Consider the following 72,089-nt stretch of genomic DNA (forward strand, 5'->3'; position numbering starts at 1 on the left):
TACATAACAATAAGTTCTATTGTATTTTTATTGTTTTTGACAATAACATTTATTGTTTGTAAAAAAGGTTTTATTGTATTGTAACAATAAGTTCTATTGCTTTTGTATGGTAAATTTTTATTCGGGATGCTAGGGTTGACACGGTTCTTCATGGGGGCCGTGTTCAGAGCCAGATCGGTGTAAGTCAGGAATGTTACATCTGAGCCTACTACTCACCAATCACCAGTTGGTGACGAGTTTTGAACGTATCCGGAGGCCTGCCAAGGTTTTACCGGGACGGGGGCAGCCGCACTATTAGCCCACTCGCCATTTCAAGAAGTTGTCACCCTTGTGTATGTAAGTATGTGTGTGTGTGTGTGTGTGTGTGTGTGTGTTTGTGTGTGTGTCTCTGTGTGTATGTGTGTGTGTGTGTGTGTGTGTGTGTGTGTGTGTGTGTGTGTGTGTGTGTGTGTGTGTGTATGTGTGTGTGTGTGTCTGTGTGTATGTGTGTGTCTCTCTGTGTGTGTGTGTGTGTGTGTGTGTGTGTGTGTGTGTGTGTATGTGTGTGTGTGTGTCTGTGTGTGTGTGTGTCGGTGTGTGTGTGTGTGTCTGTGTGTGTGTGTGTGTGTGTCTCTGTGTGTGTGTGTGTGTGTGTGTGTGTGTGTGTGTCTCTGTGTGTGTGTGTGTGTGTGTGTGTGTGTGTGTGTGTGTGTGTGTGTGTTTGTGTTTGTGTTTGTGTGTGTGCGTGTGTATGTGTACGTGTGTCTGTGTCTGTGCCTGTGTTTGTGTCTGTGTCTGTGCCTGTGTCTGTGCCTGTGTCTGTGTCTGTGTGTGTGTGTGTGTGTGTGTGTGTATGTATGTATGTGTGTGTATGTGTGTGTGTGAGTGTGTGAGTGTGTGAGTGTTTTTTTTTTTTTTTTTTTTTTATAGTAAGGTTTAGGAAAGCTTCAAGAAGCCTGGCCTGTAGTGAAGGTGGCACGGTGTGGTATCCACTAGTTGCCTAGTGCAGCTCCACTAAAACCCATTCCTTACTCTCTCCTCTGCCTGGATCCCCCCGGGACCACTGTGAAGCGACTACTTCGGGGGGTGGCTGTGCTCATGCACTTGTCGTACTCTCAGTGCTAGCTGGCGTTGCTAGATCGCTGCTCTTCTCTCCATTTACGCTGCAGCTCTGACATAATCTGTGTGACTGCCCTGCTGACGGCATTCCAAGAGTCCTCCTCTCGACACATTTCATCAACGACATTCTCCACGTTAAGGACGGGCATCTCCGTTCGCACTGCCTCGAACCTTGGACAGTCAAAGACCACATGCTCCGGCGTTTCATCGACGTTGCCACACTCCGGACAGAGGGGTGACGCTGCGTGTCCGAACCGATGCAGGTATTTCCTGAAGCAGCCGTGGCCCGACAGGAACTGCGTTAGGTGGAAATTGACTTCTCCGTGTTTTCTGTTCACCCAGGTCGAAAGAATCGGTATTAGTCTATGTGTCCATCTACCGTTCTCCGTCGTGTTCCACTCCTGTTGCCACTTAGCCAATGACTCCACTCTCACAACTTTCCGTACTCTTCCGGCTTCTCTCTGCCTGTAGCACTCACTGTCCTCCGCCAGGGTGATGCCGATAGGGATCATACCGGCGATAACGCATACTGCTTCCGACGAGATGGTTCTGTACGCACTCACGACTCGCATGGCCATGAGCCGGAACGTACTGCTCAGTTTCCTTTGGTTCTGCTTCGTTTCCAGCGCTGGAACCCAGGCTGGACCTCCATATCTCAGTATCGATGATGACACGCTGGCCAGAAGACGCCTCTTGCTACTGCTGGGACCAGCGTTGTTCGGCATGATTCTAGCTATCGCGTTGATGGCCTTCGAAGCCTTCTCACAGGCATATTCGACGTGACTGTTGAAGTTTAGACGGTCATCGATCATCACTCCCAGGTATTTTAACACACGCTTCGAGGTTATGGTGTGCTCCCCGACGGTGATTTCCGCCCGCTGTACCGCTTTACAGTTACTGACCAATAACACTTCCGTTTTGTGGTGGGCTATTTGCAGCTTCGCTCCTTTCATCCAGTTACCAATCATGTCGATTGCCTCGGTTGACAACACTTCCACCTCTTCCAGCGTCTCGCCTGTTACCGTCAAGACGACGTCGTCCGCAAAGCCAACGATCTCAACTCCTTTGGGCAGTTTCAGCGTTAGCACGCCGTTGTACATCCCGTTCCAGAGCGTTGGACCAAGGATGGAGCCTTGTGGAACTCCCGCTGTGATCCTAATCGATCTCTGTCCCATGTCTGTCTCGTAGACCAGAACCCGGTTCTGGAAATAACTCCTCAGGATCCTGCACAGGTAGTCAGGGACCCTCATTCTATGCAGTGCTTCGGCGATGGCCTCCCAGCTGGCGCTGTTGAACGCATTCTTGACGTCGATCGTTATGACGGCGCAATATCGATCTCCTCTCCGCTTCTGTTTGGACGCCTTTTCAGCTCTCTCGACCACTGTCCGAATTGCATCCACCGTCGATCTCCCTTTCCGGAATCCGAACTGCCTCTCCGACAATCCGTGCTCACTCTCCGTGTATTTCGTCAGCCTGTTTAGGATGATCCTCTCCAAGAGTTTTCCGAGTGTATCCAGCAGGCATATAGGCCTGTATGATGCTGGATCCCCCGGCGGTTTTCCTGGTTTCGGCAGCAACACTAGCTTCTGTATCTTCCACCTGTCAGGGAAGTGACCCTCGTTCAGGCATTTCTGCAGCACCATCCTGAACATGTCCGGGGATGACTGGATCGCCGCTTTCAACGCTACGTTGGGGATTCCATCCGGACCGGGAGCTTTCTTCACCTTCAATCCTTTCGCCACTATTACGAGCTCCTCGTTGGTGATTTCGACGTTATCTCCCTCTCTTTCTCCGTACGGTGTAGGTGGCCAGGTTGTTGGGTCGTGCTTCGGGAAAAGTCCTTCCACGATGACTTTCAGCTTCTCTGGGCACATTTCAGCGGGCATCGTTGGACCTCTGATCTTCGCCATCACGACTCGGTATGCGTCGCCCCAGGGGTTGGCATCAGCGTCTTGACACAGCTCCTTAAAACAGTTTGACTTGCTCTGCTTAATCACTCGTTTAAAAGCGGCCCTGGCCGCTCGAAACACTTCTCTTCGTTCCTCTCTGTCTGCTTCCGTTCTTGCTCTCTGAACACGTCTTCTGGCTCTGAGACAACTAGCGCGGAGAGTACTAAGTGCCTCGTTCCACCAGTAGACTGGACGCCGTCTGTTATTTGGCTCCAGTTTCCTCGGCATGGTCGTGTCACATGCTCTCACTAACGTTTCTGTCAGCTCGTCCGCATTTAGATCTACGGGACTCCCGTCCACACGAAGTGCCTCAACGAACAAATCCTTGTCGAAAGCTTTCGTCTTCCACTTTCGGTCACAAGTTCTCGTCCTCCGTACTGCCACAGTATTCCGTTGACCGATGCCATATCGTATCGCCTGATGGTCGCTATGGGTATATCCTTCGCACACTCTCCAATCCATGTTTGCCATCAGCGACGGACTGCAGAAAGTAACGTCGATAATGGATTCTCGGCCATCTCTGCGAAAAGTGCTGCTGGTGCCTTTATTGGCCAGCATAACTTCCAGTTTTGCCAGAGCTTCCAACAGACTGTGCCCTCTTGCATTGGAACACCTGCTTCCTCACTCCACTGCCCAAGCATTGAAGTCTCCTCCGATGACTACCGGTCGTCGTCCGACCAGCTCTTCGGTAAGTCCATCAAGCATCTCGTGGAACTTCTCCATCGTCCATCTGGGGGGTGCGTAACAACTACACATGAAGATTCCGTTGATTTTGGCGATCACGAAGCCTTCGTATGAGCTCGCAACCACTTCTTGAATGAGGTATCTGCCCATAACTTGTATAGCAGCCATCCCAGCTCTATCCGCAACCCAGTAACCGTTATCGGGAGGGACTCGATACGGTTCCGCAATGATTGCAACGTCTCACTTTGTTTCTGTTGTCGACTGCCACAACAGTTGCTGAGCAATGTCGCAATGATTGAGGTTTTTCTGGGTTACCTCCATTACTGTTGGCCTGCCATCGCCTTTTTGTGTGTGTGTGTGTGTGTGTCTGTATGTGTGTGTGTGTGTGTGTGTGTGTGTGTGTGTGTGTGTGTGTGTGTGTGTGTGTGTGTGTGTGTGTGTGTGTGTGTGTGTGTATGTGTGTGTGTGTGTGTGTGTGTGTGTGTGTGTGTGTGTGTGTGTGTGTGTGTTGTGTGTGTGTGTGTGTGTGTGTGTGTGTGTGTGTGTGTGTGTGTGTGAGAAAATCTCTACAAATTTCATTCAGAGAATTTTTATGTGGGTTCCATGGGACATATGCAAGTCTTTAGTATGCATTATGCATCATTATTGTTGTTCTTACAGAAAATGGTTAATCACATATGCATTGAGGGGCCATTCAATTCTTACCAAAGTCCATTTAGCCACCCCCCCCCCCCTTTCACACCATCAATGTGAGAATGTCTTTCCTTATATGACACTTACGAAAAGTTTGAAATTCCAGCTTCCCCCGCCCCCCCAAATGGGCTCGTATATATTGAATGGTTCCTAACTGAGGGGGGCGACTGTATCTTCGATGCAGAAACGATTTTGTTTTGCTGTGCTTAGCTGCACGTACGATGAGTAGATTTTAAGAAGATTGATGAAGATTTTGAAAATTTCCTGCAAAAAGATGGAAGTCGATGCGAGTAGATGGATTTAGATGCTTAAAATGGCAAGAAGATTTTTCGTAGATTTATTCGCTGGCGTGAGATTTTTCGAGCATCTATGATTGAGATTTAGATGTGTCGCCCCCCTCGTTCCTAACACATTAATCTTGCATTTTCAAACAGCATTTATAGACATTACATAAAAAAATTAGGCGAAAAAAAATTCCCGATTATGTCAGTGTCCCGTTTTTGTCAGCCCTAAAAAAAAGCCCTAAATGGAATAAATTTTGAGAGACTCTGATTAACTCGAGTTGCTGCACGGTTACACAGCAATCTGTTTTTGTGTGCATTCCACGATTGTCAAGCAAAGACGTGGACGGGGAAAACCTACGTTCAGCATTTAACAACATTAGATACCATATCGCCATCCACGAGATCCTGTGTATGCTTATCATTGGTTGACGATGATGATGAATGGATTTTCAAGTGAACATAGAGTTGTGACGTAATTTAACGTGCACATGGTTAGCATTAAGTTGTGAATATTTTCGTAGATTGCATACCCACCAACAAGACTCAGCATGTTTCAGTACCCCCAGTTTTCCTACACGTGGTGACAAAGACTACGGCTTTGTGATTCCTGGATTGAATATTACCCACGAATGAAAACCGAAGTTCTTTTTATGGTAGCACTTTTTATCTTCCTTTGTATCGCGTTTCACTCGCGACTTCCCTAATAAACATGTTATGATTATTTTGCTTATCAACGTGTTCATCCAAACCATTTGTGGAAGATTTTTACCATTTGGGTTATGTTTCATTTTTTTAATAATTACTTTATTTGTACAGGCTCAATTGAATAAACTTTACAGAGTCGAGTTATCATTTTCGTTATACATTATTACAGTCTTATATTTAAAGTTAAAGGAACTGGACCGAGTACTCGCGGTTGTCTCGAGGTTAGTGGAGATTTACAATTTTTTGGATGGGAAAAGGGAGAAAGTGGTTTGAAATGTGGCTTACGATGAAAATATTTAATTAATCTTAAAACATGAAATTATTTCTATTCATCTTGAAAACAAACATTTGAAGAAAAAAACCCACACGTACAAAATACAAATTAAATTTAATAAAACTTACAATCTAAGAGCGCACGGATAAAGCACTAAGCAGCTCCCGTATTTAAAAAAAAAAAAAAACGAGAAGTGCCTTACCGAACTGAGACTATCCGTACAAATAAAGTAGTGGTCTGGAAGAAGTGAAGCAATAGTTTCCAAAGTGTAGTGAAATGCTGCCAGTTCAGCCACATACACAGAACAAGGAGCTTCAAGTTTTCGAGAGGCGCTATGAAATTCATTAAATAAACCAAAACCAGCGGACTCCTCTATTAGAGATCCATCTGTGAAAAACGTTCTTGCAGAATCAACATGGCCAAACTTTGCAGAGTATAATGACGGAGCAATCATAGCACGATGATGCTCTGGAATTCCGCGGATTTTCTGCGTCATACTTAAATCAAAATTCACTGAATTGCCGAAATCGGAGAAGACTACACGATTGGGAATATTTCTTGAAGGGCTGACCTGTGTTAAATATAAATAGGTAGTACAAAATCATAAAACATGTTTGAGGCTCCAGAAGCTTCTCAAAGTTTTCGATCACCAGTGGGTTCATTACTTCGGAACGGGTGAGGATTCTCAGAGATAACTCTGAAAAACGGACGGATAGTGGCAACATGCCCGCCACCACTTCGAGACTCATAGTATGAGTCGAGTGCATGCATCCTAACGCGATACGAAGAAAACGATACTGGATCCGTTCCAGCTTGATGATGTGCGTTTTAGCTGCCGACTCGAAACAAAGTGGTTTATTTATGGTACTTGTTTATTAGGGTTTGGAGGGCAATAATCATTGAGGAGTTGCAGTTTTCCATGAAACGCAAGGACATATGTCAATCATAAACGACCATTCACTGAATTGCCGAAATCGGAGAAGACTACACGATTGGGAATATTTCTTGAAGGGCTGACCTGTGTTAAATATAAATAGGTAGTACAAAATCATAAAACATGTTTGAGGCTCCAGAAGCTTCTCAAAGTTTTCGATCACCAGTGGGTTCATTACTTCGGAACGGGTGAGGATTCTCAGAGATAACTCTGAAAAACGGACGGATAGTGGCAACATGCCCGCCACCACTTCGAGACTCATAGTATGAGTCGAGTGCATGCATCCTAACGCGATACGAAGAAAACGATACTGGATCCGTTCCAGCTTGATGATGTGCGTTTTAGCTGCCGACTCGAAACAAAGTGGTTTATTTATGGTACTTGTTTATTAGGGTTTGGAGGGCAATAATCATTGAGGAGTTGCAGTTTTCCATGAAACGCAAGGACATATGTCAATCATAAAACCTTTCCGCTGGGATGGTCGTTTCCTAGTCACATATAAAAATTTACTGCTCTATCAGAACTATTATTTAAAACCAGAATTCGCAACTCATTTTAACTTATTTATATAAGATGCTGAAATTAACAATTGAAAGAACAAACCTTTAACAATCCATCATAAAAGCACGCGATCATATCGAAAATATCTTTTTCTGGTTTGTCAATTTTATTGTCCCACCTTAGTAGAGACCACACATATAAGAATAATTTATACTGAAAAGAAATACACACAGATTAATGAGTATTTGATACAAGAGTACCAAAATACAATACAGATATGATTACTCTAACACTTTGACAAATAATGTATGTTTATACTGAGCAGAGCTTTCACGCTAACTTGAAAGTACTCATTAATTAGTAAAAAAGACCTATTTTGAAGAAAAGTGGCTTAACTCATTAATGATTAAACAATTTTACCCATTAATGAGTATCTGTTACCCATTAATGATTAACAATTACTCATTAATGGGTAACAGATACTCATTAATGGGTAAATAATTTACTCATTTAATGAGTTAAGTCAGTTTTCTTCAAAATGGGTCTTTTTCAACCATTAATGGGTACTTTCAAATTAGCGTGTTGAGCTGAGGAAATTCCCCACGGAAGGCTTCGAAAACTCTCGTCGAATAGTCTCTTGGCGAGGAGGCGAGTATAAGAGCGCTATCCCAGGACACAGTGGCCGTGATCTTTACCGGAAAGGACCTGAGAAATGCGTTGAGAGTGTACTGCGATCTGGAAAATGTTCCAATGTCAATCCGGATGAGGAAGGTGTACGGTATAAGGTATATCATATGGGTGGAAAGTTCGTAGAACAAATATTTTAAAATTCTTCACTTTTTAAGATATTTTCGAGCATGAATCTAAGTCAAACTTCAATGAAACCACTTTGAATCAGTGTTGGAAAAGTTCACGATATTTCACGAAGTTCACCAAGGGAAAAGTTCGCGAGTCATAGTGAGTTTTCGCGAACTTTTCCATCACTGCTTTGAATAGTCAACCTTTGGTCACTAAGTTGGTAGATAACACATTAAGCTTTGTTATGAAAGTGGTTACAGCAGTTTTCGTTGTTTCAGTCTCGAGATACAAATATTATAAGCCGTAAATTACCTTAAAAACTTAAAATTAACTTGAAGCACCTCTAAATCATTACCGATTTTGCTGAAAATTTGCACAAAAGTTCAAATTAACATGACAAACAGTAATCACCCGTTGCATTCCGTAATTGACCCGTTGCATTCCGTACATTTCTGTATATTGATTAAGCAGCGTCACGTATATATATATATATATAGGGGAATTTACGTATTCTCGTCAATCTAAGCAGCGTCCGCACTTCTATTAGCATTTTTTCAGCGTCACGCACATATATGACGTGTCTGTTTGTTTATATTCATCTGCTACTTGCTTCTCTATCCATTCCAATCGACAGAATTTTTCAAAACGGTTTGAAAGCTTTTTTTACAACGCTTCAAACTTCTCAGGTGAGTGTGACTATTGTCGGCAGTCTCTTTTTCTTCGGCAACCGTCCCATTAGAACTGCGTGTTAACCAGCTGTTCTATTATCGGCAACTCGAAATCAGCCCAATTTTGTAGTGCGTATGCTTCATTTGAAGAAAAATCGGGCATAATAGGATTTCTCGGTCGTACAAATATAATCAGATTGAAGCTGAAAGACTTAAGAATCGTTTGGATACATTCAGGGAAGGGTGTTGTTGGGAAAACATAGTTAAATTATCGTTTAAATTTTGGTTGCCGAAAACAGTCAATGTGTGCCGAAGCCGACATTTACCCTATATTAAACACCCATAACAGCAATTTATAAAATAACGAACATTTTGGATGGATGGATGGATGGATGGATCGAATGTTCCAATCGATTCGTTCTACATTTTCACATAAGAAGTTATATGTTTTATAAAAATCTAGCGGCAATGTAATTACCCTTAAATAACGTCTTTTGGCCAAAATGGGGCACAATGAGCTGATTTCAGAAGTCTACACTATACGAAACATGCTCTAATCGATTGTTTGAACTTTTTCACACAAACAATTATGATTTTATGTTTGAAATCTAGTGGCAGTTTGCAAGACTGTCATTAATAACCCTTAAATAACGAGATTTGCGGAAAACGGGCCAAATAGGCTATCCTTTTAGTGTTCACAGTATGAGATTAATTCTAATTGATTTTCTTGGCTCTTCCTACATATCATTCACTGCATTTTAAGCTGTAGATAACCGGCTGTCGGGTATAAAGCCAAATAACTTCTAATTTCACCAGAAATGAGGCATTTGCGGAAGTTTGCGAAAGACAGAACCAGCGGCATTCGATGCCTCGGATTTTTGCAGAGCATACACCTCGGTTGCTCGCTATTAAAGTATTTAAAAAAAATTCGGTTGCTCTGTGCAGTATTTTGCAACGTAACCTTTCTCACTGCATTTCCTGCACCGATCAGATCTGTCAGGGCCTTAACAGTTCCTCCCCCACCGACTGAAACCCATGCACTTGAAGCATCTCACCAGTTGCTTGGTAACCCGAGGAGTGGCTTTCAGTGGCGAGCACACTGACCACCAAACCTTAACCTTGCTCGCCTCCAACAGCTTGTCCGCTGTCGAAAGCCGTATCCCCACCGTTTGGATGCCGCCGTACACCTTCCTCATCCGGATTGACATTGGAACATTTTCCAGATCACAGTACACTCTCAACGCATTTCTCAGGTCCTTTCCGGTAAAGATCACGGCCACTGTGTCCTGGGATAGCGCTCTTATACTCGCCTCCTCACCAAGAGACTATTCGACGAGATTTTTTGAATAAATAAAATTAACTAACTGGGGCCTCCATACCTTTCACTGGGGGTTAGCCTCCATACCTTTCACGTCAAAGTCACGAGTTCAAATCTCACCCCCGGACAAGTCACGAATGACCTAAGAGCGTTGAAGTGACAATAATAAAAAAAAACTAACTAACAAACTCATCGTTAATTTTAATGTTTTTCTTCGACAGAATGGAGATCAACATTCTGTTGGGTGGGGGACCTTCCATCAGAATAGAGCTGAGCGAATCGAGTCAGTTCAACGAAAATTCTTTCGCTACGCATTTTGACGATTACCCTGGTGTGACCCTTTAAAAGCGAAAAATTTTCTGCCCCCCATGCATCTAATTAAAATCACAATTAGTAAGCAAGGGGGTGCTACCCAACATATCGGCACCGAGGTTATTTCAGAATTCAAATTAGTAAGACTAAATAAGGGTTAATTTAAATTCCGACAACAGGAATCCCCCGAACAACGGTGAGTGGCGCAGCCGACCCAAAACTATTTCTCGAGTGTCCTCCAACCGATTAAGATGATTTTTTTGTAAGTGACTAGTATGCTACTGGCACTAATGACAAAAAAAAAATATCGGCTCAATTGGTTGGATGACAGCAGATAAATAGCAGTGGGTGAACTGCACCACCCACCGCACATTGGAGGGATTCCTGTAAATACATCCACTCCATTGGCGAATAAAATCAGTTTTTTTAATTAGTATTTTTTACACTTTCCCCCCACTGCTCTGGTAGTTTTTAAGTGTTCAACAAAGGACAGAATAAACTTTACTAACCCTTAGAAAATTCTGCAAATACTTTATGGTAAAACAATAAGATTTATTTTCGGAACTATTTTTAAAAGTCTGCAATTATTGTTGCATTTATTTATTTTTTATTGTTTTTTAATATTTTTCCTATCTTATTTTGAGTTATACAAAACGATTTGTCAACAACTTATTCTCAGCTGGCGATAAAATCAACAATTTTTGAGTGAATATATTTTTGACCTTGACACTGCCGGATATCAGTATGTAACTTCGTCCTTTTATGCTCTCAAATTTAAAATTTCAAAGCACTTTAGGTTTTTAGGAATTGTTTCAAAACTGTTGAAATTTTGGATTATATATATTTATGACTTGTACTATACATATGCCGTTTAGAATAAAATGCGCTCTAGTCAAAACGGTTTACTTATCTATAGAAGATTCATGTTGCCACGGTTCGAAAGTTCATGCAAAGCTTTGATTGTAGAGATTCGTGTCTGATTATATCTATTTCGTTTGGAATTGCTTTACATTGGAAATTATGAATGGCTTAGCAAGATATGTGAACTGTTGACAGCGACGGTCCACAAACCACCTTGATTTTTTTTTATGGATGATAGAACCGTGGACAACCATCCAAAAATATGTCATTCCTATAAACTAATCGTGGTTAGTAGATAGCCGCCCGCAGTTAACTTTAATGTTTCAGATCATAAATTATCCTTCTGAATTTCAATAGTTTTATTTCGCACTGTACATTCTTGATTCCATGAATTTGATTTTAATCCAGTGTTTGATAAAGCAGATGAGTTTCTTCTTGAGGCAGATAACGAAGCCATGCGTCCTAAGGCTCGAATTGCATTTCCCGTTTTCTGAAAACAATTAAAAAAAAGATAAGTAAGGAATAAATCTTATTCAAACGTTACGTCATATAGAAACCATACAAAAAATGTAATAAAACAATCCAACGTGTGGGAGTCACGAATGTCACAATGTGGTTCTAAGAACGTTTAAAGATGTTTTAAAATTTGAATCTTCCGCGACGTAGTTGATTATTTCACAAGAGAAATATAAAAATATTCATAGCTCTATATAACAATATTCATAGTTCCATAGTTCCAAGAGATAAATAAAAATATTCATAGTTGAGTCTAAATTGCGCTGAAAAGTTTAATGATGCTACTAGGGGTGATCAATTTATGAAAAAGATATTCAAAACTCATGATTCAACGGTTTAAAAAAAATGAAATCTTACTAAGGGGGTCAACTAAAAACCTTCAGTGTCGTTCCGGTGGGAAGATGGGAGAGGAAGATTCTTATAATCACTCAAAAACTCTTACATAATGTAATGGATGACCCTGTAATATCTTACCTGTTTCGGTTCAACTATGTAAAGGTATTCGATAAAAATATTACTGCAGATTTTGAAAGTGTGATAAATGTCATATAAGAATTGAGCAATAGTTTATGATGTGAGTAGCTCAAAATGATTTGGTGATCGACTATGTTGCGTGACATTACAACATTTTGCGCTTCTCAACTATATTACTAAACAACTACTTATCAAAATGTTTTGAGTAGTAATCCTATATATAGAGATTCGCGCAAGCGGCCATCAATTGAGCAGTGATAACTGTCAAAACGTGAGTCAAACGAACATTCTTATTAGAAATATTCATAGGATTCCTTATTGATCTGAAAATTATTGTAAGGAGTAAAATAAATTCAAACAAAAAATTTATAAATAAATAAAAAATATTGTAGCAGTAAAATGCCTATGTTTACATAAAAGAGTTTTATGCATAATTATCCATTATATAATAAACTGTGAATAGATAATTTTAAAATATTTTTCAGTTCGGTTTCGGTGTCTTCGGTGCACTTATTGCTTGTATCATAAGGAATGAGTGCACCGAACACACCAAGACGGTTTGGATGAAACTTGTACTTTTATCCAAGGTTGCAAAGACTCATTTCAGCTAAAATAATGTTTTTCGGAATAATAAAACCAAAAGATGGTATGATGGCATGTTTTACTTGTAACTTACAAGAAGAGGTTACAAAGTATGCGTTGGAAACATAAAACCTGTAAATTTTGCTTTCTATGAGTCACAATCAGCGATTTGCTGATCGCTGAGTGAGTGAGTTTGTGAAAAATCGCTGACTGTGACTCTCATGAAGTGAAATAAACAGGTTTAATATGTCAAACACATTCTTTGCAACCTCTTCTTGTATCCTACCAATTCAAAATTTGATCATGGCATCTAATTATTTCATAATTTAGAAAAACATTGTTTTAGCTAAAATGAGTCTTTGCAACCTTGCTTTTATCATCCTTTTTAATAAGTGAAAACGCGCTTATTTGTCGAGCTTGGTGTGAAGTTCTCTATAAAACTGAACGCAATATTTGTGTTGTTTCCCAGCAATATTGCTTGATTCTTTCGCAAATTACAATTTTGTGTGTTCGAAGGGGTACTGGAAGAATCGTTAAATTTTAACTAGAGAGATTAATAGTATTAAACTATCTATTTTACGAGTGATTAGTTGGAAATTTAACTGTATTTAACGTTAGCATTATATAATAAAAAGTAATGAAAAAGCCCCAACACTGCACAAACGTACCTTCCACTATGGAAAAATCCAACGGTAGTCCGTAAAAGTAAACAAAATAGTTCACCAGTTCACTGAATTTAAAAAAAAAATAATTAAACACTTAGCTCTTATCGAAGATAACGATATAGTCACGCACAAAGCTGGAACACTGCGCTCTGCGGAAGGTGTTGGCAGCTTTTGTAAACAAATTGAATCACAACTCAAATCGTCTGATAGTATTTCCGCGAATCTCTGTATATAGGATTACTAGTTTTGAGCTACACAAATCAAAAAAATTTGATCGATTGTTATAGGAAATCTTGACACACTTTTCAAATCTGCAATATTATTTAGGAGTTATTCCTTTTTCTTTTTTTTTAGTTACAGCACAAAAAATATCGTAAAAACAGACAGAAACCGTTGTAACGTCACGAATAATGTGTCAAAAGTATAATATGAAAATATGTTTGTACTAAATGACTCTGTCCTCAGAAACCAAATAAAAACTAGTTCATTCGAATTTGAGACGTAGTCAAGTGTGGCGGCAAGAAGTTAAGAAGAAAGACTTAGTACCCCTTTGATGTGTCTGAATCAGAGCTGGTAAATATCACGGCCGCCACAATGAGAAAACAGGTCCTCTCACTATCACGAGACGAAACTACCTATCATTTGCTTTCTTGTCATTTTCCAATGATCCAGCACTCATGAGAATAATTCTTATGCGGTTTTGACATCAACATTGCTAACTGCTTTAAATGAATTTAAGCAAGCAACCGTATGTAATCGGTAGAGTGAATATATTCTTAATATTTTCTCGGTACAAGTAGCTTTAATAGCAATAAATGGGCTAGTAATTACGATGATCGCAAAACTGTCACGTTCTGTAATGACAAAAAAATTCGATGAGATTTTGAAGAAAATCTCTATTATCGTTTTCCCATCTGATGATAGTGACAGAAGTATCTCTGTAAATATCACGTGAGATCTTTCATTGAAAATGACATTTGCCAGCCCTGATCTGAAATTGATATTTTGTTGCAATTGTTATACACCAAACCCCGTTTTAATACGGCTACATATTTCAAATTTTCTTTTTCTGTGGTTAAAAGTGGTTCGTAAATGTATGTAGGTACCATGTTTTCCTTTGATTTTTTGACACCAATTATATCATGCTTGGTTTTAGTTGAAGATCGTAAAAAAGAAAAATAAGTCCGCGTTAAAAAAAAAGGTTGAGTGTAATGGTATAAAGGTACCGAGAAACATAAAATTACGCACCTGCCATTTTCTTCTAATGATAAACTTTTTCAGTTTGTGTGTGCAAATTTTCGAGTTTGCAAGCGTTTCCGAATCTAGCGATAACCATTTCGTCTGTAAACATAGTGCAGCTGAAAGTCGATCTTCTTTCCGATAAAGAAGTAATCCAGATATAAAGTCTTTAGCTTCTTCCGAGACTATATTAAATGCATCGTCATCAAAATCGTATTCCGCTCTTGTTATGTTGTTGAATGTATCCACATCAGTTTCTCCCATGAAGGGAGATAAACCAGACAACAAAACGTAACAAATTACTCCAATGCTCCACATGTCGGATTGCAGGCCGATAGGCTCATAGTTGATGATTTCAGGAGGAACGAATTCTGGTGTACCTAACAGTACCCTTACTGATGTGTTATGAGACAGTTGCTGGGCTAATCCAAAATCGATTATTTTGATCTGAAATTCATAAAAATACAATTGAGATAAACCAAACAGAATTTACACTATTTTATTCAATCAATATCATAACATGTTAAACTATTCAAGCTTATTGAGCTGCCCCTATTTGCCACGCTATCATATATTTAAATTAAAAATGTGCCAATTTTGATCAAACATTAATTAACACCACCACCTACTTCCATAAATTCTCGTGCCCATTTAATCATATATTATCAAACGTTCGAGGTATGAGGACTAAAGTGAACGCCTTATTCCAGCGCTGCCCAACGTGCGGCCCACGGGCTGAACGTGGTCGCTGTATATCAGCAATGCACAGTGGTCTGACAGCAAAAACAACAAGATCGTTAGAGATTTGAGTGGGAAAAAATGTTTAAAAAAATTTAGTGTCTCGGGAAAGTTTCTTAAAAATTAAAGATCTTTCTTTTTGAGCTTTTTTTTATGATAAATCCTGTATAAGTGAGATGAAAAATTCATTATTTCCAAATATCATTATAATGCATTGGTGTCAAAGCAAAGATGTAGAACATATAATTACAAGAATGTTTGCTCTAGATGCTATCTTTCTATGTGCTTGCTTAAATTAGTATTTTTTATATATATCCTTTAAAATCAGTTTATGAGGTTTTATTATCATAACTTTCTTTGTGGTCGTTAAATTTGTTTGTCCTACAAAGTTGTACAGAAATTAAAAATAAACTGCTTTGTAGAACATAGTATGTCTCAATATTTGCTTATTTTTAAAATATATCGCTTTTTTTTAATCAAAAATAACCCATTTTGGAGTAAAAACTAATCGAACGCCGACAGATGGCTACTAAATGATAAATACTACTTAATCCAGATGGTTTCATTAGTATCTAGTTGTATCCAACGACAGGTAATAGAATATTTTAAAAATAAATAGGTTAGGGTGTTTGATTTGGAAAGAAAAATATTAGCAATCTTATAGGTCACCCTCCTTGATTCATAGCCCCAAAATGTGAGTCTGAGCAAAACATAGAAAAGATTGATGAACATTTAGAGATCGCACAAATAGTTAAAATTTATTTGTACATTTTTATGAGCTACTATGGGATATTTTTGGATTTTATTACTATCAGTCTATCTTTTGTTCAAGTAGCCAGAATGCCGTCAAAATTAAATATATGTTTGTCATGAGAACGATGAATAATTGCTGTAATGAAATTGTTGTTGTTGTGAGGCACGTATTCGATTTTCAATTAACTGTATTTATCCTTGTTTCACATTTTTATCTTTCTTTAATTTCAACCAAACTGACCAAACAACTACAGGCTTATTGGTCTTTGTCATCACATCATAACTGTTAGAACCATAGTTAGAGCGATATTTGAGAAAAAGGACATTCGACATTTTTTAGTCATTAAGTTCAATAAAATGTCAAAAACTACCCCATAAAAACAGATAAATGTGCCATGCCATTACTTAAGTTGCAATACTCAATAAAAAAAAATGTGCAGGTGCGATAAATATGTAAAATTTCACCACCTAATTTTAAAAATATTCTCATAATCAATAAGAAAGATAAAAATTTCTTGAAAAGTTATAAAACATACCATAGAAAATATTGAAATGTTCCATAAACAATATGAAATGTGCTGATCATAAAGATTAAATGTTCCATAGCCTTCAACAATTTTTATAGTTTTATGGTGCATTTCATATTTTTTGGGAGAATTTCATTTTTTTGGAAACATTAAACGTGCCATAAAAACAGATATAATGTTCCATTGAAATTGCCAATCGTTTATGGAACATTTCCGCTTTTCATTGGTATATTTTATATTTTTTATTGGCGCTCAGACTCTGCTCGGGAAAGCTTAGGCTTTGAGAAACCTAACTGAAATATCTTCGTTGTACCAGTCAGCTCATGCCCATATATCGCTCACTTTTGAAAAAAAATAACTGTTTTTCGGATCAACTACAATAAATTTACATTTGTATACAACTGAATAATAATAAAAACCCTTAACTTTCATTGATTACCCGGTGTTGCACTAGACTGGCCTACAAAAATAAAAGTTCTAATTTTCCACGGGCCAACCCCATGTGCCTTAAGGTGAGAAAACCATTATCTGCAAGTTTCAGCTCATTTGGTTCTAAAATGAGCTGGCGCTTTTAGTTTGAATTTGTTATGGGAAATTAGGATAAAATAAAAATGACACACCTACACTCTATCTATCATAAAAAAGTTTCCTTATTCTCGATTTGACTCAGATTTTCAAAACTAGTAGTTCAATTAATGAGTAACAACTTTGTTGAAGATTGCATCATGAATCCAATTAGTTTTATTGAGATATTCGCTTTTGAATGTATATGAGCATTTTGTATATGAAAATTTCAAAGAAATCTGCTATATGAACATTAAACATAAATCACCAGCCCGTGTAACGTCAAAATGAGCTGAAACATTCAGATAGTTGTGATCGCATCAAAAGACACGAGCCGGGATGTTGGCCTGTGGAAAGTGTGAACTTATATTTTTAGTGGTATCTAGTTGATACGTTGCATAAACTGCCTGTATTTTGCTGCAATTTACTAGCAGAATGCACTTTATCAATTAATATCTCCATAATACTAACATGAATCGTACAATTAACTAGAACCAAATAAAAATGAAATGAGCAGTAATTGGTACATATAACTGAATTAAGTTGACTCATTCTTTAAAACAATAGTAAATAAAAGCAATGACTGATAAAAGCTTTTGAACACTCCAACTGTAAATGCTCGAACGTTTATTTTTCTCACTTGGAGTTAACTCCAGTTATTTGTCAGATAAAAGCTACTAAACATTTCACCATCAGCCTTATCATCCTTCGTATTCGTGCGGTTAGCAGTGTCACCGTCGTTAGGGCGTAATGTGAGCGCCATGAAGGGAGAGTTCGATTCCAGCTCCAGCCGATGGAACTATTCGCAACCCGATAATTTCCATACTGGTCTACTGGGTGTTGTGTACAAGCTCTGGTTAAAGTCGGTGTCAATTGGGTGTTGTGTACAAGCTCTGGTTAAAGTCGGTGTCAATTGTCTTTTTTTCTACCGTCTTTTAAAAGTGTTCGAAAGTTCATTATATCTTTTATAAATTGAAACTGTTGTCCTTTTAAATTCCATTCGACCTTTTGTTCATTCGACTTTTTTTTTCATTTGAACCTTTTCCATTTCAAGCTTTTGTCCATTCGACGTTATGCTTATTTTGACCTTTTGTCCATTTCAACCCTTTTCCTGAGACCTTTTTCATTCGAGCTTTTGCCCATTTGACTTTATCCTATTCGACCTTTCGTCCATTTGTTTTTTTGGCCTTCAGCCTTTTGTCTATTAAACTTTTGTCCTTCAACCTTTTATCCTTCGATCTTTTGCCTTTCGACCTTTTGTCCTTAAGGTCAATATTAACCTTTTGAAAAAAATATCTTTAATAAAAAAAACTAACTAAGAAAGCTTTAAAATAGAAGGCGAAGTCCGCATAACTCTCAAGATGCAAATGTGGTAGAGAATTTTCAATTGTTTTGATCGATGCACATCAATTTAAAATGATTAAAGATTAAATATATTTTTAAGGCTATATTGTCTTTTTGACCTTTTCAGCCATCTGTTCTTTCGAGTTTTTATTTTTCGACTTTTTGCCATAAATTCGAATCCAACCCGGGGCTTTACGACCAAAAGGGGTATTTGTTATCATTGATTAGGTATGCTTACCTGGTGACTGTTTCTAGTGCTGCACATGATGTTTTCAGGTTTTAGATCTAAGTGAACAACTAATAAATTGTGCATATAATTGACTCCTTCGCATATTTGGCGCATGAACATAACGCAATCTTTCTCAGTAAGAGTAAAATCATCTGCTACTACTCTTTCAAACAGTTCTCCACCACTAATGTACTCTATTACCATGATGGTCTCACGAGATGCTTCGAAGTACTGTATCAACTGCAACAACTTGGGATGCTGTAAAGATCGCATAATGGCAATTTCCTCTTGCACTTTTTTTTTATCGGTAGTTTTGATACACTTAACCATTTTTGCTGCACGTATATCACCTGTTTGTCTCTGACGGACTTTATGCACAACTCCAAATCTACCTCGACCAAGTTCTTCCAATGATTCGTACAATGATGTAAACTCCTCACCACGATGAACCTCGTAGTTTGTCCAGCAATTTTTTTCTTCTTTGAATGTATCATACTGTGGAAATGTAACATTATCGCTTGGTGAACTTGGATCACTGTACCCATACGTATTCTTTGCTCTTATTCTAATACTGTAGGATTTATTAGGTATCAAATTTTTAACCATGTAAGACAGAGAATCAAATACGATTGCCAGCACGTTCCATTCATCATCCATGCATTTAATCTCCAATCTGAAAGAAACATACTTTTGTAAATACTTACTATTTTAGACTTTAAAGCAATTGTTTCAGATGCACAGCAAAAATTTTGTAAATTTCCAACTGATGTAATTCCTAGCCTTAATTAAAACATACAGCTATAAATCATTATTTTTCATGCAGCATTTAAAAATCCATTTATTTTTAATTAATTTTACGTTCATCTGTATGTTTACACGGCAGTAGAAAATTCAATCAATATTTATGTATTTTTCAATTTGATATAAATTAACATGCAGGAGTAAATTTCAGTTTATATTTATTGAATAACATATTTAAACGTTTTATTTTAAATTGTGCTAAGAGTTTGATTGATATAAGTCAGGCCTGTCCAAAGTTTTCAAACCGCTGGGAAAATTCTAGAATACATATCAGCTGCGTAACTACTAAGATTGACTGTCCTGCCGTGTGTTTTTAGTCAGATGAGTAGAACGGCGAACCAGCGTCTAGAATAAGGTTCTAAAAGAAGATTATAAAGAAGCTTCTAAAAGACAAAGCTACAGAAATTAATTGTTTGTACAGTTAACTCCATACTGCAGGGACTGTCGTACAGTGGGGAGAGAGCAGACATATTATTTATGATATTTTTTTTTTATATATTTTCACATAATCTTCATTAATTTCTATTGGTAGATCCGAGTTTTCAGCCCAATCGGCAGAGAAATGTATTTTTGGTATAATTTCAGAGTACCAAAAAATTGCTAGCCAAATCACATTTTCTATGTACGTATTTCATGTCCTGCTTTAAAATGTATTTATAGTTTTTATATTTCTTTTAATTTTGCATCCAAAACAAAATTAAAAATATTTCAAGGATTTTCACCTTATTTCCGATCGATAAAATTTAATTGAAAAGGTTTTTAGATTGTGAGATTAGATTGATTATTTTTCTTAACCGTCCATTTTCAAGCATGAATCACAAAAAAAAACATCCGGTAATTCGGCATTCGGTAATCAAGTTTGTAATAAAAAGGTCGCATGCTGAATTTTATTTTAAATCACATTTTAGTCAGTTCTTTGGGATTACCTGTTCCAGGATCATTCCCGAATTTGACAAATTTGGTTAAAATTTTTACAATGCCATCCAGAATATTGTCCGGGTTTTTTTAGGAGTTGCTGTGCATCGAATTAAAAATCAAATTTAATTAGGAAGGTTCATTTTTGAAATGTGTTTGTGAAATGTGGTCGAAGAAGTCTTGATTCCGATTGAGTAAGGGAGAGACCAAATAAGGTAGAATTTAACATTATTTTTCAGGCATTGATTTTGCAAAATAAGAGAATATACCAAAAAGCAAAGCACACATGATCAGATGTATGTTAGACAATTTGCAAGAAAATCTACAACAATCGGTGGGATTTGAGCCTACAAATAGCTTTTTAATATTTTCACCCTCCCCATGAACATGGAGGTTGACGGTACTGAAGCAAAGGGTTATGTTTAATTTCTTTATATTTGCAACGATGATGATTTCCTTTAGTGACACATATCACCTTCTTAATGCTTCAGTATCCTTGATGAATTCGGTTGCTTTATGCAGACTGAGCAATTCTGATTATAGTATCAGATTTGTTCTGTATTCAGAGGAACTGGAGAGGGCTTATTAGAAACTTCTCACCAATGAAGTAATGATCTTCTAGTAAATTTTGCATATAATTTTATTCATATTTTATTTTATTTAAGCATATTATCCATTAGCATTAGCATAAGATACAAAAGATTTAATATAACTTGCTCGTTTTTGCGTAAAATAAATAATATTTATTTTACTTTTACTTGATCTGAAATTTTCCCAGTTTGGTTAGAAAATTCGGAGCTAACGCATGTCCACAGGCCTAATAGAAAGATAGGCAGAAAAAGTGTACCATGAAGAATGGTTGCATGCAGGAATGCTTCCACTCACTTGGTATAGATGAGTGATTTTCGGAGTTTTGAATTCGTTAGATGTTGTAATGGAGATTTGTGTTGTTGGATGTGGGAGGAGATTGACGCATAGAACCTGTCAATTTCGCTTTCAGAGTGTCGCAGTCATCGGTTTTATGATTCGTGAGCGCTAGCGATTCGTACAATCGTTGTTTGGCGGGTTTTGTGAGTCGGACACTTGCTTTTTGGCCTCTTTTTGTTTCTAACATGTGCAGAGTATCATTATAGCATCTAATGGTTTTGAGATTTCTGGTTGCGTGAAATAAATTTGTGAGAATATTTTTTTGAGATTATAGTAGTCACGTTTTGTTTGTAGTTTATATTTTATTTCTTCTATGTAATGATCGTAAATAAAAGTTATTCAATAATAGATAGTTCATCCATATATTCTTACTTTGACGCGAAGCGCTGTGGATTATGAGATGCTCGATGACCCTGGAGGGATCGATTTTGCTTACTGAGCAGAAAATCATGGATTTAACCCCAAGCTCTTCAGCACAATCATTTGTATATTTGATATTGAACATTAACCCCGGAAACTATTTGCATATCAAGCGAAAACGTAGTGTATTGTCGCGAAGCGTTATGGTTCTGAGATGCTCGATGACCCTGCAGGGATCGTTTTTGCTTACTGAGCAGAAAATCAGGGGTTTAATCCCAAGCTCTCCGTCATGACTCTCAAAATTCATGATCACTAAACAAAATGAATATGTTCTTTCGATAGCCGGCTATCGAGAGATTAAATAAACAACAGATAAACAATACATACTTTTGGTTGCATCGCCACCTTGAGTTGAATCCTAACCGAATACCCTACCCAACCCTCCAACTCCGTAGCACTTATGAGGGTGTCGCTCACTCGATGGCCTCTCGTTAAGTAAGTACTATATCAACATTTCCTTCCCTATCCCTAGTTATGGTAAAGATGGGCGTGGCCGAGAATAGCGACAGTCATGCTTCTGCTACTCTTGTTTGGATTGGAACCAGTGTTTACTCCCCAGCATTATTCCTGAAAGTAGTCTAACTGAGAATTCCAAGAGACGTGAGTGTCGCTAGTATCCAATCTACGAAGTATATCATAACAACGCAAACGCTAAAAAATATCTTTTTTAATATTTTCATAGGGGAAATCACGGCTTCGGCATGACAGACTATTTTCGGCAACCTAAATTGAAACGCTAATTTCACAGGATTTTCTTATGAAAACACTTCGCTGAATGCAGTCCAACGATTCTTTAGGCTTTCAGCTTCAATTTTATTATAATTTTTACCACTGAGAAAAAGCAATCTAGCAGGGTTTTCTTGAAATGAAACACACGCACTACAAAATGCTGCTGATTTCTAGTTGCCGATGAAAGCACAGCTGTTTAACACGCAGCTCAAATAGTAAGGTTGCCGAATAAAAAGATGTTGCCTACAATAGTCGCTCTCACTAGAGAAGATTGGAGCATTGTAAAAGCGTTTCAAAACAGTTTTTGACAATTCTTTCGACTGAAATTGTTAGAGCAGCTGGCAGCAAAAGATTGTAAACAAACCAATACTGCATATGTGTGCGTTCCTTAGAGAAAAAGGCTATAGAAAGATGGTTGCTGCTTAGGTTGCCGAGAATACATAAATTCCCCTACATAGTTTTATTTGGAATCCGGTTTATTAAAAAAATAAGTTCTCATCTCAGAATTTCAGCCACGTCCTTTGTGATTCCTCATTGATTCAACAGCCGATTTAATTCCAAATTCACATAACTTACCACCTCACAACACAATGTATACTTACAGAAATCCCGAGATCACACATCCTCCATCATAAGGTGGTCCACACCATGTAACAATCATGCCTTGAGAATCCAGCGTAATACTTGGTTTTCCACTAGGTGGATCAGGAGGGCCCTCAACGCTTACAGATGCAGACATTATGTCACTTCCGTAATTATTTATTATAAACGCGGCATATTTTCCACTTTGGTTAGCATTGATTCCATCTATTGTAAGAATAGAATGTCCAGGTTTTGTAGTAATCGATGCATTGGTATCCTCAATTGGACGACCCTAAAATTAGATCATTATTTTTAATAACTTTGTGATATCACTTCTAGAATTTATGTATTACCGCACGCATCCATATAACTTGGGGCTCCGGGTAACCATTAAATAAAACTTCGAGTCTAAGTTTAGTTCCAGTAAAAACTCTAAAATTCTTCATTATATTTAAAAAATATGGCTCTTGTACTACAGTTGAATCTGGCAGTAATCTCTTATTCGATATACATGGCATAACAGTTAACATCGTGAATGCCGTAGTAGTCATGGTATGATTCTGGATAGTAACCATGCATTGTATTTCTCCGCAATGATTGTAATTAACATTATTTATAAAAAAAAAGTGAAGACCATCCGCGTTCGTTTTCATCTAAAAAAAAATACATATTCTGGGTTAATAAAACTAGAACTTCATGATGCATGATGCAGTTGATTGTAATGCTATAGGTAAAAATAGTATCTTTCTCAAACGCTTGCCTCATCCCGGACAAGCCACGGATGACCCAAGATGGTATTAATGTGACGATAAATGTTAAAAGGACTATAATAATTCAAAAATAAAAAAAACCTAAAAAAATCTTGTTTCCTACTTTTACATTCTAGCGTCTTCGACAAGATTGTTTATCAACAAAACAAATGAACAACTCGTAGCTTTTTAAAGGGTTTTAACAGGGCTACGGTCATTTACTTCTCATAGCTTTATGAAAATATGAAAATTTATGAATTTTTTTTTTTTTATATCAAAGAAATCGGACACAGTATGCTGTAGAATGTTTACGTCTACAGATGTTAAACAAATAAAGTACACTATGGGTTTTAGGTGATGGCAATTATTTCATGATTATAACATTTAATTAAACTTACCTGAAAGTTCTTATTATTTTTTTCGATTATAGAGCCACAAATTTTCCATTCAATGTTACAATTCGGTGGAGTAACATGTGCACAAATAATCACCGCTGATCCAAGCTCTGCCACATACGATTGCGGATAAAGCATTATTTGTGGCAACGATTTGCTTTCACAAATTGATTCCTCAAATTTGACACAGCATTGTGATTTACAGGAACCTCCAACAGAAGTGATGATACATTTATAAACTCCAGAGTCTAACAGGAATGGATCAATGATACGAAGAGACAACACACCTTGTCCATGATCAGTATACCTAAGACATACAAAATTATACATACAACAAATAAAATTTTAGAGCATTTCGGAACATTTCTGTTTTTTAGTTGACTCAGTTTAGTTTATTTAACAAAAAATGAGCGGAAACCTATTTTCAAATGATATCACTAAAAATTAGCTTAGCAAATTAATGTATCCCAAGAATATGTTTTATATGAAATTATTCGCTGCTATTCGGCTCTGAAGCGTCTTTCGTAGACATTTGAACTTATTGGAAAAAAAAATTAGAAGATGGTACCGAAAAAAATATGAAAAAATAAGTATACAGAATGTCCACCTTGTATAAGGACTTTTTTTTTATCGAAGACAACATATCAAGAAGACTGGCAACTTTGCCTGAATCTGAGCAACAGACACAGTAGCGCTGCGCTCGAGCGAAGGTGAAAGCAACGCATAGAAAAATACACAAATACACAAACCTTTCTTCTGAGGATGGAACCTTTGTATCCAATTCGTTTGGAGCATTTGTGCGCGATTGTGCCTGTCTCATACCGGTCGTTTGAGAAAATGGAAGAATTGCCAGTCTTCTTGATGTGATGTGTTGTCTTCACTTTTATGCTAAATTTACATTAAACGAAATGTGAAGTGTATTTGATTCAAAATGGGTGATGTCATTGCATATATGATTTAAACATTAGAACCAATTATTGGAGCTCAAGTTCCAAAATTGGGACACTTACTCTATATTATGCATACTTTTTAACTTACTCCTCCAAACCTGCCGACGACAAATTTTCTCTTTTCTCAAAACAGTAAAAGGAATCTTACAACGAAAATTGTCGTCCTTTGGTAATGCTTTTAAAATAAATTTACCCGTTATGTGTGACGGGGTAACTGGCAACCCAGATCCGATTTGAATAAAATGGTGGAGAAAAAAGCAAAAAATTCCATACGCTAATAAGGGTTGAACCCCTCAACCAAAAGAATAGATTTGCTGACGTTTTAATAAATATAATGGATTATCGAAATTCCTAACACCATACATACCTGAACTCATGGCAATCCTCAATTACTACATCATTGCGAAGCCAAACATAAGTAAAGGCTGTATTGCATTCGACTCTAACCAGAAGATCTGTTTCGTATCCTTCAAATGATGTAACTAAAGGTGGTAAATGCTCAACAATAATTGGAGGTAACATGTTCGAATCTTTATTTGTGGAAACCTGCGCAACCATTCCTGTAGTTTTTCCGGACATGCTTTGTAATATGCAGCAATAATTTGTCATACCGAATGTATTGTATTCTTGAATAATAATTACATAATGGTTGTGCACTATAACGTGTGTTATTTCGTCTTCATCCAGCATTTTTCCATTTGAATAAACTTTCAACGATGTAACTGATGAAGATCGATATTGTCCCGCTAGTACAATCATGTCCGATCCAGTGGAATGTTTCATTAATTGGCGCTTAACTCTTATTGGCGCATTATCAGCGTTGGTCGAAATACTACAACCTTGTGAACCTACTGCTACTTTCAATTGTATAGATGCTTCGACGCGTCCATGATCATTTTCCACTGTGATTCTATAAAATCCTGAGTCTGCTGATGAAACGTTTGTAATTTTCAAACATTTGGTGTTGGATGATTCAGTGAGCACTATGCGATGTGAAGGAATGCTGATAATTCCATTTTTATCCCACACAGACCAGCAGCTTAATTGACTGTGCACTGTGCACTTAAAGCTCACTGAGCCTCCTTCTTTGATAACTTGATCTTGTGGAATGGAATGAAATACTGGTGCTAAGCATTTCTGGTCTCTAGACAGCATCTTAATACTGATAAGATTGTTCAATAGAATACGTTATGGTGGATGGAAATTAACTCTGAAAAAAAAAGGTTTATGTTACATCAGATATTAAAGAATACATCGAAGTTCAGGGTCGAGAAGTTTGACATGTGGATTGCTCTACACTCAAAATAATTGTCACGTCAAAGCTACGTGAAAACAAATGTGGATTTTTTCCATCGCACTTTTCACGTAACACTTACGTGATTTTCTTGTAGCGAAGAACGTATCAATTCCCACCCTTTCAACTGGAGTTTCACGTAAATATTACGTTATTTTTTAGTATTATCTACGAAATCTTTCAGTAAATTTTCAATGTAATTGTGATACAATTTATGTTAAAATCTAATCAAAAGTAATAACATTTTTGATGAATTTTGTCTTCTTTATAAGAATTGCAGTGATTTAAAGTAAAGTAAATGTTGTTATTATTGTATTGATTTTTACATAGCAATTAATTCAAGCATTAAATGATATATAATGTTTACGCAATTATTGAACTGAACAGAATCAGGATTAAAAAAGCCGTTAATTTGTCCAATGTTTATTATTATAATGACAATGAATACTTATTGACTATTTCACAGTGGTTTAGAATTATCTGTATTAAACCTTTTTTTTTGACACGGAAGAAGTAATGTACCGTCCAAAATCTGCAACAAATGACCGGAGATCTCTAAATCACCTAACAGCTCTTGCAGTGCGTTTTGTACGGTGGCCATAATGATTATTTTTTCTTACGTGTGAAACACGTAGAAAGTACGTGAAAATAGAACTGTCAGTATTGGCAGGATGATGTTCCCAACGTACGTGATTTTCACGTAAATGTTATCGGTTAATAACCCTAATAAAAAATAACCATAAACGAACGATAACCCAAATCATTGAACTATTCCATAAATGGTTTGGATACCCAGAACACGTCGTTAAGCAAATTAACCATACAATTTTTATTAGGGAAGGTGGATGTGAAATGTGTTTCAAATAAAAATCAGATGCTAACAACTAAATTCTACTTGTGTCAGGTAGCCTCACAACAAACAATACTTTTTTAGATCTACGTGATTTTTCACGTAACTTTGACGTGACAATTATTTTGAGTGTACATTAGGAACAGTATACACTCAATGATCGGTAACTGTGAATTGAACTGAATATATTATCGTTTCAGTAGAAAACCGGAAAATCCCACACGCGCCAATTGAATTTACTCTCGTTCTGTACGTTAAACATAACGTCGGACATAGTGCGCTGTATTCACACAATGATGCGCTATTCAGCGCACTATGTCCGACGTTATGTTTAACGTACAGAACGAGGGTAAAATCGAATGTCGCGTGTGGGATTTTCCGATGTCCAACTTGAACGACAATATTATGCATCTTGGCGATGTTATTGCTAACGGATTATTTTGTATGGATAGCTGTCATAATGACTTTTTGATAATTCAGTGCCAACATTTCAAAGGGGCGTAATTGCTTTAGCGTGACTGCTTTCTCACCCCAATGCGTCTGGGTTCAATCCCAGCCGAGGTCGGTGGGATTTTTCTGAGGCATAAAAATCTCTGGTCACGTCTTCCTTCGGAAGGGAAGTAAAGCCGTTGGTCCCGGCCCATATGTGTGTTTAAATGGGTGCGATATCCTACGCAGGTGTGGAAGCTGCCTTCCTGCACATTCGATTGCCGTCAATGGATGGCAATCGATGTCCGTCGGTGATTGGCACTAGATTGCGGAACAGAGACCGACGTTAAATAAAGGAAAGAAGAAGAAGAATAAGAAGTAATTGCTTTTGTAAACAATGACTTTACCCGTAAATTTCTCGCGAATGAAATCTTACCTTTCCAAAATAACAATGCTAGCTGGTAAAGAAACATTCCTCTACCTGCTGGTGTCATTATTTTTCATGAGTTAGCTTTTATTCGCGAGAAATCGACGGCTAAAGCCATTGTTTACAAATACAATTACGCCCCTTTGAAATGTTGGCACTGAATTGTTGTTGAACTTCAAAAACTGTTATGTTCGTCACGATGGTTATGCTGGATTTTTAGTATTTGATTTAATAGTAGTAAAGACAAAAAAAATTGCTACAGACAATTGAGCTTCTCCGCGCGTATTACGGATATAAAAAATACTTTGAATCTTATTTGGAAGAAGGCTTGAATTTGTAGTACGTTTCCTGGCTTAATAACGAGGGTTTTTTGAAAAATCCTGAGATAAAAATGATGATAGCATCTTATAATCGATTCAATAACAATAACAAACGAACGCTAATGTTAACGGTATTCTCAGACACAAATGAATCAAACGATTTTGATTAAATCTATCCGACGTTTTGGCCATTCAAAGGAAAACTGAATTGACAAAATAGATACGATATTACAGTTCTAGGGTGCGTCTTACTTGGTGTATCGTTGTTGTCACGGTTTTAGTCGGAGTCTTGGTCAATTCAATATGTTTTTGTATCCTGTGATGTTGAGGTTACTTGTTTGCAACTTATTCCAGGCACAATCAAGCTGCAGCAACTTATTGTGATGGAAGTGTGCTTCTTGGGATATTGTAGTTAATTTTTACGATATAGGCGTAGTTGTACAATGAGATATACATTTTTGAAAATAACGATATGTTTCTTTGGAATTGCGGTAACGGTGGGTTATTCCACGCATTTGACAATCATGAAAATTACTCATGCAAGTGGTTAATACAAAGGTGTAAATATGTATAATTATGTCTTTTCTATGTTCTAAGCAACTATCAATAATATACAGATTTTTGAAGATAATTAAAAAGAAAACAAAAATAAATTGAAAGAGTGATGTTCCTTCATAGTATTTGCGATTTCTATTGTCAACAAACGTAAAGCCGTTGGAAATAAACCGAAGATTTTACCGTGTTAAATTGATCTGTAAACGGCGCCGGTGGTGTAGTGGTTAGCGTGATTACCTCTCACCCCAGCAGGCCTGGGTTCAATCCCAGTCGGCGCCGCCGGGATGTTCTGAGGCATAACATCTCTGATCACGCCTTCCTTCGGATGGGAAGTAAAGCCGTTAGTCCCCGGTTCATGAGTTGATGGGTCGATAGGTAGGGTCCAGGTTTGGGAGCTGCCTTCCTGGCACGTCGGTAGCATTGGTGCTCAGCACGGAAAACAAGATCGACGGAAAAAACAAACCAAAGGAAAAAAAAAAAGTTGATCTGTGTTTGCCGTGTTTTGTGTTATTGGGTGTGCGTTTGTGAAGTAGAAGATTTCATGTAGCTGGTGGACTAGTTGAGAATTTTTTAGTAAAAGTATCGTCCCGTTGATTCCGAATTTCGATATTAGTTTGTTTTCTTTATTTAACGTCGGTCTCTGTTCCGCAATCAAGTGCCAATCACCAACGGACATCGATTGCCATCCATTGACGTCAATCAAATATGCAGGAAAGCAGCTTCTTCACCTGCGTAGGATATCGCAGCCATTCAAACACATGAGCCGGTACCAACGGCTTAACTTCCCTTCCGAAGGAAGACGTGACCAGAGATTTTATACCTCAGAAAAATCCCACTGACCTTGGCTGGGATTGAACCCGGACCCATTGTGGTGAGGAAGCAGTCACGCTTACCACTACACCGCCGGCTAAGCTTACATTTATTAAAATATTTTATTTAAAATTAAAAAAATATTTTAAGCTAATCTCTCAAAATATTAATTTTATGAAATAAAAATAATAAACAAATAAAAATAAATTATTTTATAAAGTTTGTTTTGGTTTGTATCGTATCAGTGTCTCTAGCTGCACTTAATTTGACTAAAGCCCTACAGTAAAAGTATGGACATCTGTCAAAAGTTGTTCCAATCGAACCTTCAGAATGCACCGCTTTGTTCGATTGGAACAGCTTTTTTCAGTTTTGTGGTGACAGTCGTCCATACTTTTACTGTAGGGCTTTAAATTTGACCTACCGTACTTTTGCGTTCTCTGACTCGACGGTTATCTCGCCGTTTGATTGTCCCGATTCGCACATTGAAAATTCACTATCCAGCTTTTCATGCTCGGTAATGGCGGCCTGTTTGTATGAATAAATGTATCCTTCACTGTGCTATTTGACACTAACTGGAGGGCGTATGTTGTTCAATTGTCTTCTGTTCCTTGGAGAGGGAAAGAGAGGGGTCAAAATTCAAACCTCCAGGTAGTGTCAAAAAGCACAGTGAAGGATACATTTGTTCATATAAACAAACCGCCATTATCGAGTATGTAAAGCTGGATAGTTTCTCGACGCGTGATATTCTTTTTTCCGTGTAATGAGAAAACTAATTTGCTTCACTATTTTTTGCAATATGGCTTGCAAAAAACCGTTTTGGGCTCTGAACGCATTGTGGTGACACATTCCACGTGATCTGTGCCAAAGTTGAACTTCTCGATCAACTTGGGTTGTACCCAAATAACGTTTTCTGGATGTGCGGCGCTTTTTTCAAACGACTACGGTCGAAGAAAGTAACCAAAATCGCTCGAATTGGTTCGGCACATTGACAGCAGTATCAAGATACTTCCCTTTCGAGGACTGACGCAATGATGAGAGGACCTGAGATGCAAAAACACAGCGCTTTGGAAGCCTCTGACCCACCCGAAGCAGTCGAGCCTTTAAAAGATCTTATCAACCGAAGTCGTCCAGGCCCTGCTATCGGTAATGGCGACGAGGTCTTCCAGCCTATGCCCACAGGCAAGTATCGTAACATACGTAAACCTCCATCCTCTGAGCCACTTTACGCATAACTCTGGAACGCAACGATGTTAACTCCATGGAAGCCCTAATCAAACCACATTCGAGCTACACAATGGAGCACATTCGCTTCAACTTCTAGCTGTGTTTCTGGTTCAGTAGCCTCCGCATTATCCACATCATTTCTATGCATCCGGCCTGTCAACTGCCAGCAGGTTTATGCCACCACCTGCTCTTCCTCGGATCCGGGACACACTAAATCAGGCACTGAGGAAGCTTCCGAACCTCCCGACCCTGTCGCGCTTGCTGCAAACATCCGCCATCTTAATCGTCCCGGTCCTGTGGTCGGTGATGTTATCGGGGGCTTCCGGCCTGCAACCTCAGACGAGTATGTTTGTGATTCTGAGCTTTCGGTACCTGATGTCCTTTCGATTTCCAGCTCCCGTGATTGCTCCTCGAATGGTCTCCGAATCTACTACCAAAACGTACGTGGGCTGAGGACTAAAATCGACTCGTTTTTCCTGGCTGCTGCTGAGGCCGAATATGATTTGATTGTGCTAACGGAAACGTGGCTCGACGACCGAATTTACTCATCCCGTCTTTTCGGGTCACTCTACTCCATCTTCAGAACTGACCGGTCTCCCCTAAGCAGTCGAAAATCGCGCGGTGGCGTAGTACTCATTGCAGTATCAACGAGACTAGCCAGCTACATAAGTACGTCACCCATTTCCAGTCAACTAGAACAGCTGTGGATTGTCGTAGAACTTCCACAAAGCAAGCTTAGTGTAGGCGCAATCTACCTGCCCCGACCGCAAAAACGACTGCACGATCATCCGTGAGCATGCTGACTACAATCAAGCTGGTTTGCAGTGACGCTTTACAGACAGTGGCACACCATTAGTTGATCCACTGCGTTCGCATATGCCAGTTGCTTGCTGTGATCTTTTGGACGGTTTTAATTTTTACGGGTTGACATGAGGGGCTGTCAACTTGAGCATTTTCGAATCATCTAGCTGAATTGAAAAGATGTATTTTGTATTTTTCCATATTTATGTATTTTTTAGTTAGCGTATTTTTGTATTAAAGCGTATTCAATTCATTACCAAATGTATTTTTCGTGTGCAACGTATTGTTTGTGCATTTTATTTAGGGTATTTGGTTTCAACGTGTACACATGTACGTATTTTTATAATTTGTTTGGCGTATTTTTCGAGGTGTGTATTTACAATTCAGCTAATTTTTGAGGTAGCGGAGACGAGCCAGCCAACGGCTGAAAGTCTCCTTAATAAAGATATAAAAAAAAAAAAAAAAAAAAAAAAATGATGTTAACCCTCCCTCGGGTTGACACAAGCGAATACTTTTCCGAACCGAAATCGACCGTTGCTTGTCCTGGAAAATGATTCCACATTACCGGGCACTTCTGTTTCCTTGCCGGTCGGGCCCCTGATTTATCCAGATGCCGATAATCCCGCTCTCGTCGTGTCATTTAGTTTATCTTCGCCGATTGTATTTACACCGTCATCTGAGTGCTACCTTTGGACTTGCTGCACTGGAAGATGCTATTTTCCGCATTGTCTCAGCACGACAACCCCCGTAAAAGCCTTCATGGTCTAATCCACGCCTACGCGTGCTAAAACGTCAACGCTCTGCCGCCCTCCGAAAGTATTGTAACTCTCGCTTGCCATACTACAAACGACTGTTCAATTTTGCGAGTCGTAGTTATCGAAATTACAATCGTTTTCTCTATAACCGACACGTGAAACGCACGGAATCAAACCTTCGCACGAATCCGAAAAGTTTTTGATCGTTTGTCAACTCCAAACGGAAGGCATCCGGGTTGCCAAGTGCTGGATGCTACTGTTGGGATGCCATGTGATGTGTTTAGTTTCGATATTCCACGCATTTCAGAAGACATAGTGATAGCCGCAACACGCAAACTGAAGCTCTCGTTTGCCGCCGAACCTAACGGCATTCCGTCATCAGTTCTAAAACGTTGTGTAGCCAATCTCTGCCTACCCCTTGCGAGGCTTTTCAATCTCTCGGCACAGCAATGTGAGTTCCCCTGCCGCTGGAATCTTTATTATCTATTCCCAGTCTACAAAAGAAGATAAACGGAATATCGCAAATTATCGTGGAATCACAGTTTACTTCTAACTGTTTGCGATACATGGATTCAGCATGGCAAGTCGATGCTGTTTATATGGATATAAAAGGTGCATTTGACACGGTGGACCATAATATCTTGCTTGCCAAGCTGGAGATATTTGGCGTCTCGTCAACGGCTGGGTATTGGTTCAGATCTTACTTGGTGAATCGCTATCAAAATACTATCAAAATGATATCTAATTTTGTTTTTGAAATCATGTTGATCTCATAATTTGATGTTATTTTTTAATTTCGGTTGAATGCATATTTTGATATTATTTTGATTTTTTTTTAAATATAATTAAAAACAAAATTTGATATTTTATAAAAGAGCATCCACATTTATCACTGAAATCTACATTTAATTTTATTTTTTCTTCTTACGAGTCAATCCGGATGCATGCTGTTTTCTTAGCGAACATTACAAAGACAATTATGATTTTAAAAGTGTTGTTTTACAACATTTGTTGATATTATCATCAGTTCGTCTGTAATACATTGTCAAATATTGTAATTTACCTTTCGTAGGCTTAGTCGATTTCTTAGCTCATATTTAAACATATTGTCATAAATCTCATTAACTATCAGTTCTCTCCCAACAAAATAAATATTGTCATTCATGTCTGTTAAAATATGTTCGATGCAAACCCGAAAAAAAATAACAACAAAAATACAATAAAAAACAATGTAACAATAAGACGAAAATTATTGTCTTAACAATGATTTATATTGTTACGTCTACAATAAATTTACCTTGATTTATGTTGTACAAAACAGTAAATTTCATGGTAAATGAAAAATTTACAATAAAAAAGGGGGGTTGTTAAGTATCTTAACAATAAAATTTTCGTGATTTCCCCATATAATTTTTTTTTTCAATAACATTATATATTATTGTTATTTTACTGTTGGTTGGCGAATTTATTGATTAAAAAAATAACAGTGTACTTTAGAGTGTGTGTGTTGGCTTGACAGATCTACTTTATCGACTTTAAAAATAAATCGAAAAAATAAAACATCGTCCCGGGAAGGGAAGGGGTGGTATGTCTGTTACGGGTGAGTCCTTTTTTTACTGGTTATGGATTGAGATTCGATCCGGAACTTGTCAGAAATAGAGGCCAACTCCCCAGCACTCGATCTCTCTAGGTCACGTCTCCTTGGTGGTTGAGCGTCGTTGATAAGTTAATGCATTCAACTGGAGAGAATCGCCCATGAAATATGCTTCCACCTGAGAGTTATTTCCTGACATCTTCAAGTGGTGGATTTTTTTTATTATTATTGTATGATTATTGACTGCACGGAAAAGGTCTGCATTAAGCGGGATTTAGATGAGGCAGGAGAGTTGAGTTCAACTCAAACCGATTTGGTCGTAGGTGTTCAATTGACTTGGCAACGAATAGAGCCAAACGAACTGTCAAAGCAAGAGCCATACGAGCAGCGCCTATCTTGATTACATTGGCTGTGTTGCTGACCCTCTCATAGTCTGCATGCTTCAATCACATTTATTTTTATTGTTCGTGAAGTAACCCACAATGAAAACACACCAATATTTAATGTAACAACATTTTTTATTGTAATAGAGTTGTTCATTATTGTTCGTGATCGAATCATGTTAACAATAAAATAAATGAAAAATACAATAAAAATCATTGTAACAACATTTTACTATGTACATTCATTGTACAGCTAGGTAGCAGTTTTGCCGTTTTCGGAAGGGTACAACATTATTACAATCATTTTTATTGTCGACAATAAATATTAATGTTAGAGCATTGTTTCCACTGAAAATTTCACTGTAATTTTTTTTTCGGGAAGGAATTGATCATTCATAATGATATAAGAGTCATCGTAAACTAATGTTTTACATGATTCGTGTGTTCTATTCCTATATTGAATATAATTCCACTAGAATTTGTCATGAAAACAAAACTCTAAATTTAAAAACTTCACATCGTCTATTTCTATGCTATTGGATCTAATAAACTTCAATCGTTTGTCATATTTTAACTTTTGTTATTTGTCTATCATGACAAAAGCGTACTTTCTTGTAATGTGTACCACTGGATGATTATATTAAATCAAAATATCAAATTTAGTTTTCATTTTATTTTCATTCTCTGCTGGGGTATGTACGGGTTAAGATTGGCGCGTCGGAATCGGATATTTTCTCAAACAACTCGGGAGCTCCGCAAGGCAGTAACATACACACTTAGAAAAATTCATGTAAATTTAGGTGTTCAGAGAGTGACACATACGAGCGTCAATTTTGACATAAAATTAAGTTATAACAGACGCGAAATATAACTCAATGAAACGTATTTTTCGTCGAGCAACGAACTTTCAGTCTCCGAGCACATAATATTACATGACATGTTTGCTTACGTCTCATATTTTATGTCAAAGATGGATTCCGTCACGTATAAAATTAGTTATTTCTAAATGTGTACACACACACACACACACACTTAGAAATACCTAATCTTACAAGCATAATCTCTAAACAAGCATATCATGTAAAATTAAGTGCTCCGAGACTGAAAAGTTCGAAAGTACGTTTGATGGAACTGAATTTTACGTCTATTATGACTCAATTTTATGTCAACATTGACGCTCGTATATGTCGTATATGTGTCGGGGTCTCATAGCCTAGTCAGTAAAGGCACGGTATTACCAAGCTGGAGGCGGCGGGTTCGATTCCCGGTCCGGTCGAGGGAATCTTTTCGGGTTGGAAATTTTCTCGACTTCCCTGTGCATAGAGTATCATTGTGCTTGCCACACAATATACAAATGCATGCATTGGTATTGGCATCGAAAGCTCTCAATTAATAACTGTGGAAGTGCATTTAGAACACTAAGTTGAGAGCACGCAATAAGCTAAAATGCACTAAGCAATAAGCTTGAAATGCGAATAAGAATAGAATATGTCAGTCTCAGAGCACCTACATTTACATCATTTTTTTAAGTGTGCAGTTAAAATTATTTTGTAATTTTACACGAATTTTCATGCACATAGCAAGAGCATGCATATTCATGTAAAATTAAATATGTTTTTAAATTTACACGACTTGAAATTTACATGTATGTAAAATTAAACGTCACTTGAATTTTACATGGATGGCTTTAGATGAGCTAATCTTGTAATTTTACAGGATACTTAAAATTACACGCATTTGGTATATGACTACCTTATACTTGTTTGAATTACACACTTAGAAAAAATCATGTAAATTTAGGTGTTCTGAGATTGACGTATACGAGCGTCAATTTTGACACAAATTTGAGTCATAATAGACGAAAAATTCAGCTCAATAAAACGTACTTTTCGTCGAGAAACGAACTTTTCAGTTTCGGAGCACTTAATTTTACATGACATGTTTGTTTACGTCTCATCCTTCATGTCAAAGATGGATTCCCGCATAAACGCGAACCATAACTTGACCTTACCGATAATAATTATAAATTGTTTATAATCCCTCCTTAACTTTAACTGAAATGATTATGGAACTTTACATGAACGTTTGTGTGATAAAGTTTTAACCTTATGTATTATTGTTTTTTGAAAGCGGACCTCACAAATAATGGGTTGTTAAGAACCATTACCATTCAAAATTCTTGTTTTCTCCATATATTTTCGGGAGGAGGACTATATAAGAACCTTTTAACTTATGGTTTGAAAACATTAATGGTTATGGTTATGATAGTCAGTAAGGTCCATTAATGGTTTTGTATTACCGCTCAACTTTACGTGGAATATATCGTGAATTGGTAACACTAGTTTACAAAACAACATAAAAAGTGTGAACTTTAGTGGTTGACCAACGTTTCTAATGCAAAATCCTATGCTGAATTCAATGCCGTAGTCAGAAAAAATTAAAGTAGAGCCATTTTTGAGATAAACAAAAATTTTGATTTTTTGAATTTTGGACAAAAGTACGATTACTAAAATGTTAATATCTTTAGAACTAATGCACCAATTTTAAATCTTTTTTTATGAAAGTGAAGCTAAATAAATTTGCTATCGTTCACTAGAATATTATGTCTTAATTAAAAATTTAATTTTGAAGTCATTTAAAAATTAAAAGCATTTTTTTTTATTTTTCCTGCGAATTTTCCATAAAAATCTTGTTTTAATCAACATTTTCAATGAGATAAATAGATTCAAAAAATCATTCCATAATTTATTCTTAAAGTTCATTAAAAACTGGAGAAAATGAGCCTTTACTGGATGAAATCAGTTGGAAATTGTCGAAGTTATGAAATTTTTTGTAAAATCATGGAAATTGAATGTTCCAAGATTGGCCGTTGTCCCGCTCCACTTCCAGTAAGCCTTTCTGCGGACGTGTACGCATACGGTGCATTTCACTAACACTACCAGCTGTCACGCAAAATTAAATGGGATATTTTCAACAATATAATTTACGCTAGCGTTTGTGAGACCGCTCGGCGAGAACCTAACGCAACCAACTCAATTTGACAGCTTTCTTTCTTTAACATTGCTTAACGATGTATGTATACTACAAAACGTGAATTCAAGTGTAAAAATGATCCTCAAAAGTTTTGTTACGCGTGTGGCAACTATATATTTACAAAATCGGTCAATTTCACTGCTTCGTTGCAAACTGCATACAGGCTTTATTTTAAAATTGATCCTGGAGACTTTGACGAACCGTGGATTCCAAAAGCATTATGTAGTTCGTGCAAAACGTGCTTGGCTAGGTGGATGTCAGGCGCAAGGTAAATTGATTGTTTGAATAACTTTCATATAAACAATTTATGTACAGCATGGTAGTGCTTTGTTCTTTCCTGATCGACAATATCTTACTTCATCTATTTTTGATAAGTGTTAATGTCTTACTTACTAACTCACTTATTTGTTATCTGTCAGTCGCTATTTGTCCTTTGACATGCCCACCATATGGCGTCGACCGTTTTGTCATGCAACGGATTGTTATTTCTGTTTGACAAAAGTTAAGCAACAAGGACGTCACAAAACAGTTGAGTATCCACAAGTGGCTTCTATGACAAAACCTGTTCCACATTCAAGTTCGGTCCCGTATCCTGTTTATCCAAAGTGGAAACGAGCGCCCTCTGTTGAATCGACCGTTACAAAAAGTGAGGAGGAATTCAAGGAGGAATGCGAGGAAGACTTCGAGGTGGAATTGGAAAGAAACCCAAAACTGTTTACACAATCCGAATTTAATGATTTGGTGCGAGATCTCGACTTATCGAAGGAGAAATCCGAATTGCTGGCATCACGCTTGAAAGAACACAACATGCTGAGCAAGGCTGCCATGACGTAAACGGCTTGTTTGAAGAGTTTGGTGAGCCATATGATCCAGCTGAATGGCGTTTATTCATCGATAGCAGCAAGTTGAGCTTGAAATTTCCATGATTTTACTGCATCAAGGGAATGAGAAACCTTCTATTCCATTAGCTTATGCCGTTAATATGAAGGAAACGTATGAATCAATGGCTCTATTGCTCAATTTGATAAATTACAATCAACACAATTGGAAAATTTGTTCCGATCTTAAAGTGGTTGCCATGATGACTGGATTGCAACAGGGATACACAAAATATATGTGTTTTTTGTGTAAATGGGACAGTCGAGCTCGTAAGGAACACTACGTCCGAAAAGATTGGCCAAAACGGGATAATTTCACAATTGGTAAAGACAACGTTAAAAATGATCCTCTTGTGGTAAAAGAACGCATAATACTTCCACCACTACATATAAAACTTGGGCTATTCAAAAATTTCGTCAAAGCGTTGCAAAAAGAAGGGCCGGCATTCCAGTACTTGAAATCAGTATTTCCAAATTTATCTGACGCAAAGATAAAGGGGGGTGTATTTGTTGGCCCACAGATCAAAAAACTGCTCAATGATTCCGCATTCAATACAGTTTTGACACCAGATGAGGAAGAAGCGTGGAAATCGTTCCAGCGTGTTGTCACAACCTTTTTAGGAAATTTCAGAAGCCCAGATTATGAGGAAGCCGTCGATGAATTGCTAAAAAATTATGAGAAAATAGGTATAAATCAAAAATATTGTGTTTGTTACATATAATTAATTTCAAATCCTTTTATTTCACTGAACACAGGTGTGAATATGTCTTTTAAGATACATTTCCTACATTCTCACATGGATTTTTTCCCGGAAAATCTTGGTGACGAGAGTGATGAGCACGGCGAACGTTTTCACCAACAAATGAAGATGATGGAACGTCGTTACCAAGGGTTTTGGGATGAAGCAATGATGGGTGACTATTGTTGGTTTCTGATTCGAGAAACAAGTTCAAAACATCGAAGACAATGTCATTCGATTCTCAATCATTTTTAATAAAACCTAAATAAATTTCTTTTGTATCAACTCGGTTTTAAATCCTGATATGCCTTGATATGTAGAGAAAAGAATCTCCCATGAAAACTTTACATGCGATTTGGATGCTCACAACGACACCTAGAAAAGGAACTCTAAAGCTGTTGTATTTCAGCAACATTTTTAAGTGTTTTACAAAAATGCTCATAACTTCGACAATTTCCAACCGATTTCATCCATTAAAGGCTCATTTTCTCCGGTTTTGAATGGACTTTAAGAATAAATTATGGAATGATTTTTTGAATCTTTTTATCCCATTAAAAATGTTGATTAAAACAAGATTTTTATGGAAAATTCGCAGGAAAAATAAAAAAAAATGCTGTAAATTTTTAAATGACTTCAAAATTAAATTTTTAATTAAGACATAATATTCTAGTGAACGATAGCAAATTTATTTAGCTTCATTTTCATAAAAAAAAGATTTTAAATTGGTGTACTAGTTCCAAAGATATTGACATTTTAGTAATCGTACTTTTGTCCAAAATTCAAAAAATCAAAATTTTTGTATATCTCAAAAATGGCTCTACTTTAATTTTTTCTGACCACGGCATTGAATTCAGCGTAGGATTTTGCATTGGAAATGATCATCACCTTACCGAGTTCAAAAATGCTGTAAACTAGTGTAATCAGTTATTTACACGCAACCAATTCGCGATATATTCCACATAAAGTTGATCGATGTTACAAAACTATTCATGGACCTTACTGACTACCATAACCATAACCATTAATGTTCTCAAACCATAAGTTAAAAGGTTCTTATATTCTGACCGATCATTAGCATTCTTGTCATTTTTCAATAATCAAGCAGTCATGAGAATAATTCTTATGCGGTTTTGACATCAGCAATTCTGACGCTACTATATATTTCTACAAAATCACATTGATAGATTCAGTGACTGGTGTGACTTGAACCGCATGAGAGTAAACTCTAACAAGTGCTCGATAATCAACTTCTCTCTCAAAAAAAGAGCCCTTAAAGTTCAATTACACACTCCTGGATATTTCAATTGAACGAGTAAGTCATTTGAAGGACGTGGGTATTATCTTGGACTCACAACTGACGTTCAAACAGCACATTTCATTCATGGTAGTTAAAGCCTCCAGATCTTTGGGGTATATCTTAAGGATAGCTAAGGATTTCACTGACGTGTACTACCGTAAATCGTTATACTGTTCCCTAGAACGATCTACATTAGAATATGGTGCAGCTGTTTGGAACCCTTTTTATCATAATGGAGTTAAGTGAATCGAGTCAGTTCAACGCAGATTCATTCGCTACGCACTTCGGCGATTACCGTGGTGTAATTCTTTAAGGCTGCCCCCCTATGAGGAACATTGTTCATTAATACACCTAGAACCTCTCAACACTCGTCGCGATACTCTAAGATCCATGTTTGTCGCTGATGTTGTGTAGAATCGAGTTGATTGCCCAGCTTTATTGGAACAAAAAGACATCAATGTGCAGCCTAGCTGCTTGAGAAACAATCAGATGCTTCGATTGCCACTTATTAGCATTAACCATGGCTTGCATAGCGCTATCATGGTCTTCAAAGATTATTCAACCGAGTTGCATCTGTGTTTGACTTTCACATGTCACGTGAGTTACTGCGACGAAAATTTACTGCTCTATTTTTTTGGAGAAAAAATCGTAACGAGTAGTTTTTCGATTTTACTATACGTTTTATTATGTATATGACAGTCAGTAGTGTTAACTAACCATCATTAGGGCCACGAGCAGAAATTAAATAAATACATAAATAAATACATAAATATATACAAAAAGCGTAATTAGTTGAAGTACAGCCGAGAAACAACGGTGGGTGGACGGTACCACCCACCACAAAAATGGAGGGATTATTGTACTATGTGAATGAAAGCAGGGAACCTGAAAATGAGTAATTGAAAATTTATAAAATTTAATAAATTTAATTTGAGCTGCACAAAACCACATTTCTTGACACGCCTCGTATCTCTGAACAGTAAAATAAAAAACGATATGATTTATGCAAATTGTAAAATACATCCCTTATTTTCCGGGTAGAAAGTTCAACAGGCAGGCAATTTTTTTTGGTTTTGTATTATAGTTACTTGAACACATTTTAGGTGATTTGTGAAATTTTCTCGAATAAACATGCCATACGACCTATTGAGCCGAAAGATGAAGGATGTATCTTACAAGTTGCATCAATCAAATCTTCAATTTTGACAATATTCTGAGATACCAACTGTTTAGAAATTACTATTTTTGCGTTATTCGCGCCAACATTGTTTTACAAGTTTTTTCAATTGCAAATGCCCTTTTTCTAAAAGTTTTTCGCTTCCATTCATGTAGCACGTTTAAATTCTAACGTATCACAGCAATTTATCACCATAATGTTGACTAGCAGCAGAGATAGAGAGGAATGAATTTTGGCCGCTATGGGCATTGTTCCCTATCAGGCGTGAACTTAAAAAATTAAATACAGCAAGAACGTAGAAAAAGCCTAAATGTATGCATCCTTGGATTGGGTATGAGTATTTTACTCACAGTATTCGAAATCAGGATTTTGCAGATCTTTATAATTTTACGAATTCAATTGCGAATTTAGCTATTTTCACTAAGCAATGCCAATTTAAGTATGATTGGAAATTTTATCAAAGCTTTAAAGCAATCTTTAAAAACAAAACATGGGGTACAAGACTATGATAAAAAAACGAAATTGTTACTTGGAAATACCCCTAATTCAACGTTTGCATGGCATTGTACTTAAATTTTGATACACTTGATGTGTTAAATTAGAATTTTCCATAACAAAGGCATTTTATGCGCATCTTCCCTATATGTACAATATATATTTTCAGTAATCAAAGGATCACATCTTAGTCCTTGTTACTTTTTTATGCCTTGTTGATAGTGACAAGACTCGGCTTTGTCCATGATCTTGAAACAAGGAAAAAATGATTAGTTAGTCTTCATCGATGTGATTCTTAATCTACTCGTTCACGTCATGGCTTAATTTTGTTGCTAAGGAATCCAATTTTGACTAAAAAAAGGGGCGCGCCTTTTGAGGGTGCTTCAACACTCCGAAGGGTATAAATAGCGGAACCTTTCAATTAGAATTGATTCCTTGCGATGAAGGCAAGAATGACAACACAGTATCAAAAACGAATACTTCATCATCTCTCAATAGTGATGTAGTAATACCGTAATACGACATGCACTAAACTAAGGACACGGGATTTACTACAATAGATCAAAGTACTGGTCGCAGTGATGTTATGTCCCGAACAGAAAAAAAAGATAAAAAAGCTTTTCGTACGCCACAGCCCGCTTTAGTTCACTACATTCAATGCATTTCTCGTTAAAGGATGTAAGAAAACCATACTTACATAGGGTAAATTATGGCTTCGGCACCCATTGACTGTTTTCGGCAACCGAAATTGAAACGTTAATTTCACTGTATTTTCCCATCAAAACTCTTCGCTGAATGTATTAAGCCGATTCCTTACCTTTTCAGCTTCAATCTGATTACATTTTTACGACTGTGCAATCCTGTTATGCCATATTTTTCTTTAAATTAAATATACACACTTCAAAATACGGCTGATTTCGAGTTGCCGATAATAGAACAGCTGGTTAACACGCAGTTCAAATGGAAAGGGTGCCGAAGAAAAAGAGACTGACGACAATAGTCACACTCACCTGAGAAGTTTGGAGCGTTGTAAAAACATGTTCAACCCGTTTTGATCAATTCTGTCGATTGGAATTGGTTGAACAGCAAGCAGCAGATAAACGTCAACAAACAAACCTGTCATGTATGTGTGTGACGCTAAGAAATCGCTAATAGAAGTTCGGACGCTGCTTAGATTGACGAGAATACGTAAATTCCCCTATAATGTTTTTGTCATTTATTTTGCGTGTAAAGTGTAAAGTAAGGCAAGCAAGCTATGTTAACAATGATATATATCGTAAAAAGAATATATTTAAAAAATAACTTCACCTTATGTCTGTACATCAAGGACGAAATAAAGTTATATGTTTCAATTCTTCAAAACGTGTATTAAATAAAAATCAAAACATGGTTCAAATAAGCGCATGGCACACTAAGGCGACTTTAAGGTGATACGGCACGTCATGCAACAATGGCTGTCCCTACAATCATTAAATAAACGTGTTTTGGTATGCGTACGAAAGACATCTTCCTACAAAACAGTAAATTACTAATTACATACCTTAAAAAATGGGCCTGAATTGTATGAATAAGATCTGGATACATATTGTAATACTTTTCCACCAAAATATTGCCAATTCATTCACGCATTGGTAATATTTGCATTAAAAAGTACGATCAGCCGATTTTGTTCTGCTCAGGGCATGAAATTTCAATAACTGTTTTCACTAGCTTTCACTTCTCAGAACCACACTAAAAACAATTACGACACGTGCTTCTACAAGCACTTTCAAGTGAATTCACTTTTAAAGACGATATTTACTTAAATAATACCATTTGCATCGTTATAAACGCGAGCCGCGAATAATTTTGCAAGCTGAAACTGTTTTGTTTACCTTTTTTCTACACACCGCATTACGAAGGTATGTGTACGAATCATCTATCATCGTATCATCGTATCCAGTGTTGTCGATTTAATTGAAACAAAGTGTGTAAAAACAATGCTTTTATTGCTTTTTAAGGTGCTTAAACTCTGTTCAATGTAGTAACCATCACTAATAAATGTTTAAAACAATTTCTTATTTTGCTTCTCAAGACAAAAAATGAAAATAAATGAACCTAGAAATCTTGTATAGAAAACATATGTGTCGTTTCGGTTGCACTGCTCGAAGCCATCAGCTGATATGCAAAAGGCGGCAAAAGGATGATTCGAAAACAAAAAAATACACGATAAGAAAAAATATCCAGTGGCCAGTTCATTTTTGCCTACTTTTGACTTTGAGTATAATCACGTTGAGTATAATCATATTACACCTACAACTAACTATTTTTGGGTAGAAGCGAATTGTCAATTTCATACTAATTGAACACAATCAAATGAAAACTCTTCGATCCACATTACCTACTTTTGGCTTCCTGCAATATAGTGCCGAGATTTGTAAAATTGAGTTACTTTGGAATCTTTTTTCTTACCGTGTAACTGGAAGTTTGAGCTCTGGAATCACTTTTGGGCAGGTCGTATGTAACCAAAGTGTACAAAGTGTGATGTTGAATCAATTAACTACAATGATGACTTGACATGTTGGGCTTGGTGGCTAGGCGCATAATTATTTTCTGTATAGGGAAGGTGAGGGGGGAGGGGGGAGGGGGTCGATAATTTTGACAAATTGAATAGAAATGTAGTGATAGTCTCTGTTACACATTCGACCTAATAATAACGAATTCTAGCAGCTATGTTTACGGTAGTTGCGGTAGTGCATTATGTACACTCACACCACTACAGCATCAATGATAATCAATTCACTGGCACATAGAAAGGAGAGAGAAAAAAGCAAAAAAAAGCGTGACGCATCGCATCACCTTAACATCTTCAAGATTGCCAAAATAACCTGCAGTCACCTTACGCGTAGCAGAAGATATGCTATCCTATAGAATCGTTGGTTCTTGGAGATACACTGAACGTTAGTTCCGTGAAAGATTTTGAGCTCCAATGTATTTCATCTATGTCCTGGAACAATATTAAGTTTAAGAGCAAATGCCGCTCGCTCAGTGAAACGTTAACATGTTTCAGTTTTCAGTTACCGAACGTTCAGTGTATTTTGTAAGTCATTGTTTTCGATTGCACCTTTTATCTTTGATCTAGGATATCCAGTTATGTGTAAGAACATGCTTAATTTTAAAAACAACTCACCCAACAATAAAAAGTTTGACTTATGACAAGGTTTTTTGCAATATAAAATCGCCATGCACTTTAAAAAATAAATCAGTATGAAGGGTTGACGGTGAAAGCCTGCTAACGATAAATCATCAATCAACATTGACGTATTCGTATTCGATTTTCAGCATCAGATTCAATAATTTGTGTTCTGTCCCAAAAGAGAGTAGCATAAAATGAGAACAAAACATAAGCATTCCGACTATCACTCGTTCATAAAAAAACATATGTTTGTTTACTCCCGTACACAGCTGCCTTCTGTATTTTTGTAATTTATTCTGATGATTAAGCATCAAATTATTTACCCTGCATTTATTTCTCTTAAACTTCACGGTTCATGAAATATGTCAGCTGTCAAAAATATCCACAAAATGGTATGAAGATTGGTACAAACTAGTAGTGCTCGATTTGTTCCGATTTGGGCAGTAAAATTATAATCCTTTCGTATTCATATGAATGTACAAAACACAATAATCACGCTTACAACTGAAGTGAATCAACTTAAATAGAAAAGTAAATAATAAACACTGATATCACTCACAGGTGGCGATTGATGTATGTGGCACTCTGATTCTAAATAAATGACGCTTCACTATTGGCGTTGACGGCACTGTCGAAAAATTTGCTCTTCCAGCAAATGTAGACAGTTTCTTATGGGAATTTTCGATGGAGTGAAAGGATAGTACGAAGTCCGCCATGTTTCACGCACAGTCTGACGTTTGCTTATGGATTTTCTCATAGGAGTAAAGAGCTACAGAGTCGCCGTCAACGCCAATTATGATTTCACTCTCTCTATCTCTCATTTTCTGGTTTTATGTTACGTATCTGTTTCTCTTGTTGAAAGGGCGTATTCCGATGAGATATGTTGGGTTAAAGATCCTATATTGGCCAATAGTATTTTTTCCCCCATGACCAAAAACTTTTAGGGGTAAATTACATACCATATGCACTAGACCTGTTCATTTTAAACGAAATGTTCGGAATGTAACGGGTCAACCGTGATTACTGTTCGTCATGTTAATTTGAACTTTTGTGCAAATTTTCAGCAAAATCGGTGTTGATTTAGAGGTGCTTCTAGTTAATTTTATGTTTTCAAGGTAATTTACGGCTTATAATATTTGTATCTCGAGACTGAAACAACGAAAGCTGCTGTAACAACTTTCATAGCAAAGCTTAATGTGTTATCTACCAACTTTGTGGCCAAAGGTTGACTATTCGAAGTGATTTTATTGAATTTTCACTTAGTTTCATGCTCGAAGATGTGAAGAATTTTAAAGTATTTGTTCTACGAATTTTCCACCCATATGATATAAAAATGTGTAGTGTACGGCATAATGTTCCTCATATTGTTCTAGAAGTTTCGTTCCAACATAGTTTTCGTGTATATTTCATAGATTGAGAGATAAAAATCAGAAAAGAGGCCGTTTAGCTAAAATTCACAAGACAACAGAACCAATAAAAGTCAATTAGATTGACAGAACATAGTTGCATTGCTTTTCAATGACGACCGATGACTGTTTCATTGATATATGATTTTTTCATAAATATGAATCCTCAGTAGACGTGTTTTTTTATCAAAGGCAAGTGTCACTCGAACCATAACAGCAATTTATAAAATAACGAACATTTGAATGACTCGAGTGACACTTGCCTTTGATAAAAAACACGTCTACTGAGGATTCATATTTATGAAAAAATCATATATCAATGAAACAGTCATCGGTCGTCATTGAAAAGCAATGCAACTATGTTCTGTCAATCTAATTGACTTTTATTGGTTCTGTTGTCTTGTGAATTTTAGCTAAACGGCCTCTTTTCTGATTTTTATCTCTCAATCTATGAAATATACACGAAAACTATGTTGGAACGAAACTTCTAGAACAATATGAGGAACATTATGCCGTACACTACACATTTTTATATCATATGGGTGGAAAATTCGTAGAACAAATACTTTAAAATTCTTCACATTTTAAGATATCTTCGAGCATGAAACTAAGTGAAAATTCAATAAAATCACTTCGAATAGTCAACCTTTGGCCACAAAGTTGGTAGATAACACATTAAGCTTTGCTATGAAAGTTGTTACAGCAGCTTTCGTTGTTTCAGTCTCGAGATACAAATATTATAAGCCGTAAATTACCTTGAAAACATAAAATTAACTAGAAGCACCTCTAAATCAACACCGATTTTGCTGAAAATTTGCACAAAAGTTCAAATTAACATGACGAACAGTAATCACGGTTGACCCGTTACATTCCGAACATTTCGTTTAAAATGAACAGGTCTAATATGCACAACTGATTTATTTATTTTATTTATTTATTGGAAACAAATACATGAGATACGATATTGTCTTGTAAATATCCATTAATATACATATGACGTAATTGACGAGGCTCGGTAGCTCAGTAGTTACCATTTCTTCTTCTTCTTCTTCCTCGCATTTCAAGCTTATTGCATATGGCATATTAGCTTATTGCGTGCTCTCAACTTAGTGTTCTAGATGCACTTCCAAAGTTATTAATTGAGAGCTTTCGATGCCCGTACCATTTTTGCATTAGTATAATAGTGTGGCAAGTACAATCATACCACAGAACAGATAGGTAACATGGGAATCAGAAACGAAGGCTTTTAAATTTTAATTGGTAGTGACACCTAGCGGTGGAGAGAACGCTTTTTACACTCAAAATTTATTTACACTTATACCACCTTTTACCATTTATATCAGCTTTACTGGTATAAACATACCCAAGATTCATATATTGAAAGGTATGTACACTTCTGTTGGTGCTTATTAGGGTGTTTCATTTTGAAAAAAGTGATGAATTTTTGATAGGCCACCCTCCAGTTCGATTCATAGCCCCAAAATATGAACCTGTGCAAAAAATGGTAAAGATTGATGAAGGTTTAGAGGTCGCGCCAATGATTTGGATTTTGTATGGAGATTTTGGTGAATTAGTATGGGAAATTATTGATTTTCGTTTACATTGCTCTAACTTTGGTTGTAGTTGTCCAAACGTTGAAAAAAAAAAATATGTGGTTGTCATGACAATGATCAACAAGCCTGTTGTTGTTGCGATGAAATTGGCGTTGTTGCCTTGTACATATTCATCTGTCAATTTACCCTATTTTGCCATTTTTTCACATTTTTATAATTCTTGATACGCTGCAAAACTGAGCGTAGCAACTGTAGGCTTTTTGTTTATTGCCATAGCAATAACATACTAAATTTTTTCGACATTTGGACAAGTAGAAGCAAAGTTATAGCGATATAAGCGATTTTTTAAATTCTTCCATAGTAATTCCCATACAAATTTCAAATCATTGGCGCGACCTCTAAACCTTCATCAATCTTTACCAATTTTTGCACAGGTTCATATTTTGGGGCTATGAATCGAACTGGAGGGTGGCCCATCAGAAATTCATCACTTTTTTCAGAATGAAGCACCCTAGTGCTTATGTATAGAGTGTCTGTAGAAAACATCTTATTCACAGATTTCATCAATGCTTCCTGCAAAAGCAAAGGGTAAATAAAATGCTAATTGTGGAGTGAGACGATCACATCAAAGAAAAGCTGTATTTATGATTTTTCTACAAATTCTAGTACGATTATCATAATTCCATACACTTTGATATTCAAAAACACATTTGGAATAAAACATATTCAAAGCTTAACCACAGACAAACAGACATAACACTCGCAAGTTGTTCATCGAACAAGCATTTAACGGTCAATTTGAAAGTATCTTAGTTGGTAGTACCGCCACCTGTGGCGCGCATAGTCAATTCCCTTGCGTTTGACGTTTACACACTACCGCCATCTGTTCAGCGTACTACCCACCACAGTATACTCAACAGATGGCGGTAATGTTTTAGTGACGATGTTATACAGTGAGAAATATTCAATGTGTTATGTCTGTTTGTCTATGGCTTAACGATAGAAAATAGGGGAAATGTTGGATTCATCACTTCTTTACCTATTATCAACAGCGGGTATTTATTTGCATCATGTTCCAATACATTGTTCTGCAAAAAATAAACACTCTAAGTCTGTGCTCTAATACTTAATTTACTCTCCTGGCGATAAAAGGGAAAGAAGTGCCGAAGCCGACATTTCCCCTAATTAAAAAATATCCAATGTTTCATTCATCCTGAATTCTCAAAACTATATTTAATACACATGCAGATCGCTTTACCTGTAGGATTTGAACATATCTTGGGTTGTCGAAGGAATGGCAGGAAAACTCTCTTTACTCCAATGGCATTTCTCATCAATGAGCTGGATTACCGAGGTGAAGCAATCGGTTAAGTTGTGTGAGTAAAACCCCTGTACGATACAAGCAATTAGTGACGTCACTACTTGCGTTTACGTTGATTTTTTGGTTTACTAAACAACAATATTTCACGATCTGCTTCACCTCTCTTTGCAACTCATTGATTTCTCATGGCCGTGTGCGTTTGTGTTAAAAAGCAAAACATCTTCCTTCTTTCACTTTTATGCGTAAAAACCGTCGTCCAGAAAAAGCGAAATGATAATGCATTTCGTCGTAGAAAGAAATCGTTCCATTCACGACGGATGACCCCATTGTTTACGATTTCAAGAGCAAATTTTCATTATGTCGTAAGTAACATTCGCACCAATCCGAGAAAAATAAAGTTTTGTTTTGATGACCGAAAAGTTATTCCTATTTCCAAGTAAACACATATAATCTCATAGTGATAGCAATGTTTAACATATTTAGCAGGGTTTTAATCATACAAATGCAAATCTCTAGCTTCCATGATAAAAAATACTGGTTTTTGAGTCAAAAGTTATTATACGTCGTTTGGTGGCCCCTATTGTTACTTAAGTCAAAGTGTATTTACCAAGATATTCGGTAGAACTATCAATTACGTCTCCTTACGTGCAGCCCATTCATCATTTTAGGACCACCGAAATCATCTTAGCAACAAACAGTTCGATTTATTCACTTTAATAATGAGAAAGCGAAACGACGAACGTACACTTTTCACGGGTTTCTCAGCGCTGTTACTTATGTCAAACGGCATCTCCATAGAAATTGGGTGACTTAAGTAACATCGAAAACTATTTTGATCGGAAGGTGATTACGTCAAAAAGCAATTCGACTGGTAAATAAATTAAAAAATGGGATGTGATCCTATATTCGGACAGTATATAGTGTAATAGCAGGAGCATCGATTGACACTGATAGCCTAGCAGATAGCTCGACTTTGTTTACCTTTGTTACATTCGACGCAATGAAAATTTACTCTTGATATAGTAACTTGCCGGCTCTTTTGTTCTTTCAGTCCAATGAGGTACAGAGAGAGGTGAAGCAGATCATGAAATATGGTTGTATTAGTAAACCAAAAAATCAACGTAAACGCAAGTAGCGACGTCACTAATTGCTTGTATCGTACACGGGTTTTACTCACACAACTTAACCGATTACTTCACCTCGGTAATAAAGCTCATTGCTTTCAGTCCTCCTATAGAGTTCTCCAGATGCACAAAAGTGTGCGTGAGACCGCGCGCTACCTTTTTAAGTAGTTGTGATATCGTGATACCTTTTTGGTTCTTCTTCTTCTTCATTTTTATATATGAACGTTGGACTTAAGTGTTCGTGAGATTGCGCTTGGAGATCTCTATAGGAGTAGTAGTAGCAGTAAGTCAATGACTTTTATATAAGGTCTGGGCCAACAGACAGCTTGCTGGTATTAGAAGCAAAAATGTTGTAAATATTGCTGAACATCTGCGAACAGATAGAAATACGTCACTTTCAACATACTGAGAACAGATAGAAATACGTCACTGCCAACAGCTGTTTCGTGTAAAACTATAAACATTGCAATAAAATACGAACATCACTAAACAATTGCACATTTCACTAACACCAATAACCCCTTTGGCCCAGACCTTATATAAACGTCATTGGCAGTTAGTGTACCACCACACTCCACATACACGGTATGAAAAAAGTACCCAAAAGTAAGTTCTTTTCACTCATGTCGGCACTATAGTGCAGGAAACCAAAAGTAGGTAAATCGGGTCAAAGTAGTTTTCATTTACTTGTGTGCAATTCGTATGGAATTTTCCACTAGATTTCTACCCAAAAGTAAGTTAGTTGTACCCAAAAGTAGGTAAACATCATTATACGCAACGTTGGGTTCCCACACTTTACTACCCCTGTTGGGTGGTTTTGTTCCTCCGTGTTTGACAACATTAGAAAAAGAAAAGGAGACAAACTAGTCAAAAGTAGTTAAAAGTGAACTTACCGTAAGGTACTTTTTTCTTACCGTGTAGGAATTGGCGTTGACGAGAGCTCGGTAATAGCAGTAATAGCAACAATCAATACGAAACTAACGATTTTAAATTGGCTCACCACTTTAGTAGCCTATTGGTCCCAAGCAAACGATTAACGTACCCTATTCTAGTCGAAATTCTAGTACTACGCAATGTTTGTTTTGATTCGCTATGAAAGTTTGACAGATAAAATGAGGGGTTATTGGTTTTTCCTATGTTTCGAGGGGTGAATCGATTAGCTTGGGACCGATGAGAGTACCAGAGCTGTGCCAAAAAGTTGAGCACGTTTCTGCGGGACCTTCTAGTCTTAGAGTTACCTCTATGGTAATAGCAACAATCAATACGAAACTAACGATTTTAAATTGGCTCACCACTTTAGTAGCCTATTGGTCCCAAGCAAACGATTAACGTACCCTATTCTAGTTGAAATTCTATTACTACACTATGTTTGTTTTGATTCGCTATGAAAGTTTGACAGATAACATCAGGGGTGTGTGGATTCATGCAGAACATGCAGGGGTGAGTGAAATAGCTTGGGACTGCTTGGGACCGTTGTTCTGGTACTGAGTGAGCCAAAAATAATAATGATTTTCTTCGGGACCCAGTGGTCTTAGAGTTACCTCTATGGTAATAGTACGTTCAGACTACAGAGTTATAACATAGAGGTAACTCTAAGACCACTGGGTCCCGAAGAAAATCATTATTATTTTTGGCTCACTCAGTACCAGAACAACGGTCCCAAGCAGTCCCAAGCTATTTCACTCACCCCTGCATGTTCTGCATGAATCCACACACCCCTGATGTTATCTGTCAAACTTTCATAGCGAATCAAAACAAACATAGTGTAGTAATAGAATTTCAACTAGAATAGGGTACGTTAATCGTTTGCTTGGGACCAATAGGCTACTAAAGTGGTGAGCCAATTTAAAATCGTTAGTTTCGTATTGATTGTTGGTTATAACATGTTATAGCGCTATCTTGATGGTGGTTTCTGTGCTGCAATTAGTTGACAACCGTTAGAACATGTTATAACTCTCCAGTCTGGACAGCGTTTAATAGTACGTTCAGACTACAGAGTAATAACATGTTATAGCGCTATCTTGATGGTGGTGTCTGTGTTGCAATTATTTGACAACCGTTATAACATGTTATAACCAACAATCAATTCGAAACTAACGATTTTAAATTGACTCACTACTTGACTAGCCTATTGGTCCCAAGCAAATCGATTAACGTACCCCATTCTAGTCGAAATTCCAGTACTACACTATGTTTGTTTTGATTCGCTATTAAAGTTTGACAGATAAAATGAGGGGTTCGTTGATTTTCCTATGTTTCGAGGGGTGCATTGATTAGCTTGGGACCGAAGATAGTACCAGAGCTGAGCCAAAAAGTTGAGCTCGTTTCTTCGGGACCTTCTAGTCTTAGAGTTACCTCTATGTTATAACTCTCCAGTCTGTAGAGCGTTTAAAGCGCTGTCCAGACTGAGCAGTTATAACATGTTATAACGGTTGTCAAATAGTTGCAACACAGAAATTACCATCAAGATAGCGCTAAAACATGTTATAGTTCTGTAGTCTGAACAAGGCATAAAACCCTAGAGGTAACTCTAAGACCACTGGGTCCCGAAGAAAATCATTATTATTTTTGGCTCACTCAGTACCAGAACAACGGTCCCAAGCAGTCCCAAGCTATTTCACTCACCCCTGCATGTTCTGCATGAATCCACACACCCCTGATGTTATCTGTCAAACTTTCATAGCGAATCAAAACAAACATAGTGTAGTAATAGAATTTCAACTAGAATAGGGTACGTTAATCGTTTGCTTGGGACCAATAGGCTACTAAAGTGGTGAGCCAATTTAAAATCGTTAGTTTCGTATTGATTGTTGATTATACTAAGTCAGAATAACGCCGTGAGATTCCTACAGTGTATACTGAGGATGTATAAATTTCATAATAAAAATTACAATTCAATCGCAATGGCTCATGTAGTCGATAAAGTTCGTTTTTGGGTGGAAAAAAATTAGTAATTTAAATAACATTAAAAAGAAAACTGAAAGTTCAACAGTTAATGGTATGGTTTTCATAAACCTCAGTTTGGATAAAATACATTATTACCTTTATTTTTAGGAAGAATTGGGGTTTCAAGTAATTTCATTTTCACAAATAACAAGCTAGCCACCACCGAGCAGATTGGATCTCCCAAAATGGAAAACTAGCCCATGTAACCGGGACCGAATGTCCTGTACAATGTGATGTCACCACAGATGCCCGATGAGCTTCCCTCGTAAGTCGTGCGGATCAACACGGTAAGGGTAATCAAAGAATCTACAAACGGTATCTCAACTGCCATAGGATCTGCCCCAGGAAAAATTATATGGACGTAAGGTTTCAGTTCCTTAACATTGCTAAAAGAACCCTATTTCAAAATTCCCTCTTCTCTGCCCACAGCTTGGCTAATCAACTTCAATTTCCCTACACCCCAAATCCTAGATGAATTAAAACTTACACTGCTAAATGGACCTCTGTAAGAGTACCATCGACTTCTGCAATTCCACTGTAACCAGTTACCGTTCCAACACTCGATCGCTTGCACCTAGATTGGCCTGGTCGGGAATCGGCCAGATTTCTTCACCAAAAACCTCACCTTGCCTCTGTAGCTGATCTTTCTTCATATTGTCCTGCTAGTTTTAGGTAGCATAGTTCTAGTGGCACAGGTATGGTTAGTAAATTTAGTTGAATTTATCATTTTTATAAAAACAACTGTAAAATGTATCAGCTATTTTGCTATGAATAATGCATTTCTCCAAATAAATCATGTGTATGCATTTCACGGATATTGCTGTTTTATGCTTTTTCACATATAAACCAATTTTATACTACGTACGTATTTTTTTTTTTTATAATGTGTTTATTTTTTAGGCTCATTTGCTGTAGCTTTGCGGAGCCAATATTTATTGTTTAGATGACAAAATTAATTAAAACTAACGTTAGTAAAGCGGGGGCTGATTACTCGCGGCTATCTCGAGGTTAGGGGTAACAAATTGTAACAAATGGATGACAGGGTAGGGATTGTGAACACAAGGTTTGAAGAGCAATGTGCTCTTGATCTCGAACTAAACGACACTCTGATGAAAAAGACAAACATGGAGGTACACCGATGGGCAGCTAACAACTTGGGAGAACACAAGAACACAAGACGACACTAACTACTACATCCTCAGATCTATCCGTTTTAAAAACACATAAATTAAATTCCAATAGTCGAGATCTCAGCTCGCCAAGACATCTCTAACGGGTATCGCGGGTTGTTTTCCTCGGGCCCTGAGGGATGTGGATAACTCAGATCTGGCAACACGGTGTAAGGTACATGACCAAACAACATGCTCGATATCGTGATAACCACTGCCACACGCACATAAATTGCTGCCTGAGAGCCCAATTCGATAGAAGTGCGAGTCTAACGAGCAGTGAGTGGACATAAGCCTTGATATAACGCGTTTAAAGTCGCGGCTCATGTCCAACCCTTTGAACCATGGTTTGTTCGACACCTGTGGGAGAATAGAGTGTAACCATCTTCCCAATTCACCATCATTCTGTGATATCCTGGAATTTGCTTGGTATTTCTTATATATAATGAAGATTATGAATCCTTGTCAGCAATTACAACGTCTATCTTTGTTCATCCTCTTATACACACTGAAGTTAAACATATCTTCAATCTTATGGATACCACATCCTCCCATTACACAAAAAGTATTGAAATAGTAAACTATAACCATAAAAATAGCAACTTCGATTACTGATTTATTTGATACCGTCATCTCCTAGAATCACTGAATCGATGTACCGCTTTGGTGGTCTAATCTGCCGTGGAACCCTACGTCGCTCTTCCTCGGAATTCTCCTTGTGATATTGTTTTGCTGATCCCACTTCCGGTAATTCCTGAGTGACGTGATCTCGTTCAGTTTCCATCGCTTCCTCCTCTGGTAAATCAGATTTGTTATTATCCTCTTCCGTGCGCTAAACAAACTTTTTAAAAAATTTAACACTACGATCGAAAGTTTTGCTCGTTGACGTATCCATAACTGTCGCTCGTCCAGCCGCGACCAAATCCACAACCTTATATAACATGTTCTTATAAACAGTATCTGCTTTATCTCTCTTCTGCTGCGCAACTAACACAATATCTCCAACCTTAATCTCGGATTCCTGAGCACGGCGACGATTGTCTTCTCGTGTGTTGCGATCAAACTTTGCAATTTGATCTCGGTCGCGAAGTTCTCCATCATCCTTATGTCTGATGTCCGTACGGAAATCTGGTAGAAAACCTCTGACTACTCTCCCAAACATTAGCTCAGCAGGTGGAACCTTCGTCACATGATGAGGCCATGAATTGTATGCAGCTACGTAGTCAGCAAGGGCTTCCTTCCAGTTCTGCTTTCCAAGCTTTGCTATTGCCGTAATTTTGTTTATGCCTTGCATGCTTCTTTCAACCAGTCCATTCCCGAATAGAAATTTACATTAGCCCAACGTTTGATTCTGATGTCTACATTAAAGAGCCTGAATTTATAAAGAGACGATATGTCAGAATTGGAACAATCGATTATCTGTCAAAGTCATAGGAAAAGTCATTCCAATCGAGCAGAAGACCTGTCAAATGGATAAGATGTCGCCTCTTTATAAATTCAGGTTCTTTAGTCTACATCAGCATCGTAATCAAATGTATGCCTGATGTCAAACATTGGAAAACATTATGATTTAGTTGTATTTAAGCAACGTAACATGGTGTATACATCAGACATTTTGGAACAAAATTTTGCCATTCTAATATCGGTCTGACGTCAAAAATTTCAATCTATTGACATTAGAACCAAACGTTTTAAGGATGTTTTCTGATGTACATTACGTTAGAACTAAACGTTGTTCGAATGTTTTTAAATGTAAACGTTTTCTGATGTTTTCTAATGTAGATGTTTCCTGATGTTAGAATCAAACGTTTTTCGGTTGTTTTCGGATGTAAAAAACGTTAGAACTAAACGTTGTTCGGATGTTTTTATATGTAAATGTATTCAGATGTTTTCTAACGTAGATGTCTACACTAATAAAATTCTAAACTTATAGTTTATTTGGTTCGTACACATACTTCTTATAAGATATTCAAAACATTATTTTTATAGGGTAAATGTTGGCTTCGGCACCCATTGACTGTTTTCGGCAACCAAAATTTAAACGATAATTTCACTATGTTTTCCCATCAACACACTTCCCTGAATGTATTCAAACGATTCTTTAGTCTTTCAGCTTCAATCTGATTATATTTGTACGACCGAGCAATCCTATTATGCCAGATTTTTCTTCAAATGAAGTATACGCACTACAAAATGGGGCTGATTTCGAGTTGCCGATAATAGAACAGCTGGTTAACACGCAGTTCTAATGGGAAGGTTGCCGAAGAAAAAGAGGCTGCCGACAATAGTCACACTCACCTGAGAAGTTTGGAGCGTTGTAAAATCGCTTTTAAACCGGTTTGAAAAATTCTGTCGATTGGAATGGATAGAGAAGCAAGCAGCAGATGAATGTTAACAAACAGACACGTGATATATGTGCGTAACGCTGACAAAATGCTAATAGAAGTGCGGACGCTGCTTAGATTGACGAGAATACGTAAATTCCCCTATGTGTAAACATAAACATCATAACAAACCCCTTATCTGTTATAAGATAGCCCATAACACTTATATTCGTGACATATTTAGTGTATATGTGTGATACAATAAAAATATGTTTTGCATCTTATAGTTGAATGTGATGTTTTTCACACATAATTTTGATGTTTGAGCGCTGAGTGGTGCTAACTTCTAACTGATTGGTGCAAGGCAAACGTGAGTAGGTGCATATAAATGATTTGTTTGAAATAACATTTTTTTTTGTGAATTTTTCCGCAGGGATACGTCCAGCAGGAGCAGGCGTGGGAGGAAAACGTGCAGAAAGGGGACGAAGAGGCTCAAAGCGGCGAAGTATTTGCTAGACCCTCTGAGGCACCTTTCGACAGACACGGGATGACTCAAACGGAAAACGTCTCCACGCGGAAAATCCCTCTGAAATTACCGATGTATTACGTATAAAGTAACAAAAAACACTTTGAATGCATGTATCTTTAATATTTCATTGTGTATATTTTTTAATATTTTTAGTACATATAAAATATATGTACTTGATACGTAAACATTATTGTGTATACCATGACTTTCATTTTAAAAAGACACATAATCTTTATTTTCAACCAAGAAATAAATGTTATAAACCTCACACATAAATTTTATTAGCCAAAGCAAATGAAATTCATTTATTTTAGAACATTGATTTTATTTGCGGGAAACCAAATAATTTTTATGTTCTCAAACATATTTTTTATTTGTGAAGGCTAATTGCAAAAAAATATGTGGTTTCACACATAAATGGTATACGGAAATTCTCCTCGGTGTAGAATCTTACTTTTCAAATGCTTTCAATTATATTTACAACACATTAGAATTAGAAACATGATCGTGTAAACACTAGACACCATTGTTGTTAGATAACATCATAAAAATGCGTACATAACAGTCAATGCTGAAGCTCCCGTTTCCCACCAGTCAGTTAACTGACCTTAGCTAACCTAATATCATTGCGGCAACTCTCTATGCGGCAGGGGAATGTAGTAGATATAAGGGTTTTCGAATAAAATTATTAAAATTTGTTGGGCAGTTATTCTTATTATTCTTATTATTCTTCTTGTGAGTTATTGTAGTAATAGATTGGTCTTCCCCTTTTTCCTTTTCGATGCGTACATACCTCTCGCCTCTCGCAGAACGCACAACAGAGAAAACGACATTCTATTGGTGGCTCTTTTAGAGAAAGAACTACCAATAGTGAACAAACAGTAAAAAGCTGCAGCAGACCGACGGTATATAAGAAACGAACAGCGGAAGCAACAGTCATTCGATTGACAGATTTTGCAGCGAGCAGACCACCTACGGAAGAGCAGTTTACCAACTACCAGCGAAGCGAGCCGAGAAGAGTCAGCACCGGCGTGGCGGACCAAGCCGTATCGCCACCATGTTGGGTTACGACAGGGAACTATGCCATTAGCGCGCTAAAAGTTATTAGACCACTGACATAGGCGCCAATTTGTAGGTGACGAGGCACTTGGTGACATTACAGCGAGCTTGACAATTGTTGCAGCATTTTTTTTTAGCAAACTACCAGTTAAGGTGTGTAGTGTTTACAAGATCTTGTTCCTAGCTCTAGTGCTTTGTACAATTGAAAGCATTGTAAAAGTTAATTCTCATGTTTTGAACAACCGAAACCATCAGAAAACATAAAATTGTACAAAAAAAAATCATCCATTCTGGTAGACTATCTCTTAAATGCTTACAGAATAGCAATTGCTTAAGCTCCCGTTTCCCACCAGTCAGTTAACTGACCTTAGCTAACCTAATATCATTGTGGCAACTCTCTATGCGGCAGGGGAACTATGCCATTAGCGCGCTAAGAGTTGTTAGACCACTGACATAGGCGCCTATTCGTGGGTGACGAGGCACTTGGTGACATTACAGCGAGCTTGGCGATTGTTATAGCATTTTTGAGTGAACTACCAGACAATCATGACAATGTGATCGCTGCGCCTCCAGATCTCCCTTTAAATCGACCCGCTGTGCCAATTTGTCAATAATGCATGACACTTTGGACGGGGTTGCTGGCTTGTTTGGTCCACTGTTCGGATATACAAGTGGCAAGCCTTCCCCTTCACGGATCGCTCTAAAAATTGCTGCAAACGGACTGCAAATATATAATAAACAAAATTATTGTGCATGAAAAATATGACAATGGACAATGCTCGAGGAGCACTGGGAGTGCTTAGGACCATCTTTGGCAGGGTATATGAAAATGGTGTATGGAGTAGAAGAATCTAGATAGAGCTGGAATTAGGGCGTAACAGCCTTTGTAAACAATGACTTCTCTTGTTGATTTCTCGGAATTTAAGGCACGCCTACACAAACCAACATACCCGAAAAAAAAAATAACTACAAAAATACAATAAAAAACAATGTAACAATAAGACGAAAATTATTGTCTTAACAATGATTTATATTGTTACGTCTACAATAAATTTACCTTGATTTATGTTGTACAAAACAGTAAATTTCATGGTAAATGGAAAATTTACAATAAAAAAGGGTGGTTGTTAAGTATCTTATCAATGAAATTTTCGTGATTTCCCCATATATTTTTTTTTCAATAACATTATATATTATTGTTATTTTACTGTTGGTTGGCGAATTTATTGATCAAAAAAATAACAGTGTACTTTAGAGTGTATGTGTTGGCTTGACAGATCTACTTTATCGACTTTAAAAATAAATCGAAAAATAAAACATCGCCCCGGGAAGGGAAGGGGGGTGGTATGTCTGTTACGAGTGAGTCCTTTTTTTACTGGTTATGGATTGAGATTCGATCCGGAACTTGTGAGAAATGGAGGCCAACTCCCCTGCACTCGATCTCTCTAGGTCACGTCTCCTTGGTGGTTGAGCGTCATTGATAAGTTAATGCATTCAACTATAGAGAATCGCCCATGAAATATGCTTCCACCTGAGAGTTCCTTCCTGACATCTTCAAGTGGTGGAATTTTTTATTATTATTGTATGATTATTGACTGCACGGAAAAGGTCTGCATTAAGCGAGATTTAGATGAGGCAGGAGAGTTGAGTTCAACTCAAACCGATCTGGCCGTAGGCGTTCAATTGACATGGCAACGAATAGAGCCAAACGAACTGTCAAAGCAAGAGCCATACGAGCAGCGCCTATCTTGATTACATTGGCAGTGTTACTGACCCTCTTATAGTCTGCATGCTTCAATCACATTTATTTTTATTGTTCGTGAAGTAACCTACAATGAAAACACACCAATATTTAATGTAACAACAATTTTTATTGTAATAGAGTTGTTCATTATTGTTCGTGATCGAATCATGTTAACAATAAAATAAATGAAAAATACAATAAAAATCATTGAAACAACATTTTATTATGTACATTCATTGTACAGCTAGGTAGCAGTTTTGCCGTTTTCGGAAGGGTACAACATTATAACAATCATTTTTACTGTCGACAATAAATATTAATGTTAGAGCATTGTTTCCACTATAAATTTCACTGTAATTTTTTTTTTCGGGTATCCATCGGATAGTAGAAGTCTTCCTCTAATCGATGGTGATGTCGATTCGCCTGGGACAGCCATGACATCCGAGAAATCATCGAGAGAAGTCATTGATTACAAAAGCTGTTACGCCCTAGTTCCAGCTCTATTTAGGAATGAACCACGAACTGGCGTAACTTTATGGCGAACCCAATATCCAGAAAGTCACTAAAGGTGGAAGGGTACAATGGGCGGGACACGTTGTAAGAATGCCGCACAACTATCCCGCGAAAATGGTGTTTTCCTCAAATCCGGCCGGTACAAGACGCAGAAAAGCACAGCGTGCTAGGTGGTTAGACCAAGTGGAGCAAGATGTAGGAAGTGTGGGACGCTCGAGAAATAGGATACAAGCAGCCAGGGACCGCGTTAGTTGGCGCAACTTGTTATACAGGTCAAATCTTGAGGGACGTCGGACCAGCAAAAGTTAAGTAAGCATCTTATACGTTGGCCAAATTGTTATCCAAACTGCTTAAAAGTTCGAAGAAATAGTAATTAGATAATGCAGAATTTACGTTAGAATTGTACTTTCTTAAATCTCAGTCTTTCCCTGATTGCGAACCACATTTGTGACATTTTGTATTTTTAAGTTACAAGAGGACGTTGCAAAGGATGAGTTTGACGTTAAAAACCTGTTTATTTAATTTTCAGAGAGTTGCATTCAGCGAATTAATTAAATCACTTATGGCTGTACACAGAAAAAAAAATGTAATATCGATCAATGTAATTCAAGCTGATGTATGAAATAATGATGTAATAGCAAAAAGCAGATACAATATTACATCAATGGAAGTAATTTTATTCGCAAAATCTGGCTGGCTATCTTTCAAGAATTGACAATACACGGGGTTTTCCTAGTTGTAATTAGCCTAGCCTTAGCGACTTTCATCGTAACAAAAATTGGAAAAAGCTACTTAAAATCTACGTTAGTTAATTAAAATTAAATTGTAAATAATTAGAATAGAATCGCTCACCATAAAATTCAGCATCGGCGTCGAAACATTCCATTGTATTTAAATTAATCCTTCGATATTCGGTGTTGATACAATTGTTCATCCAACATCAACTTTCTTTATGATTCTTAGTGGTAAAATCATCAATATCCAGTAGCATCAGTAATTCATAGTCCATATTAAGCAATAGTATCCATATCCATATTAAGCATAGTATCATTCCGTATATCAGTCCGTATTCAGCAGTCCACAATAGCTCCAGTTCATATCATAGTAGTACAGTTTCTTTTTTAGTCCTTTTGTTTAATTTTGCATCCATTGTTCCGATCCAAACCGATTCCAATTCAGGGGCGTTGCCGTCTGCAATGTCCAGTACCTGTAAATAAAAGAACAAAAACCAGTTAAATCCTTAATATTAATAAAATTGGTAAAAAATACTCCCCCGGTTTTCGATGCAATCCGGTTGATGAAAATCGCCGTCCGTTCGATAAATTTGCGTACATTCCACCATTGAATTTGTGCACACGTTTGCTCCCGTTGACTTCGTGATGACGTTTGTCAAAACGGTAATTTTTGTTTCGGATAGGTTGGTAGCTCGGGTGACAGATCGCGTATGCTGTCAGTTGTTCATGCGATGTTATAGGTCTGTTCAATATTTTCGTAGTTCGAATTCTATGAGTTAGTCAAATTTGAATTCGATGTGTAGAATTTTGATTATCGTTGAATAGAGGAGTCCGTTTGAGCAATTGAAATGCAGATTGGGTCAAATAATGTTTTGATGTTGCATTTGACGATCAAATTTAGGACGGAGAATGTTCCGTTGTTTTGATCATGATTTGTTGTTATTTCTTTAGGTTTATTATTGAACAGAATTCGATACGTTGATGAACAAGTGATTGTAGTTTATGTTGCTGTTCATGTGCGACTTACCTGAATGAAAGAACTGTTGACAACGTTTGCGTTTATAGTGTATTTTTTATAAGTTATGAAAATTTGATCATTTACCTTGATCAAATTTTCATAAAACTGGGGGGTGTGATGTAACGTTTTACGTTTATTTTTAAATAGTTTTTCATTGAAATCTAATTTAATTAACAATTAAATCCTTTCTATGTCAAGTTTGCTAAGAAATGAAATATTTCAACCGTGTAAATAAAATCAGACCATTACTGTATCGATTTTACAACTTTGCCATATTTACTGTGTCTAGGCTACAACTTCGCCATAAAAGCTCAACTTATAGTGAGCTGTATTATATTGTACATTCTTTCTGGAGGCGCCATGAAGTCCGTCGCCATTCGAAAGGTTTGGCGCAACTCTCGAATAAAGAGGGAGTTTTTAAAAGATAACCTATCTGAATAGGAAAAGGTCGTTAGGAATTTTCCTGCTCGCAAAATTACTCTGACTCATCCATTTCGCTTTCGAATCGGCTGGATAACAGAAGTGCGCGAATTACTTTACGTTCTCGAGTTATATTAAATTAAATTGATTTTGTGCGATAAGTTTCTCTAAAGGTACTAAATAGTAGTGAGTGAGTTTTTATCAACCAGTGGTTTTTTAAACGTTTTCTTTCTTTTTGTACAGTGGACATAAGTCCGTATTAAGTTCCGCGTAGTCAGTTCAGTGCGTTTATTTGTGATATTGTACAAAAAAGGTAATTTTATTGAATTTTGTTAAAATTTAGAATTGTATAAGTAATGTGAGTTCGCGTTGGATTTCCAGCGCGTTGTGTTTTTTTTTTTGTACGGGCTGGATATACGTTCCGTTCGGCTATCGTCAACGCCAGATCGGGGGTTCCATCTGTGGCATCGCCATCATCGTTCTTGGGAGACGGACATTTCCCGTGACCCGCCCGCCTTTTCGAAGGTAGCTAAACGGAGGTGGGTGAAGTTCGCTAATCTTCGAAGCGAAATATCTTCCGACGGTCGCCAATCATCCGTCGACGAGGTCTCTTCTACTACAACACCGTGGACCATTATTTCCGAGAGCTCGGACCGTGTGAGTGCGTCGCCAAAAGCGTGCCGCGGTCCGGATTCAATCCAACGGGAGAGGGGGTTCATTTCATCACGGGTGGTCATAGCGGAAACAAAGTACGCGAAGCCGTTCGAAGGTAAGTTGGCCTCTTCTCTTTGCGGAGCGAATCTCCCGGGACAGCACGACTTTTTTTTTTTTTTAATAATTCGTTTATTTTTTTTAGGTTTATTTGCTGTAGCTTTGCGGAGCCGATATTCATTGTTTAGATAACAAAATTACTTAAAACTAACGTTAGTAAAGCGGGGGCCGAATACTCGCGGCTATCTCGAGGTTAGGGGTAACAAATTGTAACAAATGGATGGCAGGGTAGGGATTGTGAACACAAGGTTTGGAGAGCAATGTGCTCTTGATCTCGAACTAGGCGACACTCTGATGAAAAAGACAAACATGGGGGTACACCGATGGGTAGCTAACAACTTGGGAGAACACAAGATGACACTAACTTCTAAATCCTCAAATCTATCCGCTTTAAAAACACATAAATTAAATTCAAATAGTCAAGGTCTCGGCTCGCCAAGACATCTCTAACGGGTATCGCGGGTTGTTTTCCTCGGGCCCTGAGGGATGTGTATAACTCAGATCTGGCAACACGGTGTAAGGTACACGACCAAACAACATGCTCGATATCGTGATAACCACTGCCACACGCACATAAATTGCTGCCTGAGAGCCCAATTCGATAGAAGTGCGAGTCTAACGAGCAGTGATTGGACATAAGCCTTGATATAACGCGTTTAAAGTCGCGGCTCATGTCCAACCCTTTGAACCATGGTTTGTTCGACACCTGTGGGAGAATAGAATGTAACCATCTTCCCAATTCACCATCATTCCATTTTTGTTGCCAACTGATGAGGACTTGCTGGCGAGCAATGGAGAAAAATTCGTTGAAGGCGATTTGTCGCTCAAAAATATCGCCTTCCATAGCGCCCACCTTAGCCAATGAGTCCGCTTTCTCATTACCCGGAATTGAGCAATGAGATGGGACCCAAGCTAAGGTGATAGTACAGGAGCAGTTAGATAAAGCACTCAGTTTAGTTCGTATTTCAGGCAGGAAATACGAGAAGTGCTTCATCGGGCTCATTGAACGAATAGCCTCCAATGAGCTAAGACTATCCGTAAAAATGAAATAATGGTCAGAAGGTAGTGAGGCAATTCGCTCTACTGCGTAAAATATAGCTGCGAGTTCCGCAACGTATACGGAGCATGGTTTCTGCAGTTTATAGGAGGCGCTATGAAATTGATTAAATACACCAAATCCAGTGGAAGCATTTATGGTTGACCCATCTGTGAAAAATCTTTTATCGTTACTTACATGGTGGTACTTGATTGCAAAAATTGAGGGAACAACCATCGACCGATGGTGATCTGGTATTCCATGGATTTCTTGCATCATGGTCAGATCAAAATTTACAGAGGAACTATAGAAGGCTTGAAAGCAATCACGATTGGAGATTAATGAAGAAGGACCAACCTCCAGCGTCATGTACTCATAGTACAAACTCATGAATCTTGTTTGAGGATTTTGGTCGAGCAGCTTCTCAAAGTGTTCTATTACCAAAGGATTCAATACTTCACAACGGATGAGGAACCGGAAAGACAGCTCAGCGAAACGATCTGTCAGTGGGAGAACACCCGCGAGTACTTCGAGGCTCATCGTATGCGTCGAGTGCATACAGCCAAGCGCGATTCGGAGGCAACGGTATTGAACTCGTTGCAGCTTCAAGATATGTGTTTTCGCCGCGGATTGAAAGCAGAAGCTACCGTACTCTAGAACCGACAAGATGGTTGTTCGATACAACCTGATAAGATCTTCCGGGTGTGCTCCCCACCAAGTTCCGGTAATTGTACGAAGAAAATTGATTCTTTGTTGGCATTTTTGTTTCAGATACGCAATATGTTTTCCCCATGTGCATTTGGAATCGAACCAGACACCTAAATACTTGAAAGATATACTTTGAGTGATTGTTCTACCCTTTAGTTGAAGCTGTAACTGTGCAGGATGATGCTTCCTAGAAAAAACAACCAACTCAGTTTTCTCCGGAGAGAATTCGATACCCAGCTTTATAGCGAGCAATTTTCATCAAGACAACCATCAATGTCTTTTACATAAAAATTATAAAGAAGGGGGCTTAAACATGAGCCCTGGGGGAGACCCATGTAACTAATTCGTGAAGTTGTCGAGTTTCCATGAGAAAAGCTCATATATTTCTCAGACAACAAGTTGCTCGAATAGTTGTTCATAATTGGTGAAAGCCCACTATCTTGGAGTTTATGCGAAAGGACATCGATACAAACAGAATCAAAAGCCCCCTTAATGTCCAAGAAAACTGAACCCATTTGCTGTTTTTGCGCATAGGCCAGTTGAATTTCAGTTGAAAGCAACGCAAGACAGTCGCTCGTTCCTTTGCCTCTCCGAAATCCAAATTGCGTATCTGAAAGTAAACCATCCGACTCGACCCATTTGTCTAGACGAAAAAGAATCATTTTCTCCAACAATTTCCGTATACAGGACAGCATCGCGATGGGACTGTACGAGTTATAATCCGACGCGGGTTTACCGGGTTTTCGAATGGCGATAACTCTTACTTGCCTCCAATCATCCGGAACAATGTTGTGCTCCAGAAATTATTTGAATAAGTTCAACAAGCGTCTCTTCGCGACGTCTGGGAGATTTTTGAGCAAGTTGAACTTGATTATATCCATTCCTGGAGCTGAGTTGTTACATGAGAGGAGAGCAAGTGAGAATTCCACCATCGAAAACGGAGAATCTATTTCGTTACTACCCGACGGACTATCACGAACGTTGGTTTGAACCGACACCGAATCCGGGCAAACTTTCCGCGCGAAGCTGAATATCCAACTGTCTGAGTACTCCTTGTCTTCGTTGACCGGTGATGACGCGTTTCGCATTCTCCTGCCGACATTCCAGAGTGTTCTCATGGAAGTCTCTCGCGACAAACCATCGACGAACCAACGCCAGTAACCGCGTTTTTTGGCTTTAATCAAGCCCTTGAAAGTTTTCTCGAGGTCGGTGTACCGCTCGAAGTCCCCGACCTTACCGTGTTTGCGGGAGCGTTTAAACGCGGCGGACTTCTCGCTGTTTGCGTCGGTGCAATTCTTATCCCACCACGGAGTGAGAGGTCGTTTGCGAACGGAACCACCCGGAACGCGTTTCGTCTGTGCTTGAAGAGCGCAGTCAACGATAAGTCGCGATAAAAAGGAGTACTCGTCCAGCGGAGGGAGTATCTCAACCGATTCAATACCACCGAGAACCGTGGCCGCAAATTTTTGCCAGTCGATATTTTTCGTGAGGTCGTACGCGATGTCAACCGAGCGAGTGGAAGATGAACCATTGGTAATAGAAATTTTGATTGGCAAGTGGTCACTACCGTAGGGATCTTGAATTACTTTCCACGAGCAATCCAACGATAGTGAGCTCGAACTGAGGGAGAGGTCTAATCTACTTTCTCTTGCTGGAGGTTTGGCCACTCGTGTTACTTCCCCAGTGTTTAGAATTGTCATATTGAAGTTTTCGCAAAGGTCGTATATCAGGGTTGAGCGGTTGTCATCGTACAGTTCCCCCCAGCCTGTACCGTGGGAGTTAAAATCTCCTAAGATCAACCGAGGCTCAGATAAAGCTGAGCAGATATCTGAGAGACCTTGGCGAGAAATCGCAGTTCTTGGAGGAAGATATACTGAGGCAATACTGAGGCTTTTACCTCGAATATTAACCTGACATGCGACAACTTCAATGCCTGTCACGGAAGGCAGATCGATTCTATGAAAGGAATGGAGCTTATTAATCCCGAGAAGCACCCCTCCATACGAATCTGCTCGATCAAGGCGAATAATGTTAAAATCGTGGAAAGGGAGATCGGTGTCTGAAGAAAGCCATGTTTCACAAAGAGCAAATGCATCACAAAGTGAGTTGTGAACTAAAAATTTGAATGTGTCAAGTTTCGGTATAAGACTTCTACAGTTCCACTGAAGAACAGAGATTCTATCCCCGACCTCATTCGGAAAATTATCCATCAAAGGATATGATCGATGCAAGGAAGGACCACCTAGAAGCTAGTTGCTTCAAAAGAGTTTTCACGAATGGAAGCACTAAATTAATAATGTTCCGAGTTGAGTCAGAGACGTTGAATATATTGAAGATGCTCTCCACAATTCCAGAAAACGTGAACATGGCATCATGTTCTTGCTGATTATTCAGCTGTTTTTCTGGCTGAAAAACTGGGATATCTGGAATTTTAGATGATCCCGGAAGTGGCGGAAAGTCCTTGTTAAAATTACAAGATTTAAATCCCGGTGGTGGGGGTTTCGGTACATTTCCGCTACCTCTTAAATTTGTCAAGGTAGGTTGGGAGTCCATACGAGAGGTCTTACGCGGATTTTGAGTGACGTTTTTTTTAATCGCTTGCTCGTGTTGCCTTTAAAGACAAAGGGACTACCTTCACCAACCTCTGAGTCAGAGCCCTGATCATCATCTGGCAAAATGGAGTATGTGTTTTTGGTTTTTGGGGTGGTTTGGGAAGATGAAGCGGTGTTTTTTAAGAGTTCTGCAAGTGACCTCTTGGAGCGAGCTTGCAAAGACCGCTTAAGTTTTTCTCCCTGCTGTTTGTACTTCGCGCAATCAACCAAAGCATGCAGAGTATCCTTGCAGTAAACACATTTTGGGATAGCCCGGCAAGGACCATCTGCATGCAGCTCACCGCATTGATCGCAGCTCGGTTTGTTGGAGCAGAAGTCAGCGGTGTGACCAAGTTGCTTGCATTTTGAGCAGTTCATTACCCGCGGTACAAACAAGCGTACAGGCAGTCGAACCTTCCCAATTACGACGTAGTCAGGTAGCGCCGATCCTGAAAAGGTCACACGGAACGAGTCTGACAGAGAGTACGTTTTTTTCGTGCCAATGAGAGACACTGATTGCATTTGGATGCAATCCAGAATCTTCACTTTTGGAAGGGCACGGTTTTTAAAAATACCGAAGGATTGGGCATGAAGGAAATCTTCGCAAGTTAGACTCGCTTCGGTGACCACTCCTTCGATTTCTACGTCGCAACTGGGGATGTAAACTCGATATTCCATCGTAAAAAGCTCATAGGCAACAATTCGGTTTGCCTGTTTCAGGTCATCAACGGTAACGCGCAGTTTGTTTAGCGTCACCTTAAATATATCGGTTACGGCCGAAAAATGTTTTGTCAGATCCTTCGAAATCCGAAAAATATTCAAAGGTTTTTGTTTGGGCCGGAAAAAAACAACCCACGGACCTTTTGAGCCGCTTGGGTAAGCTTTATGGCGGGGGGTCGCAGAAATTTTTAAGGGAACGGTTGGAGTAGGGGGAACAGGTGAACGAGGGGGTGATGGTGGAGAAGGGGGGGCAGGGGGTGCAGGAGACTGTTGTTTAGACATCACCTTTGGGTAAGCTCCAGTGCTCGTTTTGGGGTCCGAAGTAGAGTCCCTTGAGGTATCCATTTTCTCTTCAGTGAGAAGCAGATTTTCGAATGATGGAGATTCAACAGACTCATCATCGGAGATATCTGCTAGCGAAATACCCCCGCCATCATTTGTTTCATCCATTGCGGGGTCTTAAGTACCTCCGCAACAGATTTCGACATAAACAAGAAAAAAAAAATATGCGTAAGGAAAACAAAAATAAAATAATAATAATAAAAAAAAATATATAAGAAAAAATAAACTTATCCAGAAAATATAACGGTAAAAATAATACTTAATCCAACAGAGCAAAAAAAATGTGCCAGGAAAGTTAATCAACACTATAGGGAGATTAATCAGACTGCAAAAAAAAACAGTAAGTGAAAAAAAAGTAAAAAAAAAATGAAAACTTTTTCAGGAAAAAAACAAAAAGGTGTCAGAAAAGTTAATCAACGCTGTATGGAGATTAATCAGGTTGCGGAGAACGGAAGATAACCGTTTGTTACTTAACTCTCCACACAAGCGCACGGAGTGTGGCTGATGACGATGATCTACTGATGTGAGGATGATGGTGATGATCGTTCTATTGTTGCCCTCGAGTGTTTTCAACAAAGCACCGGCTGGCTCGCCGGCTGGTGAACTCGATGACCTTGATGTTGCAGTGGCGTGATGCGATGAAATTTGTTGGCTAAAGATGAACAGCTCATCTGCCGGACTCGGCCGGAAATGACTGCTTCCTTTCTCGAACGGTTGTGCGGCAAATGCAGTTCCGCGATGCTCACTACACTTTTGTATACTATAACACCACTCAGTGTGAAAGCGGATTGAAAAAAAAAACCTCAATAGGGGAAAAAACTAGTACTGATAACGGAGTGCAAGCAACACTAGACCGAAACAGTCGAACGTTCGATGCGGAATGACAGCACGACTTCTCGTCGTAGCTCAGCTCTCGATTGCCAAATCGGAAGTCTTCCGTCCAGCCACCACTCCCTCCGCAACTCTAATTCGGCCATACCGCGTACGAGTCACCTTCCGTTGCTGCGCGCCATACTGCAGCACGTGAGCGGCACCATCACGTTTACGCCGCCATCGCTACACCGCCATCATCGAGTCATCGAGCCCTCATCGGTCAGCAGTCATCGATTCATCGTTTCGTCAAGTAAAACCTGCGCAGGTATGTGAGAGCATGTTTAATTCATGGCCATGATTTGCTCTTTCCCGTAAACCCCTCTCAGAAATCCAATGCGAATGAATGCTAGAATATAGTTAAAAGAAAATTTTGAAAATTAGTTTTTTGAACGTTTTGAATGCTACTCCCTGAATAAAACACACTTACTACGATACGTTCTGTTTTCTTTCGTTTCCGCTCAGTTGAGTCAGCATTCCTTCGTTCTCTTTCCGTTTCGTTTCGGGGGTGAGTCAGAGTAATACCTTTGGTTAATTTATTTGGTTCATGCGCTCCATTCCTGTATTACTGAAGGACTTGGTATTTCCAGAAAGTTAATAGTTTTTTTTTTTCATTGCCGTAAGTAACCAACGACCGTTCAAGAGGTCCTCTGAGAGAAAAGTCTCATTTGTCGGGCAAAGCTTTAACACGACCAGCGGTCTCTCTTAATAGAGAGTGGCGCTTAAGCCACTGAGTTAAATCAAAACCTCAGCGAAATTTCACGAACGGTTACAAGTTGTATAGATTTTTTTCTCCTTTAGCTTACTTAGGTTCCGATTCAACAAATTGTAGTTTCATTTGTATACCTATGATCTTGACTTTTTTACCTAGGGGATGAGTACTTAAGGGGGTTAGATTTTGATAAGTTCTTTAGTGGGAATATTCTCTCTCTTTATTCCTATTCTGTGAGTTTTCAAAAGGGTTTGGAGCTCGGGTCTAATTTAGAAACATTATTTTCAAAAGTTTTGTTCCTCAGGGCAGAGAATCGCTTTTTAATTTGTTTTTGCAAATCCCGCCCGATAACTTTCATGGCAGGATCGAGTGTTCTTTGATATTGTCTCCTACGAACATTTTTAAGACAGATCAAGAGCTGAAGATCGTCGTGTATTACAATTGAATCGAATTTAACCTCGCATTTTGGCACTGAGGCAGCTCTTGCTTCAACTATTGAAGTAGTCAGAAATTTAAGAGCATAATTAATTTCATCTTTGGTTTGCAAAGGAATGTTTGGATCGAAGTTATATTCCATGAATGTTCGATATTGCTCCCAATCAGCTCTATGGTAATTGAAAGCAGAGCTGTTGGGATTAGAAATTATTTCTTGGGATATTTCAAAAGTTACTGGAAGGAGATCAGAACCGAAGTCAGCATGGATAACCAATTGGCTACAAAGTTGGTTGACATGAATCAGTTAAGACCAAATCAATAGTTGAGGGATTTCTTGCTGAAGAAAAGTATGTTGGGCTGTTTGGATATTGAATAGTGTAATAACCTGCAGAACAATCATCAAACAGAATATTACCATTGGAATTGCTTTGAGCATTATTCCATGAGCGGTGTTTTGCATTAAAATCACCAATAATGAAGAATTTAGACCTATTACGGGTAAGTTTCTGAAGGTCACCCTTGAGAAAATTCTTTTGCTGGCCTACGCACTGGAATGGCAGATAGGCAGCTATAAACGTAAGTTGTCCAAATTTTGTTTCAACAGAAACTCCCAAAGTTTCAAAAATTTT

The 72,089-nt window shown here is 37.9% G+C and overlaps 1 protein-coding gene across 6 annotated transcripts; it reads right to left on the reverse strand.

Annotated features, from left to right (window-relative positions):
* Positions 1–11,260: 11,260 nt before the first annotated feature.
* LOC135715179 (myosin light chain kinase, smooth muscle-like) lies at positions 11,261–46,197 on the reverse strand. 6 transcript variants are annotated; one of them, XM_065238570.1, is made up of 8 exons: positions 45,739–46,187; positions 25,546–26,388; positions 24,232–24,535; positions 23,438–23,737; positions 23,105–23,376; positions 18,720–19,383; positions 14,565–15,002; positions 11,261–11,569 (listed from the first exon to the last, which is right to left on the reverse strand). In XM_065238570.1, exons 2-8 carry the CDS (start codon positions 26,331–26,333, stop codon positions 11,408–11,410), a joined length of 2,928 nt encoding a protein of 975 aa, XP_065094642.1. In that variant the 5' UTR covers positions 26,334–26,388; positions 45,739–46,187; the 3' UTR covers positions 11,261–11,407. The 6 variants fall into 6 exon arrangements, with proteins under 6 accessions (XP_065094642.1, XP_065094644.1, XP_065094643.1 ...); XM_065238572.1 differs by having other exon boundaries at positions 45,975–45,989; XM_065238571.1 differs by lacking the exon at positions 45,739–46,187 and having other exon boundaries at positions 25,546–26,668.
* Positions 46,198–72,089: the final 25,892 nt, after the last annotated feature.

Source organism: Ochlerotatus camptorhynchus, unplaced genomic scaffold (genome assembly GCF_037179485.1).
Source record: "Ochlerotatus camptorhynchus isolate MF236.1 unplaced genomic scaffold, CSIRO-AGI_Acam_v1.1 ptg000832l, whole genome shotgun sequence".
In the NCBI taxonomy this organism is placed as follows: Eukaryota; Metazoa; Arthropoda; class Insecta; order Diptera; family Culicidae; genus Ochlerotatus; species Ochlerotatus camptorhynchus.

Coding starts and splice junctions, on each gene's coding strand:
- LOC135715179 (XM_065238570.1), bottom strand. CDS start 26,333: ATGCTGTCTAGAGACCAGAAATGCTTAGCACCAGTATTTCATTCCATT. Junction 23,738..24,231: donor AAAATAATAAGAACTTTCAG/GTAAGTTTAATT, acceptor ATTTTTTTTTAG/ATGAAAACGAACGCGGATGG. Junction 15,003..18,719: donor GCACTAGAAACAGTCACCAG/GTAAGCATACCT, acceptor TATGAATTTCAG/ATCAAAATAATCGATTTTGG.